General features: G+C 32.9%; 5 non-coding genes across 5 annotated transcripts; all 5 read right to left on the bottom strand.

Moving 5' to 3' along the window:
• Nucleotides 1-13961: 13961 nt before the first annotated feature.
• Nucleotides 13962-14034, bottom strand: Trnar-acg (transfer RNA arginine (anticodon ACG)). The gene has a single exon. It is a non-coding gene; the product is annotated as a tRNA-Arg (tRNA).
• A 3783-nt stretch (nt 14035-17817) lies between these two features.
• Nucleotides 17818-17890, bottom strand: Trnar-acg (transfer RNA arginine (anticodon ACG)). Its single transcript has one exon. It is a non-coding gene; the product is annotated as a tRNA-Arg (tRNA).
• A 7898-nt stretch (nt 17891-25788) lies between these two features.
• Trnar-acg (transfer RNA arginine (anticodon ACG)) lies at nt 25789-25861 on the bottom strand. The gene has a single exon. It is a non-coding gene; the product is annotated as a tRNA-Arg (tRNA).
• Nucleotides 25862-30506: 4645 nt separating this feature from the next.
• Nucleotides 30507-30579, bottom strand: Trnar-acg (transfer RNA arginine (anticodon ACG)). The gene has a single exon. It is a non-coding gene; the product is annotated as a tRNA-Arg (tRNA).
• Nucleotides 30580-35982: 5403 nt separating this feature from the next.
• On the bottom strand, nt 35983-36055 carry Trnar-acg (transfer RNA arginine (anticodon ACG)). Its single transcript has one exon. It is a non-coding gene; the product is annotated as a tRNA-Arg (tRNA).
• Nucleotides 36056-60000: the final 23945 nt, after the last annotated feature.

The following is a 60000-nucleotide window of genomic DNA, read 5'->3' as shown; positions in this document are numbered from 1 at the left end:
TGTTGTTGTTGTTGTTGTTGCTGTAATAATAATAAAATTTAATAGGTGTTTTCATAAAACTTGGAACGGATTAGACGATTTACGTATAAAACATCTTTAAAGTTACGAAAATTTCAAGATACGAAACCCAAGTTGGGACCGATAAATTTCGTATCTAGCGGTTTCACTATATATTTAGGATAATGTTGATTAAAGAGAGGAGAAGTGAGGCGGGGATATGATCTTCCTGACATGCATACATATTTTTTTAATTTCATTTTTACCCCAACATGGCACAGTGACACTTTGATGTAGGGGCTACTATCGGGGAAAATAGTTGCAGGGATATTAAAAATACTTGTAAAACAGGCAGAGGGAAGCAACATTTCGTTCATGGGACAGTTGAAGCTTGGATGACAGTTCAGGACCTATCAGATTGGCGACTGGTTTTTTAACCCTATCCACTAGCGAGAGACGATTAGCAGGTGTACCAGCCCAACTGTGAAAACAATACTCCATACATGGGTGAATGGTGGCCTTGTAGAGGATACTTTCAGGTGTAAGTAACTTTCTTGCACGGTAAAGAGAGCCACCTCCCTCGCAGCGGCCCTGGCAATGTTCTAGCAATATGAGCAAATTAAAAATAAAAAATTAAACTAAAAGAAAATGGAGGAACGTCTGTCCGGAAATGACAGCTAAACTATAATTTCCGGACAAAGCGTTTGTGTTTTTACATGCAATTCAAAAGTTGTGACGCTTTTTCCCTTCACTTTCGTTTTGTTAACGTAAAAAAAAAAATAAACAGAAAACAAGTCCGGAAGTAAAAAAAAAAAATTCGATAAACGCGCGGTTTTCAAAGAAAACAGTCGTGCGATAACACAGGAAACAAAACTGTTGTACAAGCAACGTCTGGTTTGTACATAAAGTGTAGGCATTAGTGAGTGGCTGACAACTCCTTGAAATCATCATTATCATCATTGCCATCATCATCATCGTCATCACCATCTTCTTTACATAGTCTACGATAGCAGGTATATAAAATGAATCGTCGAAAATGACTATCTAAAAGTTAATTTGCATTCATTGTTCACTATCATCTCTTGGCCTTCGGGACAAGATCAAAGTGTAGTATCTGTTCTTCAGATGCTGCACTTCTATTTCTTGTTCTCTTTCGGTGGAGGAGAAATCCTTCACGACTGAGACAATTTTTATTTTTGTACCTTTTCTCCACGTTAAAAAACGACCCTGGTGTCTAACTCTGTCCCGTGGGGAGGCATAGTAAATAGGTACCATTACATTATGGCTAAGGAATCTCCTTAAAAATATCTTACAATTAAAATCTCTAAATTATATAAAAGTCACCGTGTGTGTTTGTGTGTGTGAGAGAGAAAGAGAGAGAATTCCTTCCTCAAATGTTCCGAAACGGCTGAGTTTATCTTTTGCAAATTTCACACAAGGGTAATTTATATGTCTGGCAGTGTTCTTAGATATGTTTTGTACAGAAATTCATCCGATAAGTATCGAAAATCGAAAAAAAAAAACGATATTAAAATATTTGAAAATTTCCCGGGGAGTACAGAATTTTATAACGGCTAAATGCAGACCAAAAAACATAATGAATTTTAAAAAATAAAAAAAAATGAAAATAAAGGTTAGCTAAACAGGTTTCGTTCCTCACTTATCAAAGCTAAATCGAGGAAAATACGATTTAAAACAAAAAAAAGTCATGAATATGGCGGGAGTAGGAAAAAAAACAGAAATAAACGGGGGAAAAATTACATAGAGACTAAATTAAGTCCTAGATGATTTTCTTTTTGCTTACAAAGAGAAGGTCTCAATGGCAATAAAAAGAGTCTCTAAAATTTTCAAATGATAGGGAGAGTGCGACTTACTAAGGATCGTAAACATGTCAGCACTGAAATTCGTGGCACACGCATGGTTATTTATAAGATGGTCGCAAATCGCAGAACCATACGTATTACTCAAAACATCCGAGAGTGAAAAATTTTCATAACGAATCTTTAAAGACACCTGCTGTTTCAAACAAAAATCTAATCTTTGCGATGTTCGCCTAACATAGTGCGCACTGCAACTACATTTAAATAAATAAATAAATAATAGAATTATTATGGATGGGTGGAAGAACATCTTTGCGAATAGACGGCAACATAGGCCTAGTTGAAGATATGAATTTTTCCAGATGCTTCATTTATGGTCATGCTTAATACTTTCTAATAAAATGTTTTGTTTTCTTCTTTTCTGATGAGTATACGTAAGGAAAAATTCAATATTAACATAAAAATATTGATTGTTACACGAAAACGAAACACGTCTGTAAAATAAACTACAGGTTTGTTATATTGAATGAACTGGCTATTAAGATAAATAAAACTTTGGATCTTGGAATATAGCTATGTCATTATTTATTTGGATATGTTTTGATATGCTTTATATTTAATAAGCATAAAGCGCCTAAGCAAAATGATTATTATACACAGAGAGTGAAATATAATCGCAAAAGTGGATTTTCCGACAACACATACAGACACAGACACACACACACATACACAAATACATATATATATATATAAATATATATATATATATATATATATATATATATATATATATAAGTGACCGTGTCTGTGTGTGTGTCTGTGTACATTTCCCTACGCAATAACTCTGTCAATTTTTAGTCTACAGACTCGAAATTTGATATACATGGTACTGAGATTTGGGAAAATCTATGTGATCGGTTTTTGGCCATAAATTTGGCGATTAAGGGGTCAAAGTTCGACGATTTGACCTTTGAGAACTCTACCTAACTCCTCCGACAATTTTTGGTCTACGCACTTGCAGTTTTAGATATAGGTTCCTTGGACATGGATCTAACTTAAAAACTTGATTTGAGCCCAAAACAATCAATTTTAAGGGGTCATAATAGGGGCAAAGTTTTAAAAAAAAATTTACTTCTGCGGTCTCTTCCAAATTACTCAGACAATTTCTGGTCTAAATATTTGAAATTTTATATAAAGGGTATTCAGAAATAGGGCAAGCTTTTTCATCAGTTTGGGTCGAAAATTTTTAGTTACCAATATATAAATGTATGTATGTATGTATGTTTGCATGTTTGTCTTAAACTTTCAATAGAGGCGACGGATTTTACCAAGATCAGTATCGTTTTAAAGTTCGACCTTTCATACGACAAATATCGAAAAATTGGCTAAAAACATTAATATCTTCCCCTTCAACTGGGCACTTTTCTACAGGGGGGTCACTTTTTTCGCCGATATTTTTTTAAGTTATCATCTCCTTTAGATTGTCTAGCCTTAATTTTAAAAAATGTCGCTTCCGGTTTGGCGGTGGTCGTAACAGCATAAACGTTAGGTTTTACACTGTTCTTTTCCTCATTTGCGGTACGGGTTCGAGCCTGCCTTCCTACTACCACTTTTTTTTTTGCTCAATATACATATCCAAACACCCGGGCAACGCCTGGCTGAAATGCTAGTACATATATATTGGGAAAATTCGCTTTTGCGATAATTTCACTCTTTGTATACTAATCCTTTTTGTTTAGAAGCTCTACGGGTGTATAATATCCAGTTAGTGGTGAGGTTATCATGACAAGTTCGATAGCTCTACTTGAAGGTGTGTGATCGTGCATAGGTTTCCCATTTATAAGTAACGCTCCTAGGGCCCTCACTCCGTTGGTGAGGGCGAGCGATATAACTCGTCAAAGCCTCCCTCACCACATGGTGGGTAATCCGGCCATATTTGGTAACTTTATCCTATTCATGTACAAAAATACAGATACATAAGACGTTGAGCTTTATTATATATATATATATATATATATATATATATATATATATATATATATATATATATATATATATATATACTAGCATGGGTGCCCGGCGTTGCCCGGGTGTTTGGAGGTGTATGCTGAGCAAAAAAAAAAAAAAAAGAAACGGTCAAATTTTTTAAAACTTAACCCCTATTATGACCCCTAAAAATTTATTGTTTTGGGCTCAAATAAAGTTATTAAGTAAAATCCATGTCCAAGGAACCGATATCTAAAATTTCAAGTGTTTAGATTCAAAATTGTCGGAGAAGTTTGGTAGAGTTCTCAAAGGTCATCTCGTTGAATTTTGATCCTTAATAGCAAAATTTCTGGCCGAAACCCGATCACATCGATTTTCCAAATCTCAGTACCCTGTATATTAAATTTCGAGTCTGTAGACTGAAAATTGGCAGAGTTATTGCGTAGAGAAATGTACACAGACACACAAACACACAGACACGTTCACTTTATATATATATATATATATATATATATATATATATATATATTTGTGTATGTGTGTGTATATATATATATATATATATATATATATTTGTGTATGTGTGTATATATATATATATATATATATATATATATATATATATATATATATATATATATATAGGGAAAAACACTCTTGAAGAAGACGAAACAAAACAAACTGACACTAAATTTTACTTGATGTCGTGTTTATCTGATAACGAAACTAAGTGAAAACATTTTTTATTTTATTCTAACTAGATTTTTAAATGGAAATGATTTCTCATTTAGTAATATATAAGAATTATATGCATTCAGTAATATTAAATTACTTTTAATGCCTAAACCATTTTTTTTCGCGTTTTCCTATGATCTCGATCTTTATAATTGTCATTACAGGAAATGTATCTTTCTGCTTAAAACGAGTTTGACATCCTTAAAGTACCAATGGCCTGGTGTAACGAGATTTATCCAGTACACCACGATGAGATGTCTACGCGGTGTTGTCTTAAGCATTAATTTGCTCATTGTTAACATCCGGTGATTTGCTAAATAGTCTCCTACGAAAACAAGTTCCACGCTGCGGTGTTCAACACTGGCGATGTTTTTAATTCAAACACTGGGCCCGTGAACGCCAGTAAGAGAGAGAGAGAGAGAGAGAGAGAGAATGAGAGAGAGAGAGAAAGAGAGAGAGAGAGGGGGGGTGATGGGTGAGCATTTTAAAATCCGTCAGTTGTTCTTTAAACGTCTTAAACGACATCCCCACCCTGTACACCCTTCAGCTTGAGAGGCAGTAATGCAGTTAAGGATTGTCCTGTGAAAGTATTCATTGACCAAAAAAAAAGTACCCAATTAGCCTTCTGTCACCGGGTCGGGTACAAATTAGTAAAATAAAAAATGTTCTGGCGTTGAATGTTAGTCAGGTACATTTGGCCACCATCAATTAAATGACTTCATATATATATATATATGTGTGTGTGTGTGTGTGTGTGTGTGTGTGTGTGTGTGTGTGTGTGTGTGTGTGTGTGTGTGTTATATAGCACCAGGACCCCTAGGTTGGGTACGGTCGTAGTTAGTAAGTTCCCCGCTGCAACAAAACCAAGCAGCCGTCTTTTATTGATCGCCTATTTTGTTTAGTTTTCTGGTTGTTATGGTAACGACCAAGACAGCAGAGTTATTTCCCCCTTGACCGTGCATTTTTCTCTCTCGGTTTTCTCTAGCTGTTATAATAATGTTGCCGGCTGAAAGAGAATTAACATGCACATAAAGATCAGACGTAACTCAGCATACTAATCAAGACGTAAGACACGCTGGCTTTTTATATAAAAATATATTTTGTTTTGAAATTATTTTTCTCGTTCTGTACATAGAGATGTTTAACAGTTCAAAATTTAACGGTGTGGCTTACTGTTCTGTTTCAGTGATGGAGAGGGGGTGAAAACGTTATGCTCTCGTCAAAGCACGTCTCATCTCTCGGCGTCTCTCTCTCTCCTTTTTTTCTTCTCCTCTCCTCTTCTCTACTTCTTCTGTTGGACTCCAAAACTCACCTTCTTTATATTAGCATGTGTTTTTTTTCTTGGTGATTTTCCACGCCACGCCACCTGTCGATCACTCTGTTATCGATAATGGATCACGCATTTCTTGGTCACGTTTCTCCGTTGCACATGCATTCCTGCATCTTACCCAGAGACATCGTAACCCACTTCTTTTCAGCTGACCGACTATTGACTTTGTTTATACACGTGAGTCCACAATCTCGTGCTAGCTTCATATAACATTCCATTCTTACAAGGAATGTCACGCTTCATTTTTTGTAAACAAAAAAATCGTCGTCCGATTTCTCTGTTTACGACGTAATTATTTTTTCGATTCGACTGGTGGACAATCGATTATTCGATGCCCACCTTTCAAATCTTTTATTATCTTTTTTTTTAAAGAAGTTTTTTTTTCAGTTATGTATCGGATGGTCCCAGCCATCCATTACATAACATATATATGTATATATACATGTATATATACATATATGTATATATACATATATATACATACATGTATATATACATATATGTATATATATGTATATATATATGTATATATATGTATGTATATATATGTATATATATGCATGTATATATGTATATATATGTATATATATGTATATATATGCATATATATGTATATATATGTATATATATATATGTATATATATATGTATATATATAAATATTAAGAGGTATATTTGGTTATATATCTATATATTAAGATGTATATTTGGTAAAAATAAAAGAATAAAAGAGTGTTCAATACATTTGTAGAGCCAAATATGTTTTTTTATATTATTTCAACCTCGAGTTTATTAACTTAATTCATTACAAGTTGTTTCAATAGACGGGATAAAGATTATCCGTCCATAACATCAGATGATTTAAGTTAAAATAAAAAGGACATGTATTGTTTTACATATGAATATTAAAAGCCAGGAGAGTAAAAGTAAGGGATAGAGAGGGAAGGAGGGAAAAGGGGAAAGGGAAGAGAGAGAAAAGACACTATATAAAAAAGAAAAAATATATACATAAATTAAGTTAAAATTTTGTAAAATTAAAATGAGAAGAGTAGTTTGAATAATTCAGATAATACAAACTATCCATCCTCATAAAAAGAAATTTCAAAATATTTTGCACGATGTGAATACATTTAATAATAACTACGGCTATGACAAGAGCATATTTTTATTATATTGTTTTAACTGTCGATTATATATCCGACACAGTTTTCTACGAGGAGGGGTCGCTTTTTTCACCGATATTTTCGAAAGTTATCCCCTCTTTTTGATTGTCTAGCCTTAATTTAAACCTCCGTCACTTTCGGTTTGGCGGTGGTCGTAACAGCAAAAACGTCACGTTTCTCCCCCCCCCCCCGTTCTTTTCCTCTTTGGCGGTACGGGTTCAAGCCTGCCTTCGTACTGCCACTTTTTTTTTTTTTTTTGCTCAACACACACCCCCAAACACCCGGGCAACACCGGGCACTCGTGCTAATTATATCTAAAATCATATGACGCCAAGTAGAAAAAAATACTGAAGCTATTTCGTTTGATTTTCATTTAGCAGTGGTCTGAATATGACGCCCATTTACCAAATGAAAACGAGCATTTTAGAATCCCTCAATTGTTCTTTAAACGTCTTAGATGACACCCCGTCCCAGTAGAACCTTCAGCTTGAGAGACAATTATTCAGTTAAGTACTTTTTTTATATTTAACTGGAAAAATTTTATCAAAAAATTAAATAAAATATTGTGAAACATTTACGGGGATATATTTTTATTTTTATTATTATTAAATGCATGGAAATTGAATCACGATTAGGAAAAACAAAAACAGAATTGAAAAAGCTCAAAATTTTAATTGGATCTGTAAGAATTGAGCGCAGGCATATTTAGCGAAAAAAAATTAAATGGACGTTTGCAACAAGCTTCCAATTGCCATTTTTTCTCCTTTGCTTGATGTCAATTTAGTTTTTATTCTTATCCCTTATTTCTACGAGATTTTTATTTAAAGTTCATTTTATATTATTATTTCTACGAGATTTTTATTTAAAGTTCATTTTATATTATTATCTCTACGAGATTTTTATTTAAAGTTCATTTTATATTATTATTTCTACGAGATTTTTATTTAAAGTTCATTTTATATTATTATTTCTACGAGATTTTTATTTAAAGTTCATTTTATATTATTATTTCTACGAGATTTTTATTTAAAGTTCATTTTATATTATTATTTCTACGAGATTTTTATTTAAAGTTCATTTTATATTATTATTTCTACGAGATTTTTATTTAAAGTTCATTTTATATTATTATTTCTACGAGATTTTTATTTAAAGTTCATTTTATATTATTATCTCTACGAGATTTTTATTTAAAGTTCATTTTATATTATTATTTCTACGAGATTTTTATTTAAAGTTCATTTTATATTATTATTTCTACGAGATTTTTATTTAAAGTTCATTTTATATTATTATTTCTACGAGATTTTTATTTAAAGTTCATTTTATATTATTATTTCTACGAGATTTTTATTTAAAGTTCATTTTATATTATTATTTCTACGAGATTTTTATTTAAAGTTCATTTTATATTATTATCTCTACGAGATTTTTATTTAAAGTTCAATTTATATTATTATTTCTACGAGATTTTTATTTAAAGTTAATTTTATATTATTATTTCTACGAGATTTTTATTTAAAGTTCATTCATTGTTATTATTGGTCAAAAACTATAATGTAATCGAAAATAAACTATGGAAGAAAACATAAAAAACAGTTTCAAACATTAAAAACAATAAAAGAAGCCCGTGCACATGACTTATTTCAAATAAATGGCACAATTCCATGAGTTCTAAAATATAGGCTAAAATGGCAGGAAAAACTTTCTTTTACCCTTACCACTAACCATAATTTACATGTCGTTCAAAGTATGTGGTGATCCTATTACGTTAAATTTAATTCATCGACAATAATACCACTATATTACTTTTGTAAAGGTTTATTTAAAAAGAAATAAAGACCAGCTCCTTAAAAGGGGATGTGTGTGATGATCCTATTACGCTAAATTTATTTTAAAGTAATCCTTGACTTTACAATCTAAAATATTCATTTTTATTTTACCATTAAGTTTTTTTCAGGGTGTTTATACGTAATCGCCTCAAAAAGGTAGAATCTCATTTGTCTTATTGATAATCTTGCTGAAGGCCTTCATCAACAACAATACGACTATATTACTTTTGTAAAGGTTTATATAAAGAAATGCCGGAATTTATTCTCTATTAGAGTAGATAAACTTAGGACTTTATTTAAGTAGTATACTTAATATATACTATTACTGCAAGCTTGCCTGTATTGAAAATGCTTTCTTCCTTGCTTGCCAATCAAACTATCTAATATAGTTAGCCTTATGTTCAAGTACATTCGAAATATAATACAGTGCAAAGTAACAGTTACTTATGAAAACGAACCTCCTAAAGTAAAACCTTGAATAATTATCTAAACTCGAATGTAAATTAATATTAAGCCCACTTTACAAATTGATAATAGTTAATTATTGGATTTTAATAAATTATAAGGTGAAACTCTAATACAACAAACTTCCACCCATTAATATGGGAGGGGAGATTATCATCAAAAGTGTCCTGAATTGTTAACTTAGCACCGGACTTACTACTTAGATATAAATAAGTCACTTGTACCCATTCCCCTCCCCCCTTCTTTTTTTGGAGAGTAGATAATACAGTGGATGTGCTATCGGCAGCTCCAGTAACTCTCGCTTCTCCTATTTTGTCATTCAGTCCTCATTCAATGAGTGATTTTTCTGACAAAGGGTGAAGAAAAGCTGCTTAAAGGTCGGTAGTACTTGGTGACCAGTAGTCTGAAATGTCAGAAATTTTTCTGTCTCTGTCTGTCCTTGTGGCCATGTCACTAGTAAAGGTGCTAGAGGTAAACGTTTTGTCTGGGCTGACGTTATCCACCTGATAGTCAGGGACCCGAACCTTGGATTAACCACTAAGGAGGCTGTCCTATCAGCAGGCGCAAAGTACTGGGACTGCTGTATTGCCATTTGGTGAGTGGATCTGGACCATGCAGTCTTTGGTGGGGCCTCTCGATGCCATACTAGTGGGTAATTGTTACGGCTTTATCTTTTCGTGTGCTACAAAAAAAATTTCCTGTCTTTTTCTCTCTTATTTTCCCTCTCTGTACTGCTGTAACCAAGTATGCCGACCTATTCCACAAATCCCAAAACCTCAACATGAAATATCTCCAGAATAAAAACTCGATTAAACCTAGAACCTCATCTTCCAACGTAGACCCCTACTACCAGGTCTCCTTCTCCAACATCAGGGGTCTACGTTCCAACCTTCCAGAGGTTGAAACCCAATTACAGGAGACGAAACCGGACATATTATTTCTAAGTGAAACTGGAATAAGGCCGACCACTTCCCTAGATGAGTTCATAATTAACGGATACTCTAATTATACAGCTAAATCTGACACCCAAGATCGCCATGGGTATGGAATATGTGCCTACATTAAGGATGGCTTCCCGTGTGGCAGGGATATCTCTAGAGAAGATCCTAATTTACTCTATATGTGCTTCAGGGTTGCACTTGCTAACACCACTGCATTTATATTTGCCCTCTATAGGCCCCACAACAGCGGAGTTACTATCTTTAAGAGCATATCTGAGAAAATAGACCACATACTGTCTTCACATCCCTCGGCTAACATCCACATCTGTGGTGACTTCAACGTCCATAACGTGGAATGGCTGACCCATTCAAATAAGACAGATGATGAGGGGAGGTTTTGTCATGATTTTGCCATTGCTTATGACCTCACTCAGATTGTTCGCGAACCCACCCGTGTGCCCGATACACTCGGTCAATATGCAAGCCTCCTAGACCTTTTTCTCTCAACTTCCCCTGAGCTATGTTCATGTTCCGTTCATTCTCCTCTAGGATCCTCCGACCACTCCGTGGAATCAGTTAAGATAAAAACGAAATGTAAGAAGCCCCCAGACGTACCCCTCCACTATACTGTATACCGATACTCTATGGCTGACTGGGATAGCTTCCGTACATTCATATCTGATTTACCTCTGCACTCCATGTTTAAAAAGGAAGTGTCCTCTATAGTATCAGATTTGACCGAATGGTTAATTGTAGGCATAGACCAATTCATACCATCTAAAAAATTCCAACACAAACCTAACGGCCAGCCATGGTTCTCCCCAGAATGTGCTGCTGCTATCGCGCACAGAAATCACTTTTTTCCATAGCTACCAACGTAATAGATGCACTGAGACTTAAGCTGCTTTCAGGACTGGCAGCAACCACTGTAAAAGAGTAATAAAAAATGCAAGAGAGCTATATGCCCAGTCTGTTAAATCCAATCAGCGGCTTGGTTACCACCAGTTTTGGCAAATAACAAATAGGATCCTGAACAGAAGTGTGCGTTCTATCCCAACCATTATCAATAGACCAGAGGTCATCTCGTCAGCGTCAGACAAGACTATTTGCAAAGAACTTTGCAGCTAATTCTACCCTATGCGACGAAGGTCATCAACTCCCCATATTTCCTCCTATAACACAGGACAAGCTAGGTAACATACAAATATCCGTGCATGAGGTCGTCAAGCTAATCAAGAACCTAGATTCCAGTAAAGCAACTGGCCCTGATGGAATCCCAATTATAGTGTTAAAAAAGCTTCAACCAGAACTTGCTCCCATACTTACGAAACTATTTAAGCGCTGCCTTAAGGAGAAGTGCTTTCCGACTCCCTGGAAGACCTCATCAGTATGCCCTGTATTTAAGAATTCAGGTGATAAGTCATCTCCCTCTCAGTACAGACCAATAAGTCTCCTGTGTATTATGATTAAGTTGCTGGAATCCATATTAAATAGAGAAATAGTCAACCACCTTAGCAGGAATAACCTTCTTAGTGACACACAATATGGTTTCCGCTCTGCAAGATCTACCGCAGATGTGCTGACGATTATATCCCACAGGATTAGTGAATCTCTTGACAAAGGCTTCCTTTCTAGGCCAATTGCTCTTGACATATCAAAGGCCTTCGACAAGGTATGGCATAAGGGTCTACTTCACAAGATTTCCAGCTACGGTATAACTGGAAATGTTTTCTCAATCATTAAATCATTTCTCTCCGATAGGCTCATAAGAGTAATGGTAGATGGACAAAAATCGGAGGCCTGCAATATAAATGCTGGAGTCCCTCAGGGGTCAATCCTAGGCCCAACTCTCTTCCTGATCTACATCAATGACCTCCCTAAACACATACTTAAATCATTCGTTGACATCTATGCTGATGACACGACCATCTACGGCAACACATCAAAGGCTGTAAATGATAAAGTTCTCTCTGATTATCTCTCTCCTCTGATCTCGAGCGCGTGGTTCAGTGGGGGAAGATGTGGCTGGTTACCTTTAATGCATCCAAAACCAAACTCCTATCCTTACATCATCAACGCTCTGATCCCCATCTGGCATCAATTGTGATGGATGACTCTCGTCTGGGTGAGGCCCCGTGTTTTGACAAGCTTCTGGGTTTGACCTTTACTCCTGATCTGAAATGGAACACGTACATCAAGTCTGTTGTCAAGGTCGCTGGGAAGATGGTGGGATCCTTCTACCGCTCCAGAAGATATCTCACTACTGATGCAATTCTCTATCTATATAAAAGCCAAGTACGTCCAAGGATGGAATACTGTTGCCATATCTGGGCAGGAGCTGCTAAAAACAGCCTATCCTGCCTTGACAGAGTACAAACTAGACTTCGTGGCTTAGTGGGGGGTGCCCTTTTCTCTACCCTGCAACCTCTCTCCCACAGAAGAGACGTTGCGAGCCTATCCTTGTTTTATCGTTATTTCCATGGCAGGTGCTCGTCTGAACTACAATCTCTGGTCCCCCCTCGCCAATCTTTCACGAAAAACAGCCGTCTAGCTGAATCCACTGTGAAAAATTTCCCCCACTCTATATATGTGCCTAAATCAAAACGCAGATTCCATGAACAAAGCTTCTTTCTTAGAACTGCACGCCTGTGGAACTCTGTTCTGTCTGCCTGCTTCCCACCGGGCTACAACTTGGATGTGTTCAAGTCCAATGTTAACAAATTCCTAATGAACCGCCCCCTTAAGTAAACACTTCATCAAATCTCCACACTAACGTAATGTACTTGCAATAACCCTTATCCCTGAGTGGCTTCCGGGCCTTGATAATTGGTGATCACTGTGTAAAAAAAAAGGAATAAAGACCAGCTCCTTAAAAGGGGGCGTCAAAATCATTGTAATTCACTCACGTTTTGAGAGTCGGCATAACTGTGAGTACTTAAACTACGGTTTAAATCAGAATAAACATCCCATGAACAAAAGAGTGATCAACTTATTAAAGCACTAGCATGTGTGCCCGGCGATGCCCGCGCCTTTGGATGTGTGTGTTGAGCAAAACGAATAAAAATAAAATAAAAGTGATTACAGGCAAGTAGGATCGAACCCGTGCAGCGACGGAGGAAAATAAATTTTACAAAAAAACTTGATGTCTTTGCCGTTGGGTCCATCGCCAAACCGGAAAGTAAGAAGCCTTTAATTAAGGCAAGTCAATTGAAAACAGACGATAATTTTCGAAAATATCGACGAAAAAGCCACCCCTCACTGTAGAAAAGTGCCCAGTTGAGAGTGAAGGAGTTAATGTTTTTAGCCATTTTTCGATATTTGTCGTCCGAAGTGTCGAGCTTTAACACGATACTGATCTCGTGAAAATCCGTCGCTTCTGTTGAAAGTTTTATGCAGACATACAGACAAACATACATACATACGTTGCCCGGATGGAATGACGATCAACGAATGTTTAACACTCCCATATTTTTATTGCCATCTAAATATATATATATATATATATATATATATATATATATATATATATATATCTTGGCCTTCCATGCTTTTTTAATATCAAGGAAGGAATTTTTATTTCTAAAGTGAAATTGTATCTTAAAATCAGTAAAAATACGAACGAAAACGATATTTCCCATAGTATAAACCAAATAAAACTAACAAGAAGTTAAACAGAAAGCAAAATAAAGTTTGCGAGCTTGCCAGGATTCGAACCTGGAATCTTCTGATCCGTAGTCAGACGCGTTATCCATTGCGCCACAAGCCCCTGCTCTATACACTCTAACTTTCAAACTCATTGTAATTGTATCTTTTCGTTCAACAAATATCCTCGTGTTAATTAAGTACGTCAAATTATATAGCTGCTTTACAACAAAATGTTTCAAAGACCGCATGCAGATCGTTGGAAATTCCCCGAAGTTTATATATATATTTATTTATATATATATATATATATATATATATATATATATAGAGAGAGAGAGAGAGAGAGAGAGAGAGAGAGAGAGAGAGAGAGAGAGAGGGGAGGGGGAGAGAGGGGGTGTTATATGTTTTTGTTTTTTGTTGTTGTTTTGTTTTTTTTTGTTTGTTTTTTTTAATGGCTCCAGTTATTGAGGAAAGTGCATTTTTACCTAAATGCAAGTTGGGAATAATTTATCCTTTCACTATGGGGAGCAGTATACATATTGTTGTTAAAATATAATTATCCACTTACACGTGTTTCCTCATCTACGACAGCTCAGAGTGGCTGAATCTAGCAAGATTAGAAATCGGGACCCCACATGAATGAGCCTGTCCTCTTGATTCGCTGGTCCATCTCGCCGACTGTTTGGATATATCGCGATTTATTTAGATGTTATTTGTTTTATTCAGATATGTTGTATTCCTCCATATATATCGATGGCTAGATAAAGTTTGGATTGTGTATATATGTACACGTCTTACGACGAAACTAATCAATTTATTATAAATTTTTGAATACATTTTTTAAGCATAAAGTGATACAATTTAAGTTAATTTAGTTTTATACAAAGCATATAAAAGAGATGAATGTATGCCGTGAGAATTGAAAGACTTCTGATTTTTTTTGTGAATTAATTAATAACTATTTTAAAATTCATAAAGAGCCGGACATTAGAAGACTATAAAACAATTATGTTGGTACATTTGTAGAACCTTAAACTATAGACATCAGTATCTCTCCAGCCTTCGTTGGTGGTTGGTAAGCAGGATCGAACCTGTGCCGCGACGGAGGACAAGAACCTCAAAAAAAAAATGACGCCTTTGCCTTTGGGTCCATTGCCAAACCGGAAAGGGAGAAGGTTTTGATTAAGACTAGTCAATTGAAAAGAGGGGATTACTTTCGAAAATATCGACTAAAAATCCACCTCTCCTTGTAGAAAAATTCCCAGTTGAGGGTGAAGCAATCAATTTTTCGATATTTGTCGTCCGAATAGTCGATATTTAACACGATACTGAGCCCGCGAAAATACGTCGCCTCTGTCGAAAGTTTTAGGCAGACATACAAAACAAACAAACACACATACATACATACATACATACATACATACATACATACATACATACATACATACGTTTCCCCGGATGGAATGATGACGGTCTTTAACACGATACTGATCCCGTGAAAATCCGTCGTGAGAATTCAAATACTTCCGATTTTTTGTAAAATTTTTACAATGTATTAGACTTGAATTAATTAATAATTATTTTAAAATTCATAAAGAGCCGGACAGTTTGAGACTATAAAACAATTATGTTGGTACATTTGTAGAATAGAACCTTAAACTATAGACATCAGTACCCCTCCCAGCCTTCGGAAAAATCGGATTTTCTTTTGTTTTAGATGATTGCGTAAGCACTCGAAAAAACTTGGCGGTAAAACAAGTTAATTGCGAAATGAACGTAAAACCATTACTAGTTGTCTAAGCAAATAGCGTTCTCAGGAGATGTAACTCTATTTTGTGTGTGTCAAGAGAGAGAAATTGTGTGTGTTAGAGGGGATATTTTCATGCTAAAAGTTAGCAATAAAAAGTAATATACTTCTTATCATTTAAAAAAAATTGTTATTATTGACCAAAAAATATAATGTAATCGAAAATGAACTAAGAAAGAAAACATAAAAAAAAAACATTTTAAAACATTTAAAACAATAAAAGAAAACCACGCACATGACTTATTTCAAATAAATGGCACAATTCCATGAGTTCTAAAATAGAGGCTAAAATGGCAGGAAAAACTCTCTTTTAACCTTACCACTAACCATAAGTTACATGTCGTTCAAACGCTATGTGGTGATCCTATTACGTTAAATTTATTTTAAAGTAATCCTTGACTTTACAATCTAAAATAGTCATTTTTATTTTACCATTAAGTTTTTTTTTCAGGATGTTTACACGTAATCGCCTCAAAAAGGTAGAATCTCAATTGTCTTATTATAATCTTCCTGAAGGCCCTCATTAACAATAATACCACTATATTACTTTTGTAAAGGTTTATTTAAAAAGAAATAAAGAACAGCTCCTTAAAAAGGGATTTCAAAATCATCGTAATTCACCCACGTTTTGAGAGTCGGCATAACTGTGCGTACTTAAACTACGGCTTAAATCAGAATAAACATCCCATGATCAAAAGAGTGATGAACTTATTAAAGCACTAGACTGTGTGCCCGGCGATGCCCGCGTCTTTGGATGTGTGTGTTGAGCAAAACGAATAAATATGAAATAAAAGTGATTATACGCAAGTAGGATCGAACCCGTGCAGCGACGGAGGAAAATAACTTCAAAAAGACACAAAAAAAATATGACGTCTTTGGCGTTGGGTCCATCACCAAACCGGAAAGTGAGAAGCCTTTAATTAAGGAAAGTCAATTGAAAAGAGACGATAATTTCCGAAAATATCGACGAAAAAGCCAACCCTTATTGTAGAAAAGTTCCCAGTTGAGAGTGAAGGAGTTAATGTTTTTAGCCATTTTTCGATATTTGTCGTCCGTACTGATCTCATGAAAATCGGTCGAAAGTTTAAGGCAGACATACAAACAAACATACATACATACATACGTTGCCCGGATGGAATGACGATCAACGAATGTTTAACACTCCCATATTTTTATTGCCATCTAAATATATATATATATATATATATATATATATATATATATATATATATATATATATATTTATATATATTTATATATATATATTTATATATATATATATTTATATATATATTTATATATATATATATTTATATATATATTTATATATATATATATATATATAAATGTATATATGTAAAAATATTTTTAACCTTTATATATCTAATTTTAAATAAGAATGTAAATATACTAAATACTAATCATAGATAATTAGTTAAATGGATTCATCCTAATCTTATAAATACAAGACTGATAAATTAAAAAATTAAAAAATGTATCCATTTTAAATGTGGAAATTGATGAATCGCACAGGTAAGAAATTCATTTTTATAGTATGAAAAGGTTAGTAATTGCAATTAAGAATAGAAAACTGGATCAAATTTTTGAAACATGTCTTCTTCCTAAGATTAAGGGTGGTGGTGTTTGATCAACACTGCTGGGGAGCCATGATGTAATATACTGTTTTGTTTTTAAATCCCCGAAACAGTGTTTCATGGTAAACAACTGATGATCCCTTGAAATATAAATTATTGGTATTATAGTAAATTCAAGAGCGAGTTGATGCAGTGATTGCAGGTGATTAAATAACTTACTGACTAGATGGTTTTCTAACGAATGATAAAAAATATTTTTTGTATAGTTTTAAAGGTAAAAACTTCCAAGACTGTATATATATATATATATATATATATATATATATATATATATATATATTTGTTGGCATTCCATGCTTTTTTTATATCAAGGAAGGAATTTTTATTTCTAAAATGAAATTGTATCTTAAAATCAGTAAAAATACGAACGAAAACGATATTTCCCATAGTATAAACCAAATAAAACTAACAAGAAGTTAAACAGAAAGCAAAATAAAGTTTGCGAGCTTGCCAGGATTCGAACCTGGAATCTTCTGATCCGTAGTCAGACGCGTTATCCATTGCGCCACAAGCCCCTGCTCTATACACCCTCACTTTCAAACTTATCGTAATTGTATCTTTTCGTTCAACAAATATCCTCGTGTTAATTAAGTACGTCAAATTATATAGCTGCTTACAACAAAGTGTTTCAAAGACCGCATGCAGATCGTTGGAAATTCCCCGAAGTTTATATATATATATATATATATATATATATATATATATATATATATATATATATATATATGTTTTTATTGTTTTTTTTAATGACTCCAGTTATTGACGAAAGTGCATTTTTACCTAAATGCGAGTTGGGAATAATTTACCCTTTCACCATAGGAAGCGGTATATATATTGTTTTTAAAATATAATTATCCACTTACACGTGTTTCCTCATACGTTAGGTCAGAGTGGCTGAATCTAGCAAGATTAGAAATCGGGAACCCACATTAATGAGCCTGTCCTCTTTATTCGCTGGTCCATCTCGCCGACTGTTTGTATATATCGCGATTTATTGACATGTTATTTGCCGGAATCCCCTTCGGAAAAATGAGATTTTATTTTAAGATGATTGCGTAAGCATTCGAAAAAACTTGGCGATAAAATAAGTTAATTGCGAAATTAACGTAAAACCATTACTAGTTGTCTAAGCAAATAGCGTTCTGAGGAGATGTAACTTTATTTTGTGTGTGTGTCAAGAGAGACAAATTGTGTGTGTGTTGGGGGATATTTTCATGCTAAAAGTTAGCAATAAAGAGTAATTATTCTTATCATTTAAAAAAGTGGTTATTATTGGCCAAAAACTATAATGTAATCGAAAATAAACTATGAAAGAAAACATAAAAATGAACAGTTTTAAACATTAAAAACAATATAAGAAACCCACGCACATGACTTATTTCAAATACATGGCACAATTCCATGAGTTCAAAAATATAGACTAAAATGGCAGGAAAAGAAAAGTTACATGTCGTTCAAACGCTATGTGGGACATTCTATTACGTTAAATTTAATTCATCGACAATAATACCACTATATTACTTCTGTAAAGGTTTATTTAAAAAGAAATAAAGACCAGCTCCTTAAAAGGGGATTTCAAAATCATCGTAATCAGTTTAAATCAGAATAAACATCCCATGATCAAAAGAATGATCAACTTATTAAAGCACTAGCCTGTGTGGCCGGCATTGCCCGGGTCTTTTGCTGTGTATGTTGTGCAAAACAGATAAAAATAAAATAAAAGTTGTGGTAGGTAAGAGGGATAAAACCCGCGCCGCGACGGAGTACAAGAACATGAAAAGAAAACATGACGTCTTTGCCTTTGGGTCCATGGCCAAACCGGAAAGGGGGAAGGTTTTAATTAAGACCAGTAATTTGCTAAGAGAGGATTACTTTCGAAAATACCGACGAAAAGGCCACCCCTCCTTGTAGAAAAATTTCTAGTTGAGGGTGAAGGAATTAATTTTTCGATATTTGACGTCGGAATGGGCGATCTCTAACACGATACTGATCTCGTGAAAATCCGTCGCCTCCCTCGAAAGTTTTAGGCAGACATACAAACAAACAAGCAAACATACATACATACATACATACATACATACATACATACGTTTCCCCGGATGGAATGATGATCAACGAATGTTTCGAACTCCCATATATATATTTTCATTCAAATATATATATATATATATATATATTTATATATATATATATATATATATATGTGTGTGTGTGTGTGTGTGTGTGTGTGTGTGTGTGTGTGTGTGTGTGTGTGTGTGTGTGTGTGTGTGTACTAGCAAAAGTACCCATCGTTGACTGGGTTCAAAAACAGCCTACAGAAAATGGACTGTGATTTATGAAAGTATGATAGGTTATGAAAAGGAATGGTTGTAAAGAGATAGCTTCGAATTTGGGGGTATCAAAACCGAAGCAAAACATGAGGAAAGTAAAAATAAAATAGATAAACCCCATAATTTATTATACCATACCTGTTCACACTGAAACACTTGCTACAATATTCTGTGGATCTATATTAAAAAAAAAAAAAACTTGGTAAACTTTGTGACATATTTCCATTTCATGGAGATCAGGCGCGAACCAACACCCCCTATATTTTATTATACCATATTTCTTCAAACCGAAACATAATGATCAAAGTATACTTACGCAGATAGATATTAAAAGTATTTATTAAAGTTTGTGCTTATTTCCATTCTATGGAGGCCAGCCGCGAAAGCAGACCCCACAATTTTTTTTATACCATTCCTATTGAAGTAAAAACATACTTATTAAAGTATTATTATGTACATCTATATCAAAATACTTGGAAACGTATTTTTTTAATTTAGTTATTTTTTGTTTCCATACTTTGGGGACCAGGCGAGTACGCGAACCCCACAATTTTAATGAATTATCATTTTGCCGGATCAAACATACCCATTCCTGTGTCTCGATACATCTTCTATCATTATATGTGATCAGATTTCTATAATAGTCAAGCATATAGGAGCCTATGCGTGACCACACACACACACACACACACACACACACACACACACACAGACATTCCGCTTTATCTATATATATAAAAATGTAATTCTTGGTTCGTTCAAAGTTTATACAACATATTTTTACATTACCAATTTAGTTGAAATTTTCAGAAAATCTATCTGTAAAGTCAATGAATGTTTGCATGTTATTAAAATAATTTTACATTGCGAATTATAAAAATATTAATTAAAATATAAATATTTTTCGAAGTCGTTTCTGCGAGACTTGCCCGGTTTTATTTCTGGTAACTTCCGTTGGTACTCTCGAATTACAAGATAAGTAAAAAAAAAAAAAACTTACTCATGCAGAGAGTGATCCGTGCTGAAATAATAATGTTATTATTTAAAAAGCCATTCTTAACATGGGGAAGGGAGGGTGTTTTGTACCTATTCTGTACTTTAATCTTACAATTGAATAATAAAAATATCATAAAACTTTAATTAAACGTAGAAATACGATATTTAAAAAAAATAGCGCGGATCACTCTCTGCATTAGCACAAAAAAAAAATTAATCCCATATTTTAAAAATTTAAATTCATTGATGTACTTACCAATTTTTTTAATTTTAAATTCCTTTATTTAGGTTAAGGCTTTTCACTCATGAAACATTACGTTTTAATTGTTTAGTTTCTTTTCACGGCATTGTTTACATAAAAAAGTTTGTTTTAACTTTTTCTAAACTGTTTCATTTTTACGACATGCCTCAACGTATTATAAACACCCTAACCTCCCCATGTTAAAAAAAACAACACGCCCTTCGATAAACCTCGAAAGCCGTTCTTAATAAGGGGAGGTTGGGGTGTTCATTCCGAAAGCCATTTTAACATGGGGAAGTTAGGATGTTTATATAATATGCTGGGGCGAGTCGTAAAATTAACGAAGTTGCTATCTATTATTTATTGCAAAAATTGCTTGAAATTTATTTATTTGACAAAAAAAATTACATTTTGGTACTCCTTGGACGTTGAGTTCCATGGTGACCAGCAGAAAAAAATAATAGTCGCTCCCTTAGTTCCCCACCCCACCCCGCACGTAACATCTTTTATTGACTGACGTTGCCGTAACTAAACGATTATTTGTCACATTTACAAACATTTATTTATTTATTTACTTTGAAAAATGTTTTACTTTTTATGAATATTAAAAAAAAATGGGTACTCATGCAGAGAGTGATCCATGCTGAAATAATAATGTTATTATTTAAAAAAAACTATTCTTAACATGGGGAGGGGGTGTTTTGTACCTATTCTGTACTTTAACCTTGCAATTGAATAATAAAATAAAATATCATAAAACTTTAATTAAACGTGGAAATACGATTTAAAAAATAGCGCGGATCACTAGGTGTATCAGAATTTTTGTAGGAATTTTTGACACCTCTAACACGAAACTGCAAATAAAATATAAATAACTCGTAATTTCTCTTTTAAAGGTGGGTTATTTATTTTATTTATGGATTATACTTCCAAAATAAACTATTGAAGTTGTTTTAAAAGTAATAGAAATATTTTTTTTTTTTAAAAAAACAGTAATGAAATTAATTGAATGTTACGAGTTCAGTATTTTTCAATTTTTAAACTTTAAAAATCTATCAAAATTTTTCTATTGATTCTATTTTTACGATATTTTCAGGATCAATGTGAAGTTTTATGCTCTTTCCAATAAACCGAATATATTTTAGACAAACGTTTTTTTTAATTCACGCCCCCCCCCATTTTCAAATGTCTATTAAAAAGTAAATAATTAATTCATGTACCAAAGTTTTATATATCACAAATTGAAGATAAAAGATCAATAAATAATATATTCAAATTTAAAACAAAAAAAGTAGTGTTTTTAGAAATTTACCTGTAAAGTCCGAAATTTTAAACCTTTTTTTAAAAAAACACGTTGTTTGTTTATTTTGTTTGTTTTTTTTTTAATGAAACATTGGTCCTTGCTCCTTTAATTGAAAAAAACTTAGGGCTTGAATGAAATTTTTCGAGGAGTTATAAGCTTCGAAAGAGAGCGGGTGGAATTATTCAATAGTTTTCACGAAATTTCTGACACTGCTAGCGGATCACTCTCTGCATTAGCACCGAAAAATGTTACTAAACATTTATTAATAATTTCTCACTTTTACAAACATTTGATTTTAAATTTCTTTTTAAATGACGACTTTTATCGACTTTTTTTTAATAGTATTTACGAATGGGTATGTTGACAACAAATATCAGTTAAATTTTGTAAATATCCCCCCAAATGGTGTTTATTCCAAAATCCGTTATTAACATGGAGAGGTTAAGGGTGTTTATTCTGAAAGCCGTTCTTAACATTTGTGGAGGTGGACCTAATGTAAAAAAAATAAATAAATAAATTTAAAAAAAAACTAAATCATTTACTGATAACTTCTCACTTTTACAAATATTTTTTAATTTACATGCGCGGATGAACAAATTGTTGAATAGTGCAAAGACAAAACGTTTTTGTAATAAACTTCGGGATAATTTTTTGGGTAAATATTTACATTTAGGTCCACCTCCACAATTTTCTTTTTTAAATGACGACTTTTATTGATAAATAAATTTACTTCTCCGCAACTTTTATTGATAAATAAATCTACTTCTCTGCCACGGGCACTGAACCCCTCCTTTTTTTTTTAATAATATTTTCGGGTGGGTATGCTGACAACAAATATCAGTTAAATTTTTCAAATAGCCCCCCCACCTCCAAAAGTGGTGTTTATTCCGGAAGCCGTTCTTAAGATGAGGAGGTTGGGGGTGATTATAAGGTGGACCTAATCTAAAAAAAAACAAAAAAAAACAAGTTTTTATGCGCACATAAGCAAGTATTTTTTTATTAACTGCTTTTTTTTACTTTTTTTATTTAAAAATTAGTAAATTTCAATGAATAGAATAATAAACCATTTATAATTAATATGTGTTTTTGGTTTTGTGTTGAATGAAACTTTTTTTTTCATTACAACAATAATGAACCAATTTAAATCTTCCGGCATGCGTTTAAGGTTTACGAAATTATCAATAAACCGTTTAGTTACTAAGCCAACGTCAGTAAATAAAAAAAATGTTACGTGCGCATGCATTAACCTTGACTAGGGGGGGGCTAAGGGAGCGACCATTAAATAATTATGCTTGTCGCCATGGAACTCAAGGCCTAAGGAGTACCTAAAGTGGCACTTATGCATTTATGTTATCGTGCTATTTTTTAAAATAGTATTTTCATGTTAAATTCAAATTTTACAATATATTTTCTTTTATTAATTTGTTAAGTGAAAGTACAGATAACCCGGCCGGTTTCTAATGTGAGGAACATCTAGCCCCCCCCCCCAAAAAAAAAGGGGGTACTCTGGATAATAACAAACCATTAAAATTTCCTCAGTCTCGAAAGATTTCTTCTCTACTGACCGAGGAAAAAACGGTGAAGTGTAGTTCAGCTTCTGTTTCTCTCCCCCTCTCTCTTCCTCTCTTAATATCTCTCTCTATCCATCTCTCCCTTTCCCTCTCTCAATCTATCTTTCTCTATATATCATCCTCTCCATCTCTCTTTGAGCCCCTTTCTCTCTCTAACTCCCTCTATCTCTCTCCTTTCCTCTGTCTCATCCCTCTCTGTTTCTAACTCTCCCTCTCTCTCTGTTTATCTATCAATCCCTTTATCTCTATCTCCTTCTCTTTCTCTATTTTCATCTCGCTTTCTCTTTTCTATCTATATATCTTCCTCTCTATCTGTCCATCTCTAATCCCTCATCCTATTTTAGTCTCCTAAATTAATTACAGTGAATAAGGCATTGTCAAAACATGGATAAATCCTATTTTAGTCACCTAATTTACTGACTGTGAGAATAGAAGTTTTTTGGAAATTACTGCTACCTTGAACAGCACCAGAAGTAACTGGTAAAACCTTTCTAATTAAATTGATTTTGGCAGCCATTTGGTAGCAAAATGACATAGCCTTAGCCCTTGCTGCATTAGGAATACCTGCGACCTTGCTGCCAAGTAGAAGAATTATTTATTCTACTTTAAAACATTCAATTTTTCAAAAATCTCATGTTCGACATCTCCAAAACATCCAATATGGGGAAAAATATTGCAGAAATGCAAACTTATTGTTTAGGATGAATGCACAATGGTACACAAAAAATCTCTTGGGGCTCTTGGTCGATCCTTGCAAGATTTGCGTGGCAATGTCAGACCATTTGGGAATGCAGTAATATTGCTTGCAGGAGATTTCAGACAAATGTTACCTGTTATTCTTCAATCAACACCAGCAGATTAAATACATGCTTGCCTCAAATACTCTACTTTTTTGTTCCATGTGAAGACATTAAACTTAACTCAAAATATGCATGTCCAGTTGCAGACTGTTCGATCCGCACAAAAACTTTTGCATCACTTGTGGGAAATTGGGTACAAAAAAGTGCCAGCTGATCAGAGTTAAGGGCAAAATTCTTTGACTTTTAACATCTGTAATTTCTGTAATTTTATTTCATCAAAATAATAGTTAGTTTAAAAGGTTTTTGCAGATATTCAAATTATAAGAATTCAATTTGACTGAGTGAATTAGCTATTCTTGCAGGTCAATACAAAGATGCCCATGAACTTAACGCTATTATTCAATGTAAAATTCCAAGTGAGGTAGTCAAATACAAATCCATCGACACTGTTATCCAACAGTTATATTTGCCAGGGATGACACCGCATGTATTACAACTGAAATTTGGTGTACTAATTATCATGTTGTGAAATATAAACCAATCCAAGCTTTGCAATGGCACATAGCTTGCAGTAAAAAAAATTAACAAACAATACCATGGAAACAACAATCTTAACAGGACCTTTCACATATAAATATATCTTCATTCCATGCATACCTATGATTCCACCGGATACATCATTACACTTTGGGAAATTGCACTTTCCAATTTTATTGTCATTTGCAATAACCATCAACAAAGCACAGGGAACAATCTTTACAATTGTGGGTGTTATAGTTACACACTGACTGTTTTTTCACATGGACAATTTATGTTACGTATTAAAGAGTCACCAAACCAGAAAATCTCTATATCAGCTAAGAAAATTGAACAACAAAAACTGTGTACCCATGCAAAATGGAAATTTAAACCTATAAGAAACATGCTTTTTCTCATTTTGGAACCTTTTCCATTGCGCCAATTTGAGCCACAGCAACACGTGGCAAGGTACAGCTAGTATTATATAAATACATATACATATATTTCTTGCCCTTCCAATATTAAGCAAATAATTTTTATTTCTAACGTGAAATTTAATCTTAAAATCAGTTACAAAACGAACGAAAACGATATTTCCCATAGTATAAACCTAATAAAACTAACAAGACGTTAAAAAAAAAAAAAACAGTATGCGAGCTTGCCAGGATTCGAACCTGGAATCTTCTGATCCGTAGTCAGACGCGTTATCCATTGCGCCACAAGCCCTGCTCTATACCCGCTCCATTTCAAACTAATTCTAATCGTATCTTACCGTTCAACAAATATTCTCGTGTTAATTAAGTACGTAAAATTATATAGCTGCTTTACAACAAAATTTTTAAAAGACCGCATGCAGATCGTTTGAAATTCCTAAGTTTATATATATATATATATATATATATATATATATATATATATATATATATATATATATATATATGTTTATGGGTTTTTTTTTGTTGTTGTTGTTTTTTTTAATGGCTCCAGTTATTGACGAAAGTGCATTTTTACCTAAATGCGAGTTGGGAACGGTATATATATTGTTTTTACTTATCCACTTACACGTGTTTCCTCGTCTTCGACCGTTCAGAGGGGCTGAATCTAGCGAGATTCAAAATCGGGACCCCACAATAATGAGCCTGTCCTCTTTATCCGCTGGTCCATCGCGCCGACTGTTTGGATATATCGCGATTTATTTAGATGTTATTCATTTTATGTAGATGTTTTGTATTCCTCCATATATATCGATAGCTAGAAAATTTTGTATGTGAATATATGTACACGTCTTACGACGAAACTAATCAATTTATAATTATAAATTTTTGAATACATCTTTTAAGCATAAGGAGTCACAATTAAAGTTAATTTAGTTTTATACAAAGCATAAAAAAGAGATGAATGTCTTCCGTGAGAATTGAAAGACGTCTGATTTTTTGTGAATTTTTTAATAACTATTTTAAAATTCATAAAGAGCCGGACATTAGAAGACCATTAAACAATTGTGTTGGTACATTTGTAGAATAGAACCTTAAACTATAGACAGCAGAATCCCTCCCAGCCTTCGGAAAAATGAGACTTTATTTTAAGATGATTGCGTACGAACTCGAAAAAACTTGGCGATAAAATAAGTTAATTGCGAAAGGATTAAAATCATTGCTAGTTGTCTAAGCTAATAGCGTTGTAAGGAGATGTAACTCTATTTTCTGTGTGTGTCAAGAGAGATAAATTGTGTGTGTTAGGGGGATATTTTCATGCTAAAAGTTAGCATAAAAAGTAATATGCTTTTTATTATTTAAAAAAAAGTGGTTATTATTGGCCAAAAAATATAATGTAATTGAAAATAAACTAGGAAAGAAAACATAAAAAAAGAACTGTTTTAAACGTTAAAAATAATATAAGAAACCCACGCACATGACTTATTTCAAATAAATGGCACAATTCTATGAGTTCAAAAATATAGGCTAAAATGCCAGGAAAAACTTTCTTTTAACCTTACCACTAACAATAATTTACATGTCGTTCAAACGCTATATGGGATACCCTATTACGTTAAATTTAATTCATCGCAATAATACCACTATATTACTTTTGTAAAAGTTTATTTAAAAAGAAATAAAGATCAGCTCCTTAAAAGGGGGTTTCAAAATCATTGTAATTCGCTCACGTTTTGAGAATCTGCATAATTCTGCGTACTTTATCAACGGTTTAAATCAGAATAAACATCCCATGAACAAAGAATGATCAACTTATTAAAGCACTAGCCTGTGTGGCCGGCATTGCCCGGTCTTTTGATGTGTGTGTTGAGAAAACAAATAAAAATAAAATAAAAGTTGTGGTAGGTAAGCAGGATCGAACCCGTGCCGCGACTGAGGACAAGAACCTGAAAAAAACATGACGTCTTTGCCTTTGGGTCCATCGCCAAATCGGAACGGAGAAGGTTTAAATTAGGACTAATCAATTGAAAAGAGCGAATTACTTTCGAAAATATCGACGAAAAAGTCACCCCTCCTAGTAGAAAAATTTCCCGTTGAGGGTGAAGGAAGTAATTTTTCGATATTTGACGTCCGAATGGTCGAGCATTAACACGATACTGATCTCGTGAAAATCCGTCGCCTCTGTCGAAAGTTTAAGGCCGACATACAAACAAACAAAAAAGCAAACATACATACATACATACATACGTTTCCCCGAAGAGAATGATGATCAACCAATGTTTCACACTCCCATATTTATATTGTCATCGAAATGTGTATATATATATATATATATATATATATATATATATATATATATATATATATATATATATATATATATATATACTAGCAAAAGTACCCGTCGTTGACTGGGTTGAAAAACAGTTTACAGAAAATGGACTCTGATTCATGAAAGTATGATAGGTTATGAAAAGGAAGGGTTGTAAAGAGATAAGTTCGAAGTTGGGGGTATCAAAACCAAAGCAAAATATGATGAAAGTAAAAATAAAATAGATAAACCCCATAATTTATTATACCATACCTGTTCACACTGAAACAATTATCACAATATTCTATGAATCTATATAAAAATAATGTTGGTAAACTTTGTGACATATTTCCATTCTATGGAGGTCAGGCGCGAACGAACACCCCATAATTTTATTATACCATATATCTTCAAACTGGAACATAATTATCAAAGTATACTTACTCAGATAGATATGAAAAGTCTTTATTAAGGTTTGTGTGTATCTCCATTCTGTGGAGGCCAGGCGCGAAAGCAGACCCCACAATTTTTTTATACCATCCCTATTTAAGTTAAAACATACTTATTAAACTATTATTATGTACATCTATATCAAAAACACTTGGAAACGTTTTTTTAATTTTTTTATTTTTTGTTTCCATACTTTGTGGAACAGGCGCGTACGCAGACCCCACAATTTTAATATCTCATCATTATGCCAAATCAAACATACCCGTTCCTGTGTCTCGATACGTATTCTCTCATTATATGTGATCAGTTTTCTATAATAGTCAACGATATAGGAGCATACTCGTGATCAGACACACACAGATGTTCACCTTTATATTATATATATATATATATATATATATATATATATATATATATATATATATATATAAACCATGGAAGGCCAAGAAATATATATATATATATATATATATATATATATATATATATATATATATATATATACTAGCATGAGTACCCAGCGTTGCCTGGGTTTACATACAGTTCCGTTTGGAACACACCTGCTACACTAATCATTTTCATCATGGGTAACATGGATACCCTCACAACAATTCCATAAATAAAAGAACGGATAAAAACATGTAAATTTAATCGTTCCTTAAAAGAAGAAGTACCTCATACCCTCTCCACCAGATATTTCGGCAGAATGGATACAGATAGAAGAAACTATTTCCCGGATATTGAGTACTATAAATACCCACCCTAAAAATAAATAATTAAAAATAAATCATTGGAACTTTTGTTTCATTAAAGATAACAGCGAATGCCCGCGTGATCGCAAAAATAAATAAATAAATAAAAATAACCAAGTAGATAAAACTCCTAAAAAAAATCAACAATTAATTTCAAAACAATTAATTTCAAAACAATTAAATTAAATTTTTCATAATTTTATGCTTCTAATGTAATCTCCCTCCAAAATAACAAAAATGAATTTGTCATATCCTGGGGTTCATTTTGTTTATAAAAGTGTAAGGTGAAAGTACAGAATGGTGTCATAAAGATTAATTAAATTTATAATTTTTTTATGTTTCAAATGTAATTCCCACGCCCACCAAACAAAAAAACTGTATTTGTCATGTTGTGCCCCATCCATCTCGATCGCTAAATTTGAAAAAAAAAATGCTAGAGATGATATATCTCGTTGAATGCTTTGTGGCCAAAAATGGGTGTTCATTTTTACGTTAAAATTATATAGAAAAGTGATCCCCCACTTTAAAATGTTAATTTTATTTTTTTCGAAATTACTTCTTTCATATTATTTATAAAGATTGTTTAAACGTATTAGGGCCCAAAAAAAGTAAGTCCTAATTTTTTAAGGGGTTAAAAGACGCTGAGTCACGTCGTAAAAATTTACCTTTTTTTTTAATTAGAAATTAAAGTTTATAATCGATGAGATTAACGTGAAAAAAAAGAACGAAAAGTGTAAATTGTGGAATTCAGAGGGGGGGCAGTAGATGCTATTTTTTAGGTATTAAACAACGATGGGTCACATCGTAAAATTTGCGATTTCTGTATAGCTGTTTAAAGAATAATAACAACAAACAAATGAAATGATTGGAAGATTCTAAGGGGCAAATAACTCTAAAAGTTTTTTTAATTCGATGTTGAAATAATAATTCCCAAAAAAATAAATGTTATTAATATAATTATTGTTTAAAATGTATTAAAAACAATTTTAAATAAAACACCGAAAACAATTCTCTCGCTAGAAACATTAATTAAGATACCGCTATTTAATAAAATCGATTTTTCTTAATGTCATATGCAAATGACATAATCTTTTTATTGTATCTAGTTTCCAAGATTGAAGCTATATATAGAAATAAATGAAAGAGTAAAGTAAGGAAACTTTTGTATATATTAATCAAATTGTGAACAAACAAACAAACAAACATGATTACGGATTTATATATATATATATATATATATATATATATATATATATATATATTTCTTGGCCTTCCATGCTTTTTTAATATTAAGCAAAGAATTTTTATTTCTTAAAATAAATTTAATCTTAAAATCAGTCAAAATACGAACGAAAACGATATTTCCCATAGTATAAACCTAATAAAACTAACAAGATGTTAAAAAGAAAGCAAAAAACAGTTTGCGAGCTTGCCAGGATTCGAACCTGGAATCTTCTGATCCGTAGTCAGACGCGTTATCCATTGCGCCACAAGCCCGTGCTCTTTGCATACGCCCTTTCAAACTCATTCTAATTGTATCTTTTCGTTCAACAAATATTCTCGTGTTAATACGTCAAATTATATAGCCGATTTACAACAAAATGTTTAAAAGACCGCTTTCAGATCATTGGAAATTCCGCGAAGTTCACACACACACACAGATATATATATATATATATATATATATATATATATATATATATATATATATATATATATATATATATATATAAATGTAAATGTTGGTCGTTCTAAAATAATAAAACCCTATTTCTACGTTACCAATTTATTTGAAATTTTCAGACAACCCATCTTTAGAGTCGAGGTATGTTTTTATGTTATTGAAATAAATTTACCTCGCGAATTATTAAAATATTAAATAAAATAAATATATTTTTTTAACCGTTACTGCGAATTTGTTCTGTTGTAAAACTGAACTTCCGGTTCGATTCATTTCACAGCCACGAATTGACGAAAGATTTCATTTTCTGTTAACTCGATAAGTAAAAAAAAACAAAATAAACTTACTCATGCAGGGAGTGATCCGTGCTGAAATAATAATGTTATTATTTAAAAAGCCATTCTTAACATGGGGAAGTGAGGGTGTTTTGTACCTATTCTGTACTTTAACCTTACAATTGAATAAAAACATATCATAAAACTTTAATTAAACGTGGAAAACGATTTTAAAAAAATAGCGCGGATCACTCTCTGCATTAGCACACACACAAAAAAAATGATAATAATCCCATATTTTAAAAATTTAAATTCATTTATGTACTTACCAATTTTTTAAATTTTATTTATGTTAAGGCTTTTCACTTATGAAACATTACGTTTTAATTGTTTAGTTTCTTTTCACGGCATTGTTTACATAAAAAAGTTTGTTTTAACTTTTTCTAAACTGTTTCATTTTTACGACATACCTCAACGTATTATAAACACCCTTACCCCCCCCCATGTTAAAAAAAAACAAAAAAAACGCCCTTCCATAAACCTCGAAAGCCGTTCTTAACATGGGGAAGTTAGGGTGTTTATAATATGCTGGAGCGAGTCGTAAAATTAACGAAGTTGCTATCTATTATTTATTGCAAAAATTGCTTGAAATTTATTTATTTGACAAAAAAAATTACATTTTGGCACTCTTTGGGCGTTGACTTCCATGGCGACCAGTAGAAAAAAATAATAGTCGCTCCCTTAGTCTCCCACCTCACCCCGCACGTAACATATTTTATTTACTGACGTTGCCGTAACTAAACGATTATTTGTCACATTTACAAACATTTATTTATTTATTTTGAAAAAAGTTTTACTTTTTATGAATATTAAAAGAAAAATGGGTACTCATGCAGAGAGTGATCCATGCTGAAATAATAACGTTATTATTTAAAAAGCCATTCTTAACATGGGGAGGGGAGGGTGTTTTGTACCTATTCTGTACTTTAACCTTGCAATTGATTAAAAAAAAAACACGATTAAAAAAATAGCGCGGGTCACTCTCTGCATTAGCACCGAAAAATGTTACTAAACATTTATTAATAATTTCTCACTTTTACAAACATTTGATTTTAAATTTCTTTTTAAATGACGACTTTTATCGACTTTTTTTTAAATATCCCCCCCAATGGTGTTTATTCCGAAATCCGTTGTTAACATGGAGAGGTTGGGGGTGTTTATTCTGAAAGCCGTTCTTAACATTTGTGGAGGTGGACCTAATGTAAAAAAAATAAATAAATTAAATTAAATAAATTTTAAAAAAAACTAAATCATTTACTGACGACTTCTCACTTTTACAAATATTTTTTAATTTACATTGATGAACAAATTGTTGAATAGTTCGAAAACAAAACGTTTTTGTAATAAACTTCGGGATAATTTTTTGGGTAAATATTTACAATGTAATTGAAAATAAACTAGGAAAGAAAACAAAAAAGAACTGTTTTAAACGTTAAAAATAATATAAGAAACCCACGCACATGACTTATTTCAAATAAATGGCACAATTCCATGAGTTCAAAAATATAGGCTAAAATGCCAGGAAAAACTTTCTTTTAACCTTACCACTAACCATAATTTACATGTCGTTCAAACGCTATATGGGATACCCTATTACGTTAAATTTAATTCATCGCAATAATACCACGATATTACTTTTGTAAAAGTTTATTTAAAAAGAAATAAAGATCAGCTCCTTAAAAGGGGGTTTCAAAATCATTGTAATTCGCTCACGTTTTGAGAATCTGCATAATTCTGCGTACTTTATCAACGGTTTAAATCAGAATAAACATCTCATGATCAAAAGAATGATCAACTTATTAAAGCACTAGCCTGTGTGGCCGGCATTGCCCGGTCTTTTGATGTGTGTGTTGAGAAAACAAATAAAAATAAAATAAAAGTTGTGGTAGGTAAGCAGGATCGAACCCGTGCCGCGACTGAGGAAAAGAACCTGACAAAAATATGACGTCTTTGCCTTTGGGTCCATCGCCAAACCGGAAACGGAGAAGGTTTAAATTAGGACTAATCAATTGAAAAGAGCGAATTACTTTCGAAAATATCGACGAAAAAGTCACCCCTCCTAGTAGAAAAATTTCTCGTTGAGGGTGAAGGAATTAATTTTTCGGTATTTGTCGTCCGAAAGGTCGAGCATTAACACGATACTGATCTCGTGAAAATCCTTCGCCTCTGTCGAAAGTTTAAGGCCGACATACAAACAAACAAAAAAGCAAACATACATACATACATACATACATACGTTTCCCCGAAGAGAATGATGATCAACCAATGTTTCACACTCCCATATTTATATTGTCATCGAAATGTATATATATATATATACATACTAGCAAAATACTCGTCGTTGACTGGGTTGAAAAACAGTTTACAGAAAATGGACTCTGATTTATGAAAGTATGATAGGTTATGAAAAGGAAGGGTTGTAAAGAGATAAGTTCGAAGTTGGGGGTATCAAAACCAAAGCAAAATATGATGAAAGTAAAAATAAAATAGATAAACCCCATAATTTATTATACCATACCTGTTCACACTGAAACAATTATCACAATATTCTATGAATCTATATAAAAATAATGTTGGTAAACTTTGTGACATATTTCCATTCTATGGAGGTCAGGCGCGAACGAACACCCCATAATTTTATCATACCATATATCTTCAAACTGGAACATAATTATCAAAGTATACTTACTCAGATAGATATGAAAAGTCTTTATTAAGGTTTGTGTGTATCTCCATTCTGTGGAGGCCAGGCGCGAAAGCAGACCCCACAATTTTTTATACCATCCCTATTTAAGTTAAAACATACTTATTAAACTATCATTATGTATATCTGTATCAAAAACACTTGGAAACGTTTTTTTAATTTTTTTATTTTTTGTTTCCATACTTTGTGGAACAGGCGCGTACGCAGACCCCACAATTTTAATATCTCATCATTATGCCAAATCAAACATACCCGTTCCTGTGTCTCGATACGTATTCTCTCATTATATGTGATCAGTTTTCTATAATAGTCAACGATATAGGAGCATACTCGTGACCAGACACACACAGATGTTCACCTTTATATTATATATATATATATATATATATATATATATATATATATATATATATATATATATATATAAACCATGGAAGGCCAAGAAATATATATATATATATATATATATATATATATATATATATATATATATATATATATATATATACTAGCATGAGTACCCAGCGTTGCCTGGGTTTACATACAGTTCCGTTTGGAACACACCTGCTACACTAATCATTTTCATCATGGGTAACATGGATACCCTCACAACAATTCCATAAATAAAAGAACGGATAAAAACATGTAAATTTAATCGTTCCTTAAAAGAAGAAGTACCTCATACCCTCTCCACCAGATATTTCGGCAGAATGGATACAGATAGAAGAAACTATTTCCCGGATATTGAGTACTATAAATACCCACCCTAAAAATAAATAATTAAAAATAAATCATTGGAACTTTTGTTTCATTAAAGATAACAGCGAATGCCCGCGTGATCGCAAAAATAAATAAATAAATAAAAATAACCAAGTAGATAAAACTCCTAAAAAAAATCAACAATTAATTTCAAAACAATTAATTTCAAAACAATTAAATTAAATTTTTCATAATTTTATGCTTCTAATGTAATCTCCCTCCAAAATAACAAAAATGAATTTGTCATATCCTGGGGTTCATTTTTTTATAAAAGTGTAAGGTGAAAGTACAGAATGGTGTCATAAAGATTAATTAAATTTATAATTTTTTTATGTTTCAAATGTAATTCCCACGCCCACCAAACAAAAAACTGTATTTGTCATGTTTTGCCCCATCCATCTCGATCGCTAAATTTGAAAAAAAAATGCTAGAGATGATATATCTCGTTGAATGCTTTGTGGCCAAAAATGGGTGTTCATTTTTACGTTAAAATTATATAGAAAAGTGATCCCCCACTTTAAAATGTTAATTTTATTTTTTTCGAAATTACTTCTTTCATATTATTTATAAAGATTGTTTAAACGTATTAAGGCCCAAAAAAAGTAAGTCCTAATTTTTTAAGGGGTTAAAAGACGCTGAGTCACGTCGTAAAAATTTACCTTTTTTTTAATTAGAAATTAAAGTTTATAATCGATGAGATTAACGTGAAAAAAAAGAAAGAAAAGTGTAAATTGTGGAATTCAGAGGGGGGGGCAGTAGATGCTATTTTTTAGGTATTAAACAACGATGGGTCACATCGTAAAATTTGCGATTTCTGTATAGCTGTTTAAAGAATAATAACAACAAACAAATGAAATGATCGGAAGATTCTAAGGGGCAAATAACTCTAAAAGTTTTTTTAATTCGATGTTGAAATAATAATTCCCAAAAAAATAAATGTTATTAATATAATTATTGTTTAAAATGTATTAAAAACAATTTTAAATAAAACACCGAAAACAATTCTCTCGCTAGAAACATTAATTAAGATACCGCTATTTAATAAAATCGATTTTTCTTAATGTCATATGCAAATGACATAATCTTTTTATTGTATCTAGTTTCCAAGAATGAAGCTATATATAGAAATAAATGAAAGAGTAAAGTAAGGAAACTTTTGTATATATTAATCAAATTGTGAACAAACAAACAAACAAACATGATTACGGATTTATATATATATATATATATATATATATATATATATATATATATATATTTCTTGGCCTTCCATGCTTTTTTAATATTAAGCAAAGAATTTTTATTTCTAAAAATAAATTTAATCTTAAAATCAGTCAAAATACGAACGAAAACGATATTTCCCATAGTATAAACCTAATAAAACTAACAAGATGTTAAAAAGAAAGCAAAAAAACAGTTTGCGAGCTTGCCAGGATTCGAACCTGGAACCTTCTGATCCGTAGTCAGACGCGTTATCCATTGCGCCACAAGCCCGTGCTCTTTGCATACGCCCTTTCAAACTCATTGTAATTGTATCTTTTCGTTCAACAAATATTCTCGTGTTAAGTACGTCAAATTATATAGCCGATTTACAACAAAATGTTTAAAAGACCGCTTTCAGATCATTGGAAATTCCGCGAAGTTCACACACACACACAGATATATATATATATATATACATATATATATATATATATATATATATATATATATATATAAATGTAAATGTTGGTCGTTCTAAAATAATAAAACACTATTTCTACGTTACCAATTTATTTGAAATTTTCAGACAACCCATCTTTAGAGTCGAGGTATGTTTTTATGTTATTGAAATAAATTTACCTCGCGAATTATTAAAATATTAAATAAAATAAATATATTTTTTTAACCGTTACTGCGAATCTGTTCTGTTGTAAAACTGAACTTCCGGTTCGATTCATTTCACAGCCACGAATTGACGAAAGATTTCATTTTCTGTTAACTCGATAAGTAAAAAAAAAAAAAAAAAAAAAACTTACTCATGCAGAGAGTGATCCGTGCTGAAATAATAATGTTATTATTTAAAAAGCCATTCTTAACATGGGGAAGTGAGGGTGTTTTGTACCTATTCTGTACTTTAACCTTACAATTGAATAAAAACATATCATAAAACTTTAATTAAACGTGGAAAACGATTTTAAAAAAATAGCGCGGATCACTCTCTGCATTAGCACGCACACACAAAAAAAAATAATAATGATCCCATATTTTAAAAATTTAAATTCATTTATGTACTTACCAATTTTTTTAATTTTATTTATGTTAAGGCTTTTCACTCATGAAACATTACGTTTTCATTGTTTAGTTTCTTTTCACGGCATTGTTTACATAAAAAAGTTTGTTTTAACTTTTTCTAAACTGTTTCATTTTTACGACATACCTCAACGTATTATAAGCACCCTTACCCCCCCCCCCATGTTAAAAAAAACAAAAAAAACGCCCTTCCATAAACCTCGAAAGCCGTTCTTAACATGGGGAAGTTAGGGTGTTTATAATATGCTGGGGCGAGTCGTAAAATTAACGAAGTTGCTATCTATTATTTATTGCAAAAATTGCTTGAAATTTATTTATTTGACAAAAAAAATTACATTTTGGTACTCCTTGGGCGTTGACTTCCATGGCGACCAGTAGAAAAAAATAATAGTCGCTCCCTTAGTCTCCCACGTCACCCCGCACGTAACATATTTTATTTACTGACGTTGCCGTAACTAAACGATTATTTGTCACACTTACAAACATTTATTTATTTATTTATTTTGAAAAAAGTGTTACTTTTTATGAATATTAAAAAAAAAATGGGTACTCATGCAGAGAGTGATCCATGCTGAAATAATAACGTTATTATTTAAAAAGCCATTCTTAACATGGGGAGGGGAGGGTGTTTTGTACCTATTCTGTACTTTAACCTTGCAATTGATTAAAAAAAAACACGATTAAAAAATAGCGCGGGTCACTCTCTGCATTAGCACCGAAAAATGTTACTTAACATTTATTAATAATTTCTCACTTTTACAAACATTTGATTTTAAATTTCTTTTTAAATGACGACTTTTATCGACTTTTTTTTTAAATATCCCCCCCCCCCCAATGGTGTTTATTCCGAAATCCGTTGTTAACATGGAGAGGTTGGGGTGTTTATTCTGAAAGCCGTTCTTAACATTTGTGGAGGTGGACCTAATGTAAAAAAAATAAATAAATAAATAAATTTAAAAAAAAAAACTAAATCATTTACTGATGACTTCTCACTTTTACAAATATTTTTACAATTTACATGCGCGGATGAACAAATTGTTGAATAGTGCGAAGACAAAAATTAGTAAATTTCAATGAATAGAATAATAAACCATTTATAATTAATATGTGTTTTTGGTTTTGTGTTGAATGAAACTTTTTTTTCATTACAACAATAATGAACCAATTTAAATCTTCCGACATGCGTTTAAGGGTTACGAAATTATCAATAAATCGTTTAGTTACTAAGCCAACGTCAGTAAATAAAAAAATGTTACGTGCGCATCCATTAGCCTTGACTGGGGGGGGGTAAGAGAGCGACCATTAAATAATTATGCTGGTCGCCATGGAACTCAACGCCCAAGGAGTACCTAAAGTGGCACTTATGCACTTATGTTACCGTGATATTTTTTAAAATAGTATTTTCCTGTTAAATTCAAATTTTACAATATGTTTTTCTTTTATTAATTTGTTAAGTGAAAGTACAGATAACCCGACCGGTTTCTAATGCGAGGAAAATCTAGCCCCCCCCCCAAAAAAAAAGGGGCACTCTGGATAAAAACAAAACATTAAAATTGCCTCAGTCTCGAAAGATTTCTTCTCTACTGAACGAGGAAAAACACGGTGAAGTGTAGTTCACCTTCTGTTTCTCTCTCCCTCTCTCAATATCTCTCTCTATCCATCTCTCCCTTTCGCTCTCTCAGTCTATCTTTCTCTCTATATCACTCTCTCCATCTCTCTTTGAGCCCCTTTCTCTCTCTAACTCCCTCTATCTCTCTCCTTTCCTCTGTTTCATCCCTCTCTGTTTCTAACTCTCCCCCTCTCTGTTTATCTATCAATCCCTTTATCTCTCTATCTCCTTCTCTTTCTCTATTTTCCTCTCACTGTCTCTTTTCTATCTATATATCTTCCTCTCTATCCGTCCATCTCTAATCCCTCATCCTATTTTAGTCTCCTAAATTAATTAGTGAATAAGGCATTGTCAAAACATGGATAAATCCTATTTTAGTCACCTAATTTACTGACTGTGAGAATAGAAGTTATTTGGAAATTACTGCTACCTTGAACAGCACCAGAAGTAACTGGTAAAACCTTTCTAATTAAATTGATTTTGGCAGCCATTTGGTAGCAAAATGACATAGCCTTAGCCCTTGCTGCATTAGGAATACCTGCGACCTTGCTGCCAAGTAGAAGAATTATTTATTCTACTTTAAAGCATTCAATTTTTCAAAAATCTCATGTTCGACATCTCCAAAACATCCAATATTGGGGAAATAAATTGCAAAAATGCAAACTTATTGTTTAGGATGAATGCACAATGGTACGCAAAAAATCTCTTGAGGCTCTTTGTCGATCCTTGCAAGATTTGCGTGGCAATTTCAGACCATTTGGGAATGCAGTAATATTGCTTGCAGGAGGTTTCAGACAAATGTTACCTGTTATTCTTCAATCAACACCAGCAGATTAAATACATGCTTGCCTCAAATACTCTACTTTTTTGTTCCATGTGAAGACATTAAACAACTCAAATTATGCATATAAAGTTGCAGACTGTTCGATCCGCACAAAAACTTTTGCATAACTTGTGGGAAATTGGGTACGAAAAAGTGCCAGCTGGTCAGAGTTAAGGGCAAAATTCTTTGACTTTTAACATCTGTAATTTCTGTAATCTTATTTCATCAAAAGAATAGTTAGTTTAAAAGGTTTTTGTAGATATTCAAATTATAAGAATTCCATTTGACTGAGTGAATGAGCTATTCTTGCAGGTCAATACAAAGATGCCCATGAACTTAACGCTATAATTAAATGTAAAATTCCAAGTGAGGTAGTCAAATACAAATCCATCGACACTGTTGTGAAAGCAGATAAAGTGGTTAATTATCCAACAGTTATATTTGCCAGGGATGCCACCGCATGTATTGCAACTGAAATTTGGTGTACTAATTATCATGTTGTGAAATATAAACCAATCCAAGCTTTGCAATGGCACATAGCTTGCAGTAAAAAAAAATAACAAACAATATCATAGAAACAACAATCTTAACAGGACCTTTGACATATGAATATATCTTCATTCCATGCATTCCTATGATTCCACCGGATACATCATTACACTTTAGCAAATTGTACTTTCCAATTTTATTGTCATTTGCAATAACCATCAACAAAGCACAGGGAACAATCTTTACAATTGTGAGCCTTACAGTTACACACTGACTGTTTTCTCCTATGGATAATTTATGTTACATATTCAAGAGTCACCAAACCGGAAAATCTCTATATCAGCTAAGAAAATGGAACAACAAAAACTGTGTACCCATGCAAAATGGAAATTTAAACCTATAAGAAACATGCTTTTTCTCATTTTGGAACTTTTTCCATTGCGCCAATTTGAGCCACAGCAACGCGTGGCAGGGTACAGCTAGTATATATATATATATATATATATATATATATATATATATATATATATATATATAATATTTCAATTAAATTTCGTCATTGGATACTTTACCTTTCACCAGAATACCCATTCACGTAAAATCACATTTTTCTTCACCATATTCCCTCTGCTTCACATTTTTTATCAAGTAAGATCTTTGACTTACTTGCAGTTTCATCAAATACTTTTGTATGAAAAATCCGATCCCGCATTTTGCTAATTCCTACTCTCTGATGAGAAGGAAAATATTTCTTCGAAACTGCGCGTATTAAGGACTATCCACTTATTAAGTGTTTCCTTTTCAGATTAAATATGTTTTTAACTCTTTTTAAAGTGTCTTAACGTGTTTTATTAACTATTTGCTCTTATACATATATATATATATATATATATACTTCTATGTAATGTACTGAGTTCGTAAAATTCAGCAAATTTTCATATACCAATGGGTTTTAAGCCAAAAATGGTTGACTTAAGGAGTAAGCTATGAAATTATCACATTTCATAATTGAGCATTAATATATATTAATATTAATATTAATTCAATGGATTTTGTCATCTGACACCCTAAGTTGGTAGAATCCATACGGACTTACTTATTCCCCTACGTCACTCCTTGTTCGAAATGTTTTTTTTATCCATAAATGCAGGAGTAGACATCTTTCCATCAGAGTGAAACACACTTGTAGCTATGGGTGGTCTTGCTGTCAGAATAATAATTAGAGGATATATAATATTTTATTTATTTAGACACCAAAGAATATAACGCATGAATTATATGACATGAGCAGCATAAGTGATTAACAACAGATGCGGGTTAAACTCATGAGTAATAAACCAATTCTTTAAGATTAAAAACATAATTTATATACTTAATTTGTTAAATAAGCGATCGTAACACGATCTGGACCTATCTGATTAAATTAATTATTAAATCATATACGCCTTCTAGTAATCAATGAACCGAAAACATCAAACGGCCTGAATTACCTCCCTTTAACCATTATAGGAAATAAAAATCGACCCAGTTTCAAACAGAATTAACTAGCAGTACTTAACAACATAATTGGATTATCTCCCTTCATAATTATCCTAAGTAAGGATATAAAAACATTTTTCAAGTAGAATAACAATGAATTTTAAAACATTTAATAATAATAACTAGATTAGAACACTTCACCCGAAATGCTGTACAAGGATTTATATATATTTAATACACCCATTTTATTTATTCTTATATTCAATTAAACTTTAAACCTAAAATACTTTAAATCCAAGTACCAATATAACGATAATCTATAAACATTACTTGCCAATAATACGAAACTAAAACTAACCGTAACGTGTTTGCAAGGTTGTTACGACCATAATATAAATATAGAAACAAAAATTTTTATTTAATTCTTTTTATAAAAAATTAATTATTAGAAAATAAAGGAATAGCAGGATCTAATTTAGGAACCCAACGAATGAGATATAAAAAAAAAACATTTTTATTGGCTTCGGGTTCTCTGTAGAAACTTCTCATGATTCTGTTCTTAAATAAGGATACGAAAATTAGGCGATATATTAATATTTAAATGAGCTTTTCCGTAACCACAGCAAACGTAAATGTTTCTCGCATGCTTTTCCCGTTAGGGATTTTCCCCTTTTTTTTCTTTCTCTTCAAAAAATTCTCCATTGCCAAAAATATGTTTATTCATAAAGTCTGAAGAAATGCTGGGGTTTTAAATATTTAAACTTTTGTTAGTTATTAATAATTAAAAATAAATTACATATGAATTGAATTAAATATAAATTAAATAAAATTTAAATAATATTTCTTAATAGAACAAGTAAAAAGATTATATTACAGCAAAAACTTCATAACATTGAGCCAATTATTAAAATAGATTTTCTTTATTGTAATATACAAATGAGGTTACCCATCGAATGTAGATTGCTTTTGAATACATGGTATATATAGAAAGCATGCTGGTATAAAAGTGTATATGAAAATAAAAAGTATTGTAAAGTCGTATTCCTGTGTGTTCATATATATACATATATATATAAACATATATATATGTGTATGTATGTGTGTGTATGTGTGTGCTAAGCATGTTAACTCGTTGAAAATGGGCAAAAGTTATAGTTTGTTTGCTTAAAATTAGTGCATTATGCCAAACTAACTGTTGCAACTGGATCTAGAACGTAACGTTACAATTATACCCGTCTTTTTTGATGGGTAACAATTTAAACCGGGATGTTCCCGTTGCATTAGTTTCGTTTTGTGTGTGTGAATGGGTGTGTGTATGTGTCTGTGTGTGCTAAACGTGTTAACTCGTTGAAAACTGGTAAAAGTTATAGCTTGTTTACTTAAAATTAGTGCTTTATGCCAAACTAACTGTTGCAACTGGATCTAGAATGTAACCTTACAATTATACACGTCTTTTTTGATGGGGAACAATTTAAACCGAGATGTTCCGGCGGCATTAGTTTCGTTTTGTGTGTATGTGTTAGTGTGTGTGTATGTGTGTGCTAAACATGTTAACTCGTTGAAACGGGCAAAAGTTATAGCATGTTTACTTAAAATTAGTGCTTTATGGCAAACTAACTGTTGCAACTGGCTCTAGAACGTAACGTTACAATTATACCCGCCTTTTTTCATGGGGAAATATTAAAACCGGGATATTCTGCTTGCATTAGTTTCGTTTTGTGTGTGTGTGTGTGTGTGTGTGTGTGTGTTAAACGTGTTAATACGTTGAAAACGGGCAAAAGTTGTGGCCTGTTTACTTAAAATTAGTGCTTTATGCCAAACTAACTATTGCAACTGGATCTAGAACGTCACGTTATAATTATACCCGTCTTTTTTTATAGGGAACAATTTAAACCGGGATGTTCCGGCGGCATTAGTTTCGTTTTGTGTGTGTGTGTGTGTGTGTGTGTGTGTGTGTGTGTGTGTGTGGAGAAAACGAATTCGAATCACGAGCGGAAATAAAAATGGTCTTATCTCTTATCAGATTCGAACTGTCGGCACTTCCTACGAAGTTTACTTAAAAAAGTGCAAATATTCTTGAAAAAAAAATCGTGTGTGTGTGTGTGTGTGTGTGTGTGTGTGTGTGTTGCAAATTGATGGCTTTGAGGTCATCCTAAGGCAAATCAGGGGAAATCATTTTCAAGAATTGATGTTATGAACAATATGTGAGAATAAAAAAGTGAGAGTAAGGAAGGGATACATGTGTCTGTCTTTCGTTCATGCTTTTTCCCTGATATATATATATATATATATATATATATATATATATATATATATATATATATATATATTAATATATATGTGTGTGTGTGTGTGTGTGTGTGTGTGTGTGTGTGAGGTAGAGATAGAGAGAGAGACTTCGTTATAGATTCATAAACGGCAGGGTTGGGTTTTTTTTTTTTTTAATTTCACACAACTGTACTTTATGTGGCTGGTAGTGTTCTTAGATATGTTTTTTATCGGAATGTCTTCCATATGTATCGATAATCGCTAATCGAAAAAATGCGATGAAAGGAGGAACAGGTGATTTTGACTAAATTTAACGCCTTATTCAGGCTAACATCCCAAGAAATTTAAGAAGTTTTATTATCGCACAAGCAGAAAAGCCCGGCATATAAAATCAAGCGTAGGTTCTTTGATATGACAGGGGTGCGATCGAAATTTATGTTTCTGATTAGAGCACAATTAACCCATGATATTTTACTTTTGCATTAAAAACTTTTTTTCAATGAAAAATTTTTTAGAAAATCCACAGTGCAATGTAAACTACATGGTCGATAGAAGAGTATTAAAAATGGCCAAGGTTCTAGTGTAAGCCATTTCGGGGAGGCATGTGAACCTTTCTTTCCGGTGAACTGCGGTGGGTCCCCAGCCATACAGGAAATTAATCGGTTTTATTAAAAAATAGGTCTTTCACCGATTTCGATGACAATAAAATATGGGAGGGTGAAACATTCGTTGATCCTCATTTATTCCCGGGTAATGTCGGGTCTCCCTGCTAATATATATATATATGTGTGTGTGTGTGTGTGTGTGTGTGTGTGTGTGTGTGTGTGTGTGTGTAAAATATTTTTAAAAAGAAAATATATATATATAATAAAAATATAAAATAAAATAAAATTCATATATATATATATATATATATTCATATATATATATATATATATATATATATATATATATATATACACACACATACACAGTCCTGGTCAAAATCATAAGACCACTTGAGAAAGTAAGCGTTTACGCATATTATCGAATTTTTAATCGAACAAATGGTTGAAACCATTGCCAAAAGGGAAAATATGATGGAAAAAAAATGAAATCTGCTTCATTCGAAACCTTAACCCTGATCTAATAATTCTTCTTAAAAAAAAGAAAACATTTTCACCTGGTCAAAATGATAAGACCACTGATAATTTATCTAACAAAAGGCAATTATAAATTACTAAAAAGGGGCTCAGTATTTAGTATAACCTCCATTATTACGAATTACTTCAAAAATTCTCTTCGGCATGCTTCCGACTAAGTTTTTATCAGTTGCGAAGGAATTTTATCCCATGTACTGAAAACTGAATCAGAAATTTCCTTTAGCGAATCATACTGGGTTCCATCTTTGAACACTTCTTTTGCCATCCATCCCCCGAAGATTTTCAATGGGATTGAGGTCCGGAGAACATGCTGGATTATCTTACAATTCTATATTATTTGAAGAAAAGTATTCTCGGTCTCGTCGAGAAGTGTGTATCGCAGCGTTGTCTTGCTGGAAAATCGAATTTCTTCCACACAGACGTGGACCTTCAGTCCTGATAGAAGCATTTTCAAGCTTTGAAATGTACTTCAATGATGTTTGCCGGCCTTTCACTACCTATAACTTTAGGGTCTCAGCTGACGAGAAAGCACCCCAGATCATTAATGACCCTCCTCCACTATGCTGAGTTGAAAAAGTCTCTTTGGGCAAATTTTTATCATGCCAATAGTGTTGAAATCCATCTGGACCATCTAGATTAAACTTTTTCTCATCGGAGAATATTACATTTTCCTACTTCTCTCCATCCCAAGTCTGGTATTTGGCGGCAAATTTAAGTCGGTTAGTTTTGTGCTGTTCAAGAAGACGTGGTTTCTGCAGTCGCTTTAAATGATTGAAACCCTTCATTTTCAGATGCCTTCTGATGGTTTTAGGACTACATTCTGCTGCTGTTTGGCTTTTCAATCGACTTGAGCTCATACTGGAGTTTGTTTGTTTTTTTTTAACCTCTGATACGGCGATCCAGTGATGGGGTTATTGTTTTTTGGTTGACCTGGACTCTTTTTGTGTCCATATTGATCTGGATTTCTTCAAAAATTTGATGACCGTTTTGCTACGATTCACTTCGTTTGCAATGGATCTATGGGAGAGTCCACCCCTATTAAGCTCCTTCTTCTCTCAAACTCTGATAATGGTTTACCTTTTGCCATTTATAATTTAGTAAGATGTTTTTTATCCACTAACAAGTTGCTTTTAGTAACATAGAAAGCTTTTCGTATTCATTTTTTTCAAAACTAGCCGATTTTATTAAAGTTGTCTTATAATTTTCACCAGGTGAAAATGTTTGTTTTTTAAAAAATAATTATTAGATCAGGGTTAAGGTTTCGAATGAAGCAGATTTCATTTTTTTTTCCATCATATTTTCCTTTTTGGCAATGGTTTCAACCATTTGTTTGATTAAAAATTCGATAATATGCGTAAACGCTTACTTTCTTAAGTGGTCTTATGATTTTGACCAGGACTATATATATATATATATATATATATATATATATATATATATATATATATATATCTTGGAAAAAATTTTCAAAAGCAATTTCTATATTTTTACACGTTACCCAATTAAAAGTGAAAAAGAAATATACATGTATAAACTTTTATATTTTAGTATTTTCGTATTAATTTTGTATTATTACTGAAATTCATTCGATGTTTTCTCTTGATTTTTATCTTAAATTTTTCGAATAATATTTTTTATTTTTTAATTATTTTATTTTGTAATTAGGATGTTTTCTTCTTGTTGTTATCGAAATGTCCGTCCGATGTTATTTGAACGATTTAAGAACCTTCTCATATAAAAGAACTTTAACAGAACGTGGTCGCTAGAAGAGTATTAAAAATGGTCAAGTTTCTAGTGAAATCATTTTTTAAGCATTTAAATATGAGAAATAATCAAAGTGTTACTGAGTAATATTTTCAATGGAGAGAAATGGGCTGGGAGGAGATGAAAAATGGGCAAACAGCAGCAGAATATAGTCCTAAAACCATCAGAAGGCATCTGAAAATGAAGGGTTTCAATCATTTAAAGCGACTGCAGAAACCACGTCTTCTTGAACAGCACAAAACTAACCGACTTAAATTTGCCGCCAAATACCAGACTTGGGATGGAGAGAAGTAGGAAAATGTAATATTCTCCGATGATATATTGGAAGGGGAAGAGAGACGAATCGGGGGAGGGAGACGAAAGTTTTAAATATAAAAATGTTACACAGACTTTTAAACCACTTCTAATTTATTTTATTTTCTTGTTCCAGGTAATGCTGGATAGGCTTGCTAGTTTATAATAAAGCATAAAACTCTATCGAGTGAAACAAAAGAGTAACAAAAGAATAAAAAGAGAACAAGACAATTAACAATATCAGCCGGGGAAAAAACAACCGGAAGTGATGGAATCCCAGATGAAATTCTGAGATGCGGAAGCCGGTTCTACTTGACGAACTCCATATGCTCCTCTGCTTTTGTTGGAGGATGCTGTTCCGTAGGAAATGAAAGATGTTAACATCATCAATCTGTACAGGAGAGGAGGGGATAGAAGCGACTACAATAACTACGAAATCATCTCTTTCTCCATCCCTGGTGTTATCAAATCAGACTGTCTGAAGATATCGACTTCCTAGCCTAAGATGCACCAAACATTGATGTTATCGTTTCTTTTTGTCCTTTCCCTTTGCAAAACTCAATCAGCCTAAAAGTACTCCACTTTTGGTTAGCTAACGGTTGTTTATTTTTGAACAAACCTATTCTCGAAGGATCTCAGAAAAGCCGTTTCAAACGAGCAGAAATCCTTCTCATTGGTTAAGATGTGCAAGATCGTATCTACGCTTGGACTAACATTTTTATTTCGGATCTTCATGCTGCAATTGTGCGGATGTAGCACAGAACAACTGATTTAAGTGCGTCCGATTGTTATATTATAAAAAGTAAATAGCAATTAACTTAGCTAGTGTGAATTTTGGCGAGGATCACATAAGTACATGTCACATGACATGATTGAAGTGGAAGTCAAAGTTCAACCTACTAGACAAAACGCACAAGAAATGCAAGTGCCAAACTCTATGGCGTTACCTGTTCGAACGAGAGTAGTACTAAGAGAATTTCTAATTAGCTTCATTCGGGAAGTGACACATACAAGACAAGTCTAACAATGTAAAGATAATATAAGCGAATGTTACCTCGAGAATCTTTCCATCTGTCTCTTTAAAATCTCAGGTTAAAAAATAAGAAGTAATATCTCTCTCAATTAATAAGCTCTCTCTCTCTCTCCCCTCTCTCTCTCCCTCCCTCTCTCTCTCTCTCTCTAAATAAATAAATAAATAAATAAATGAATGAATAAATAAATAAATAAATAAATAAAACCTTTGAAAACTCAGCAAAGCTTTAGTTGTGTTACATGCACGAGTGGCTTTGTTCGTTTAATTAAACAGACGAGGCGGTCAACAAGCACGAGAGGATCATGGAAAGACGAAGAAGCGATAATGAAGATAATGAAAGACCAGCACCCTCGCATGCATGCATTAAGACATTTATTCTTTTGTTTGCTTGGTCGCTCGTGAGCGAGAACGAACATGTACGATTGGATCGCTCACTGGTGAGAACGATCATGTGTAAATAGGCGTTTATGAAAATGACCTTTCCGTGTGTAAAAAAGAAAAAGAAGTGAAAAGGAAAAAGGGGAAGGAGTAAGCCGAACGAAAGAAAGTAGCTCATACAAGCTAGTATATTTTTCATGTTTGCTTGTCTCGCGTGCTTATTTACTAATATGCTACAAGACATCGTCTTAAAATGAAAATGTCACGTGTGCGTTTGATTATTGTTCGTTCCGCAGAAATACTGCCATCAAGCCAACGCCTGACCTTGAATCTAATCTTTTAAAGAAGAGATAAATAAGATAAAAATTAAAAGTCGAATTATTTTTTTATCGAATTTTTTTAATCCATCGTCGTTAAGTTTTAATTTATTTTCCCGGGAGCCACGCGCCTCACATTTGAGAACTACAGTTTCATAGTGCACACACGTACACAAAACGGCAGGTACTTAACTAACCGATCGTCTCGCAGACTTTCCTCGTTGTTTAGCGATTAAGCCAATACAAGTCTGTGTAAGCTGACTACTTCAAAGCCCTTACCAAATCGCAAAACAATCTATTCTGAGTAAGCCCCATCCAACATCAGTCCCATGCCAACCCCGAACTGCCTTTTTTTTTACACCATCGTTCTGCTTTGATCTAATATTCTTAATGCTTATGACTCCCGGCGCTCAAGTCACGCACCTTGTCTCGAAAAACAAACCGCACAGCTGCTTCGTAGCGACACCAAATACAACGAAAACAACTACTTGTTTGTTTACTTTCAACGATGTCGTAACATTTGCAATTCAATTAAATTAATCAGACTAGTTCAATAGTTGCTATTGACTTGTCTCGCCACGAAGAATAGTTAGACACAAGGTCGCTTTTCTTTTAATCCCACCTTTTTGCTGTTGAGGTCCCTAGATGCCAGAAAGTTTCTTCCCTCGGACTGCTAAACTTTGGAATTCCCTCTCAGTTTCCTGCTTCAATAACTGTACTAACCTGCAGAAGTTTACGCGTACTGTAAACAGATATTTTGCTGCTTAACTCCACACAATCCCTGGTTAGACACGATCCCTAATAGTTTAAAATAACTACGTTGATCCTCGCTAAAACTTTGGATCAAAGGACTTATTTTTCATATTCGGACTACGATAAAAGTGTAGCATCTGTTTCATCTCAGGCGACCATACATCTTGGTATTTATTCCATACCTTCGGAGGTATTATGAATCTGCTAAGGTAAAGAAACGATGTTTTTGACAAAAACTGCTGTTGGCGTCCGAATGGTATTACCGCAATATCAAGCAAAACTGATCAGCGGCTGGGGAGTTCCGGATATCACTCGTGGTATCTTCTCATTTCGGGGAGATGAGAATGGCCAATTGCCTCTCTACCTGTATAAAAGCCAAGTACGTCAAAGGATGGAGTATTGTTGCCACATCTGGGAATGAGCTGCTTTTACAGAGTTCAAAATAGACTTCGTAGCCTAGTGGGGGATGCCCTTTTCTCTTCTCTGCAACCTCTTTCCTGCAGAAGAGACGTTGCGAGTCTGTCTGCGTTATCGTTATTTTCATGGAAAGTGCTCGTCTGAGCTCCAATCTATGGTTCCTCCGGCTTGATTTTCACGGAAAACACTCGTCTAGCTGAAACCACTATCAATAATTTCCCCCACTTTTTGTCTGTGCCTAAACCTAAACGAAGATTCCATGAAGAAAGCTTCTTTCTTAGAATTGTACGCATGTGAAACCCTGTTCTGTTTTCCTGCTTTCCGACTGACTACAATATGGTCGTTTTCAAGTCCAATGCAAACAAGTTCTTGATAAGCCATCCCCTTAAGTAATCCAATTTGCTCATTTTCCACTATTAACGATTACTACATTTTCTCATTAGCTCATTAACCCTTATTCTTATTATGTGTGTGTGTGTGTGTGGGTGTGCGTGTGTGTGTGGATACTTTAACATATATATGGACACTTTAATATATATATATATATATATATATATATATATATTTATGGATACTTTAATATATTTAATATAATATATACTTTAATATATATATATATATATATATATATATATTAACACTTTATAACCCACTCATGTTTTTACAATGTTCCTAATACTACCCATCATGCATACACATATCTCTCAATACACTGAAGAAGGCTGAAGGAACCGTCGAAAATTATATTGGTGATGGGACGATTCCAATATATTTCCCGATTCTGATACAATTACGATTCCGCATGAATTCCCGATTCCGATACAATTACCGACTCCGATTCCGATTCTTTGGAAATCTCTAAATATTTAACTATAAAAGTATTATTTAGTACCGATTACTGTAAAAACACATCTTAAATGTGGCTATATTTTCTCAAACGTAAAAATACATTTGTAAGGGAGTGATCTTGAGATTTTAGTCTTACTGAAAGTTTAAAAGCAATAAATATTTATTTTATTATTACTACGAGCAGTGGACGATGTTGCTTAAACCAAAATCAAATAAAAAAGATAATTTATCGAATCAGTGTTGGCATTGGGAAATAGGCTCAAATGTTTCCGATTCCGATACCCCCAAAACTCCGATTTTTCCGATTCCGATTAATCATCCCAACATTAACATATATATATATATATATATATATATATATATATATATATATATATATATATATATATATATATATATATATATATATATATACTAGCAAAAGTACCCGTCGTTGACTGGGTTCAAAAACAGCCTACAGAAAATGGACTCTGATTTATGAAAGTATGATAGGTTATGAAAAGGGAGGGTTGTAAAGAGATAGATTCGAATTTAGGAGTATCAAAAACCAAAGCAAAATATGATGAAAGTAAAAATAAAATAGATAAACCCCATAATTTATTATACCATACCTGTTCACACTGAAACACTTATCACAATATTCTGTGGATCTATATTAAAAAACCTTGTTAAACTTTGTGACATATTTCCATTCTATGGAGGTCAGGCGCGAACGAAAACCCCATAATTTTATTATACCATATTTCTTCAAACTGAAACATAATTATCAAAGTATATTTACGCAGATAGATATGAAAAGTCTTTATTAAAGTTTGTGCCTATTTCCATTCTATGGAGGCCAGGCGCGAACGAAGACCTCACAATTTTATTATACCATCCCTATTTAAGTAAAAACATACTTACCAAAGTATTCTTGTGTACATCTTTATCAAAAACACTTGTAAATGTTTGTTGTTTTTTTTTTTTTTTCAATTTTTCAATTTTTTATTTCCATACTTTGTGGACCAGGCGCGAACGCAGACCCCACAATTTTAATGAACCACCGTCCTACAAGATCAAACATACCCATTCCTGTGTCTCAATACATCTTCTATCATTATATGTAATCAGTTTTTTAAAATAGTCAACCATATAGGAGCCTATTCGTGACCAGACACACACACATACACATTCAGCTTTATATATATATATATAATCACATGCGCACGATGCTTATACGCCCCTTTCCCTAAAAAAAAGTCGCTTTCCCAATTTTGTAGATTTTCCTAGATTTACTTATTTGTCCTTTTCAGAATTCCTCTTCACGTGGAACTGGTTTTCAATGAGCCATTAAAGCGCGTTCTTATCAACAAACAACTAACTACGACACTCCCCCCCCTCTCTCTCTCTCTCTCTCTCTCTCTCTCTCTCTCTCTCTCTCTCTCTAATATATATATATATATATCACACACATACACACACACGCACGCGCACGCACACACACGCGTGCGCGCGCATACACAAAAACACACAGACTTACACGTGCAGACGAAAGGGAAGACTCCGTCCTTTTCTGTAATGGCGTCACCCGAATCAAAAGAAACGTTCCTCAACTAATCCGATGTATCCTTGGACCACCACCAGTGTCAGGCGTCGCAAATTTGATCAGTCGATATGAAGATAGCTAAGTGAGTTCGATTCTTACTTATGGCATCCATTCCCCTTTCAATTTTTTGTAACACTAAATGTCCTCTGTATTAATTTGTGACGATCAACATTTAGTTAACATTAACTTTAAGAAAATGTCGCCTCGCATTATTTCGAAAAACATATTTTTGCATAAAACTAGGCATGGGCAATGAAAGCGAGGATAATTTTGTGTTTTTAGTCAAAGATTGAAAAATATCCCCAACTAAAAAAAATTAAAAAAAAAAAAAACAGAAAATTATCCAATCTTAATAGTTGGTTGAATGTTTTGTTTTACGGCATATCATTCCTTTTCGGGTTATTTAATGCCAAATCTAGTGATTTTTGGTAAAAGTCGTATGCTTCAAGTTCTTTATATCTTCAGATATTTATTTATAAATTTTGGTTTGGTTGTTTTGTTTTACGGCATATTAACTTTAATTGCTAATTAATGCCGAATCAAGTCATTTTGGTGAACGATTTTATGTTTCAAATATTTATCCACGGTGTTTTGCTAAAATGAAATCGTTTGGCTTCCACTGCCGCGCAGTAGTAAACCAGTGAGGAAGCAGTGGGAGACCAAAACCAGATTAATTTTCATTGTTGTTGCAATACGCAAAGCAAGGAAGCGCCCTATTTCTCATTCTACTCATTCCGAAGTGTCTGGTTTGGATGTTTTGCAGGGGAAAATTGTCTTTTTTGTTTTGGGCTCTGCAGGGCATGATTGAGTTTTGCAAAGGGAAAGGAATATAAACAATTACGTTGTTGTTGGATGTTTTAAGCGTAGATGCCGGTATCTTCAGATTGCCTGATTTTGTAGTACGAGACGAATCTTGATATAATTCCCAGTATTTATTCATTAATAAATAAATATAAAGTATTTTATTTTCATAAGATTATAGATTTTTAAGAGATGTGTAAATTTCTTTGCAAGAAACTTGTTTCAAGGGATAAATATGTTTTATATTTATGTTGAAACACGGTGAATAACCATGACAAAAAAAAAATCGGACGTGCGAACGAAGAATAAAATAAAGAGAAACTCTCGGTAGAAAATGAAACAAAAAAATTTGAAAATTAACTGTTAACAAAATCTAAAATAGCTTAAAATACTAGTTGCTTTTTTTTCGCAATATTTGTAAAGGTGGTCATTATGTTTTTAGTATGGGTATGATAAGACTTATTTAAGATCTAAAAAGATTCTATACGTTTGTTTGACTCGCTTCACTCAATTCAACTAAATTTGCAGGAAGTGTTGAAGTAATCTATGGGATAGTTTACAGTACATTCGACCAGGAGTTGGTGTTCGTATAGCTGCAACTCAACCAGGTTCGATTTCAATCAAACATTCCAGAAATTGTTAAGATAGAAGTTTTTAACCAGTTTTAGTTAGGATTATTTGATGTTCGTTTTCTAAAATTAAAATATTTCTTATATTAGTCTTTTAATAGAATAAAATGTGAGATGAGGGTAAAAAAAATGTATCCTTGCACCAATGTATACTTATACCATTAAACAATAAAAATAACAAAATAATAAAAAAAATAACAAATTCGAAAATGAGTCTCTTTCTCTCTTGTCTCTGTCTATCTCTCTCTCTCTTTCTCTCTATCTCTCTCTATCTCTCTCTCTGTATATATATATATATATATATATATATATATATATATATATATATATATATATATATATATATATATATAATAAAAATATAACACGGAAATTACATAATTGTAGATGCATTAATTTATTTCAACCTTATGGTATTTTCAAGCATCTAAACTAGACAATTAAATTTTTGATACTGAAATAAAGAAAGAAAAAGAATCGGGCCCCGACCGTCAAAAACTAGAGAGGGTGGTAGTAGCAATCCACTTAATACATTTTATAGAGAGGGTGGGAATTAAGTTAGTAGGGGAGTGATTTTTTTAAAAAACAACAAGAACATTATGACAGTTAACGACTGTCCGGTAACCCGACGTAACAACAGACACACCCACACACACGCACACATACACATACATACACACATACACACCTAAATATGCACGTTCTTATCCGTAAATGACTTGACACGCGTTTACTAACCTAGGAAGAAGAGGGAATAAACTGACAATCGGCTGCGCGTAAGGGAAAGAGAAGAAGAAAGAAAAAAGAAGGAAGAGAGTGACCATCCGCTGCCTGTCATATGGTTTAATTTAGTCTAGACTCTCAGAGAAAGAGAAGGGAAAGGATAGAAAATGAAGATTATACGCGCGTCATGGAGTTAATTTAGTCATGGAAAATAAGTCTATTAAAAGATATATAAAAAAAGTTATATACAAAGTTTTAAAACTATCTGTATGTTTTCATGTTAAAATTATTTGGAAATAAATATTATCTTATAATACGTTTAAATTTTCTATATTGTATTTGTAATATATTACTATGAATTCAAAAAATTGATTCGTATGTAGTTAATATTTTATGTTTTTAAGTTACAATTGTTGCGATACCATTCGGACAATTCCAAACTTTATACTATTCAAAAATATTCCAGAATAGCATATCATCAGATGGTTAGAAAAAAAACACTGATTAATACATATCTGAACAGATTTCGATCCTGTTATTTATGGTATCAATCAGTTGAATCTACTTTCCTTTCCTTATATTTTTTCATTATTTTCCGATAACCATGGAATTTATGGATCACCCTATTTTCGTATTCCTACATTTTAGATTTAAATTCCATCTAATTGTTTATATTTATATTACGTTAGTCCTCCATGTGTTTCCAACTTAAGTAATCTTTCCCCTAAATTATCTAATTTATTTATCTTCAAAGTTTTGAACAACGCCTTCAAATCCGTGGTTAAATTTATATGCCTCACCTATATTCTATTCAATCTCAAAATGTTTCGTATCTTTTGATTTTATCCACGATTTTCTAATTGATTTTATATATTGTTTTATTTCGTGAGAAGGGATTGTTATTAAAAGTTTATTCTAAAAGAATAAATTCAAAATAAATTAAAGATAAAACTACATTCCATACTTGTTATGGAACGTAGAGTTACGTTGTATATATATATATATATATATATATATATATATATATATATATATATATATAAATATATATATATATATATTCGTAGCAATATTGAATATTGAAATTCTCATATCTTTGGTTCTATGGAGCAAAACTATATGAAAATCTTAAGGCTTTTTGAGAATTATAATACTATTCTATAGTTTATTACAATTGGTAAATAATAACCTATATTTTCAAGCCAATAAAATATGCTCAAATTTTCCTACATTTGTATATATAGTGTCCTGGCAGGCCAGTTTCAGTTTTGATGCTTTGAGATGAATTTAGTTTTAGGATTTTGCTTGCTTGTCTCCCCTGTGACATTTCCAGGCACCTAATATCTATCTATCTATCTATCTATATATTATATATATATATAATATGTGTGTGTGTGTGTGTGTGTGTGTGTGTGTGTGTGTGTGTGTGTTGGTTGGTTGGTTGGTTGTTTTTGTTTTACGGCATATCAACCCTTTTCGAGTTATTTAATGCCGAATCCAAAGATTTTGAAGAAAATAATTTTTAATAGAATATATTTGTTGTTTTCAAGTCGGTTTCTATTTAACCCATAGTTGGAACCCTAACAGGTACTACCACTCCGGGTCAGAGTGGACCTGGGAGAAATGGTAATTAAAGGGTGGCTCCACACTCCCCAAAGCCCACAAGCTGGGACCTCACCACTGGATATAGTTTAAGGTCATATCCAGGACCTCCATTAAGGGACTGTTATCCTCTGCAGGAGGGCAGTCGGCGTATTCTAATGCCCCACCGACAGGGCCAGTGTGTGTGTGTGTGTGTGTGTGTGTGTGTGTGTGTGTGTGTGTGTGTGTGTGTGTGTACCCATCTATATCGCTCTCCAACGACGAATTGAATAATATTACTACTTGTGGTTATATTCCACTTTTCTATGATGGCCTATTCCTATCTTTTTATTCTTTACTTTTGTTATTACATTCGATCCTTTATAAATAAATAAAGACGGAAATAAAAGTGATAGACAACATATAAAGTAATAGCATAAGTTCAAACAACATACCATGGGGAGAGTAAGCATGATATACAGAAACTTAGTAAGAAATTTGACGAGTTAATTGCAAATTACGTTTAATAAGCAGAATTAAAAAGGAAGATTCTTCAAACAACAAACCACAAATCATATGAATAGTATTGCGTGTACCTTTTGTGGTTAAACTATATAGGGAAACCCCTTAAAGAATACAAACGTCTATTAACTCAGCTTTAAGTATGTTAATAGATAATAAGATATGAAACCATGTTTACAAGGGAGGTAATTATGCAATTCTCAAGAGAAACTCATATGCAATTCCAAAGTTTACTTGACAAACTAGATTTTTTTTTTTAATAGGAAAAAGTTAATAATTTAGAATGAGTGATTTATGCCAAATTAATGGTTGAATATGGTAAAATTTGTGCTCATTATTTTTGCATTAAATACTAATCCCTATTAATACTTAACTGTGCAGTGAATAGATGCTATAATAGTTAGTTCGCTGCACCTTATCATAAAACAGACAAACTAAGAGAAATATTATAAAGCTGAAACGATTTACCTGTTCGATGTAGCATCAACAGTTGATCGATTCTTGATTAGACAAAGGCTGATTCAACAGCTTCTTTCAACCAATCACAGTGCCAGAAATATTTAGTACCGAAATACAGCACGATCTATAAAACCCCAAAATACAGCCTTCTTTTTACTTTTCGTCTTTCTTCCAAAGACAATAAATGTGTGCACGTGCCTAGCTCCTTTTTGAGGAGAAAGGCTCATCAGCAGGCGACAACCGGCAAGCAGCACGAACATGACGAGAAACCTTCATGAGCAACTAAACGTAGCGACTTCAGATATGTACGCCACTCACCGGATGAATATACTCAGTTCGTGTACACCACCTCTCACTCGCTAAACAAGCACATTAATAATACATTTTTAGGCCTATTCCATTTACACACACATAAATGCACGCGCCGCCAACCGAAATGAACACGTGTACTTAAACAACTCTTTCTTCTAGGGTGTTTCTTGGACTTTACATGTCTTATCTCTTACGTAGCTATTTTATTTTATTTGTTGCAGGTAAAATGTTCAAATGATGGAAAAAAAAAACTTTTTTTTTACAAATTGGATAAATGTTATGTTTTAAAGCTGAATTTCAAACGAAAGTTTTTAATGTTATTTTAAGTTATTTCCTTTTTTTTTATTAGAAAGTAACAAAGATAATGTCTGCGCATGTTAAGGTTAGAGAATTTCTGCGAAATATTTTTTGCGTGTGAAAATAAACAGGGGGGGGGGCGTGAGTGTGTATACTTGCGATCAGTTGCGTGTTAAAGGACTATGTTTCAGTTCAGTTAACAAGTGGATTAAAAGGGTATTCCTGACAATATATTAATTAGAAAGAAGAAAGCCATTGAAAAGGTTATAGAAAAAGTTAGATTCGCGTTGCTACGGTTCACTAAAGCGTGTAGCAAGCGCATGTCCCAGCGAACACTTTTGCGGAGATTGCTTAAACGAGATTGATAAACCATAAATAGATTGGACAAAAGTATTCCTTAAATTATTAAGTTAAAGATTCTCATTAGTATAAGTATACATTCTTTTGTATTTATTTTGTTATATTACTAGCAGAATCCGTGTCCCCCCCCCCGGTATTGCCCGGAATGGAGTATAAAAGAATCACGTTCACAGGGAACATGAGTTGGAACAGATACATTGAGTACATTGCCAAGGCTGCTGCGAAGAAGGTGGACGGTTGCTTCCCCACGAGAGCAAATTAGGCATGAGGCAGTTTTTTAATGTGGAGAAGGAGGAGGGAGAAGGGGAATGGGGACGAGCTCCCGACAGGTGGGAAATGGGAGCTGGATAGTGAGAGTCTCTTGGTATATAGGATTGCCCCAACATGGACCAGAAACTCATTGTCACAAGGGCAATGGTCTTTGGTTGTAGCATCTTCCGGAACAGTTACTACATTTTGAGATATTGAATTCTTTATTCAAGCTAAAATTACAATGTAAGTTTCAACTGAACAAAAAAGCTAGGCACAAGGCCAACTCAAAAGGGGGGTGGGGGGTCATTGGTCATCCTTGTCATTCCAGAACTGAACAAAAAAAAATCCTCTTAGCTAGTATCTTATTTCACCATAATACCGCATTCACTCTTTCATACTGGGGGACGTCCTACTTAGAACCCAATTTTTAAAACATACTACACATTGATCTTGGCTCGAAGGCTACAAAGGGGCGGACTCTTTCTATCGTGCTAGAAAGCTACTTGTACGTGAAAGTATCCTGTACCTTTATAAAGCCACAATTCGCCCATGTATGGCGTACTGTGGTCACATTTGGGTTGGTGCATCTGCTACTAGTCTCTCACTCCTGGACAGGGTTCAAAAGAGAGTTGCCAACCTGATAGGTCCTGAACTGTCATTTAAGCTTCAGCCTCTGTCCCATCGACGAAATATTGCACCCTTCTGCCTGTTTTACAAGCATTTTATGATGAATGCTCTGACGAACTTCAAGCACTTGTACCCCCTCGACGTAAATATCCTCGACAAACCCGACAAGCAGCTAAATCCCACCCCTACACAGTAGAGATCCCTGGGTGTAAGAAAGCCTTCTGCTCCAATAGTTTCTTCCCCAGAACTGCTAGACTTTGGAATTCCCCTCCGGGATTCTGCTTTCCCAAATGTACTGACATGCAGAAGTTCAAGTGTAATGTGAACAGACATCTTGCTGCTCATCTCCCTTCATAATATCCCTGCAACTTATGTCCCTGATGGTAGCCACTTACTTCAAAGTGGCACTGTGCCTTGTTTGAGGTGAAAATTGAATTTTAAAAAAATAAAAGAATAATTTTGACTATAGAACCTATTTCGTAAAATATCTTCTGTGTGGATTTTAAGAGGAAGGGAATAAGGGTTATTTTTTGCTTGCTCCGATTCTTCTTACAAACAAGATTAAATCAACTTTGAAGCTAAAACTAAAACTTGGTTTAGGGATAGGTTAGAGTTAGTGCCAGGTATTTGTGGGGCTGTGTTAAGGTTAGTTTACTTTTGGGCTATATTAGAATAAAAGATGAATAAAAACCATTTCGGTTTGTAATGTGTAGATTGTTTGGTGACATTCGTAAACGGCCGTTATCGTCACTTTTACTTAGCAAAACACACGAATTTACAATTATGGTGTTTTTGTTTGCTTTTGTCAAGTGGTTGTTAATTTTTTTATGTCAAGTGGCCATTAATTTGAAAATTGAGAAAACGCCCCCTCTAAAAAAAAAAAAACTCATAAAAAATAAAATTTTAAAATCGTATATCCCCACTCCCATTCTTATTTATAATTTTAAAAAAAGAAGAAAAACAAGAAAATTTAAAATGTCTGATAAAAACAAAAATATCACCACCCAATTTATTTGTTCCGAAATTGAGAAACCATTCAGTTATCATTTTACGTTTAATTAAAGTCAGAAAGTGACCCCAACTTAAAATGTAAACATTTCATTTTTGTTTTGTTTTTTCTTTTATATTGTGGATATATGTTCAGTTTTATTACGTTTTGATAAAAAAAAAAAAAAAAGGAATCTCCACAAATAACAAGAGAAAATCTTACCAAAAAAGTGGTATGTGCATGTAAATAAAATTAATTTATTTAGATTCGGAGTTTTAATATTTTATTCTTTCACACAAAATGAAAGCAAACATATACGTTTAACTATAATAGTTAATGGTTTCCATAGAAAAATGCTAACACTATTGTTTTGCAGTATATACAATGTTCATGAAG

The sequence above is a fragment of the Euprymna scolopes genome, chromosome 10 (assembly GCF_053919585.1).
Source record: "Euprymna scolopes isolate OS-2025 chromosome 10, ASM5391958v1, whole genome shotgun sequence".
NCBI classification, from domain to species: Eukaryota; Metazoa; Mollusca; class Cephalopoda; order Sepiida; family Sepiolidae; genus Euprymna; species Euprymna scolopes.
The sequence above is the reverse complement of the archived record's forward strand: the minus strand, read 5'-3'. Positions and strand labels throughout refer to the sequence as shown.